This window comes from Oryx dammah, unplaced genomic scaffold, assembly GCF_014754425.2.
Source record: "Oryx dammah isolate SB20612 unplaced genomic scaffold, SCBI_Odam_1.1 HiC_scaffold_10, whole genome shotgun sequence".
Lineage (NCBI taxonomy): Eukaryota > Metazoa > Chordata > Mammalia > Artiodactyla > Bovidae > Oryx > Oryx dammah.
Genome location: NW_024070194.1, coordinates 66,853,619 through 66,925,398, shown reverse-complemented (window position 1 = coordinate 66,925,398; position 71,780 = coordinate 66,853,619). Strand labels below are relative to the sequence as shown.

At 46.5% G+C, this 71,780-nt stretch overlaps 1 protein-coding gene, 1 long non-coding RNA gene and 1 other non-coding gene across 3 annotated transcripts; all 3 read left to right on the top strand.

Moving 5' to 3' along the window:
• The first annotated feature begins 4,114 nt into the window (after positions 1 to 4,114).
• On the top strand, positions 4,115 to 4,221 carry LOC120869624. The gene has a single exon (XR_005722592.1). It is a non-coding gene; the product is annotated as a U6 spliceosomal RNA (small nuclear RNA).
• A 32,382-nt stretch (positions 4,222 to 36,603) lies between these two features.
• Positions 36,604 to 51,735, top strand: ECHDC3 (enoyl-CoA hydratase domain containing 3). The gene is made up of 5 exons (XM_040248484.1): positions 36,604 to 36,967; positions 41,962 to 42,083; positions 43,496 to 43,593; positions 47,098 to 47,298; positions 50,624 to 51,735. Exons 1-5 carry the CDS (start codon positions 36,798 to 36,800, stop codon positions 50,933 to 50,935), a joined length of 903 nt encoding a protein of 300 aa, XP_040104418.1. The 5' UTR covers positions 36,604 to 36,797; the 3' UTR covers positions 50,936 to 51,735.
• Positions 51,736 to 64,465: 12,730 nt separating this feature from the next.
• On the top strand, positions 64,466 to 68,408 carry LOC120869276. The gene is made up of 2 exons (XR_005722507.1): positions 64,466 to 64,841; positions 67,655 to 68,408. It is a non-coding gene; the product is annotated as an uncharacterized LOC120869276 (long non-coding RNA).
• Positions 68,409 to 71,780: the final 3,372 nt, after the last annotated feature.

The following is a 71,780-nucleotide window of genomic DNA, read 5'->3' as shown; positions in this document are numbered from 1 at the left end:
CAAACGAGCCAAGCAGATGGAAACCGAAATATTGCCTTTACAACAGATAAAATAGATCTCACAGAATGTGGCTTATGTTATCTGCAAACAAGTGGCTTCTGGACACTATCACCAGGTTCAAATAGACCTGCCCCCACCAGTAACAGGCTTTGCTATGTCAGAGCACACCTCCCCATGTGGGGGTCTTGCCCCTGGAATATTGACATCAGGGAAGGGCAGAGAAGACCTTCATTCTCTGCAGTCTGATTCTCTAAAAAAAGGAGAGGACATATCTGAACCCTGCAAACCCAGTATCTCTTTCCAAACGTAAGGAATTCCTCTTCCTCTAAGCTACATGGCAGAAGTAGACTAGGAGTGTTACACTACCAAAGCTTCCTCTACATGGTAGGAAGCATCAGGAGTTGAGAAGTGCTCTCTATTGTGCCTCTCCGCCCTGTCACCTCCTTTAAATGCCTGCCTTGCTCCCCTCCCCTGGGCTGGGCTCTCTTGCATTTCTGCATTCATCTCCACCATTACCATAATGATCTCCTGTGTGTCTGCAAACTTCCTAAGGGCAGAGACCAGGGAGAATAAAGAAAGGAGGGAAGATATAATGTGGGCTGGTGGGGAATTCTCTTGCAATATCGCACAGGTTGAGGAACGACCCTAACTTGGGAATGGAATGTCAACTAGGATGGGACTATCAACAAAATGAGAGCAGCCCAAGGACCACAGCAGAGCTGGCCTGTGCATAGAAGCCTCTTCTGGAGAGCTCCACCTTATCTCTTCCCAGCCTCAGAGAGACGGATAAACCGAAAGGAACGTTTGTCCTCCTCACACAGGGCTTTGTGTGACTTTTTTTTCCTTTCTTTCTTTTTTTTTTTTTTAATATACTGAAAACAGAAAAATACCCATCGGACAAAGACTGCCGTGACCTCAAGTTTCAATGGTTCAATCCCTGTTGCAATGACTCAAAGGTTAAGTGGTTCAAGCTGTGTCACAATGACTTTGGCTTCCCGGTGACACAATGCGCTCTCACACACTAAACTGATCTGATTTTAAAACCAGTGCAGCTGCAGTTGAAGTCTGTCTCTACCGAGGAGATTTAAGCAGCCCCCATATGTGGAGTATTACACATACACAGGGCTAACTGTTGGCAGGTATGACTGAGAAAGTGGTCTAATCACTAGTTAGTTATAACCAACAACTCTGTGCTTTCTCATCCTAGCATTCACATTTTCTGCAAAGGGTGGTATTTAAGTCTGAACTATTGCAGAGAGCGAGGAAGAATGTGCTTACATGTAGGGCAAGCAGCCCATGGGGAGGACCAACCTACCAGATTGAGGACAGCAAGAAACAGAGTTATTAGTATGTAAGTCACAACCTAGATGGAACAAGCAATATTCCCAGGACAGAGTAAAGCTTAACCTTGCCCTCCGCCCCCTCCCCCATTCCCCACCATGGGACCATGGGGACCAGGGGACAAGTCAGAAAGGCAGCGCTGTTCACGGCTACTGAGAAAACACCAAGACACCTGCAGAGCCTAGTCTGCACATACAGACTCACACATAGATCCGTGCATGTAAATTTGTATAAACAACCCTTAGAGAGCCACATCACCCCGCTATGCTCCAACTTCCAATTATACCACGTCCTTCAGTGGCTTCTTCCTTTCAAAGAGCCCTTGGTGTTTCTGTTAACCTTCAGCTTTACTGAACTGTCCAACTAGGGAGGGTGTAGATGCTTAGTGGGACTCACCTGAGCCCACACGCTATGCTAAGTGAAATAAACCAGTCATAAAAGGACATATTGTGTGATTCTACTTATATGAAGTTCCTGGAAGAATCAGAATCATAGGGACAGAAAGTAGAATGGAGGTTGCCAGGGGCTGGGGAGGCAGTGTTTAATGCGGACAGAATTTTTATTGGGGAAGATCAAAAAGTTCTGGAGACAGACAGTGGTCATGGTTGTACAACAATGTGAATGTTCTTAAGGCCACTTGACTGTAGACTTAAAATGTTTAAAATGGTAAATTTCTCATTGTGTATATTTTTGCTGGATTTTTTTTTTAAAGAAAGGTAAAGTGAATTAATATTCATGGAACACCTAGCATATATCAGTACCACCATAACTGATGTTCATTTAATCCCAAACAAATCCCCCGGGGTTCTGTGCAAGGCAGTCAGCAACCGCATCTGGTCAGGTGTCCAGAGACCACCCTCCATTCTAGACTTCTGGCCTTTCTGGGAGGAGTGCACACGCCATGGTATAAGCCCCTGCCCCCAGGGCAATGGTCAAAAAACTGCCCCAACCTGCCAGCGTTTCCAGAGATGGGGCCCCACTTTTAGCTACCAGCTCTTTGTCCATTGATGAGGAAGAGACCTGGATTCAATCTTCCAGGCCCTGGCTTGCCTCTGTTTCCCAGCCCAAGTATGGCTGCCCTATAGCAAAAGGGGTCCCCCATCCCAGGAATCAGAGTTCTGTGTGACCAGGGTCACATGCATGTCAGAGATGAGGAAAGACGCACAGCTCCATGAGCTGGGTGGTCTGCCTCTTGAGGACCTCCTGGGCCCCAGACAGCCTTGGTGGAACAGGAAAGACTGCTACAATAGAGACTCAGAATCCTTTTCAACACAGCGTCCTGGGGTCAGAGTTGATTTAACAAGCTGAAACAACCCTTGTTATTTGACTGGCCTGGCCTTGGCTTTTGTTCTGACTTTCTCCAAAAGGCGCCCCATCCCGTGCTCAATCCAGCCATTTGAGCTGCTCTCCCCAGACTGCTTCTTGGAGAAGGCGCTGAGCAGATAGAGCTTGACTTCCTAAAAAGGCACAAAGCTGCAAAGCCCCACCTGCCGTCGTCCTGTCTGTACTCTCCAGAGCCAGCTCCCGAGTGTTCATCTTCCCAGGTCCCTGGGCCACGTGAAACAGGGCAACTTTACTACCTCACTCCTTTTATTAACAACACCTCTGCCTCCCATCACCGAGGCCTGAGCCAATTTGTTTCAAAAGCTTCTTTCTCTGTTAGTGGAGTAGCATTGACTTCAAACTCGTGCACGGCCCAGCTCCAATGCGAGTGAAACAGACAGGACAGAAACATTCCCATTGCAGGTGGGAGATGCTGTTCTTTCCCTTGCAGGACTTCCCTCATCACGTCCCACCCCCACCCCCACTCTCAATGCCTTTTACACACACACACACACACGTTTGGAACAAGAAGGAAAAGATTCTGCCCTTTAGATTCCAGGCCTGCTCTTGATCCTTGAGATAAGTGCACCTCATTGGCCAATGGCCTCATCCCAGCACACACAGCCACCTCAGGACAGCTGAACTGCAGGAGGGCTGGGCAGAGAAATAAAGAGGTGGCCCTGCCCTGGCCACTTGCACAAGCAGCTTTCAAACCAGATCAGCAGGCACAGGGTTTTTTGTTCTTTCTGGTACCTGTCTAACCCGTGTTGAACCAGGGCTCTGGCTGCTCCCTCTTGGAAGGAAGAAGAGAAGGCTGCATTTCATTTATGGGAGCCCAGGAGCTGGCTCCCCACACCTTCAAACCACAACTAGCCTGACCAATTACCAGGACTCTGGGAGTCTGGTTCGGGGCAGGGAAGCAGGGGAAGCCTGGTATCAGGTCTGGAGAAGGCCGGGCTTTGTGAGCCCCTACCTCCTGGCGGGACTCACCTATGAGCATTCAGAGGCAGCAGGGACCCATGTTCAAGGTCGACTTCTAAAGATCCAGAGAAGGCCTTTGCACCAGCGCCTAGGATGTGGCAGTGAACAAGAGGTGTTTCATTTGTTTGGAGCCAAGGAAAAGGCAGCTCAACCTGCTCTCCCTCCACCAGCTGCTTTAACAAGCACTGCAAACTATAATTATTAATACATTTTGCCTGTTGGACCAGTTGAGGAAACGGATGGCTTCCCCTGCAGCCAAGGTGTTTGCCAGCCCTGGGGGTTCTGGGGACTATCCCTGAATGTCTTAGTCTGGCTTTCAACATGCTTGACTTGTTCTGTGAGTCATAGTCCAATTTAAATAAAAGTGGCGGAGGAAAAAAAAAATTGCAGAAAAGACAGAACTCCATAGAGGATACAAACCAGTAAGCATGTATGTTACAGGACGCCTTCCTCTAAAAACACCAACCCAGTGCTTGCTTCGGCAGCACATATACTAAAATTGGAACAATACAGAGAAGATTAGCATGGCCCCTGCGCAAGGATGACACGCAAATTCGTGAAGCTTTCCATATTTTTAAGCAAGATGAAAAGACAGCCTTCGGAATGGGAGAAAATAATAGCAAATGAAGCAACTGACAAACAACTAATCTCAAAAATATACAAGCAACTTACGCAGCTCAATTCCAGAAAAATATATGACCCAATCGAAAAATGGGCCAAAGAACTAAATAGACATTTCTCCAAAGAAGACATACGGATGGCTAACAAACACATGAAAAGATGCTCAACATCACTCATTATCAGAGAAATGCAAATCAAAACCACAATGAGGTACCATTTCACACCAGTCAGAATGGCTGCGATCCAAAAGTCTACAAGCAATATATGCTGGAGAGGGTGTGGAGAAAAGGGAACCCTCTTACACTGTTGGTGGGAATGCAAACTAGTACAGCCACGATGGAGAACAGTGTGGAGATTCCTTTAAAAATTGCAAATAGAACTGCCTTATGACCCAGCAATCCCACCTCTGGGCGTACACACAGAGGAAACCAGAATTGAAAGAGACACGTGTACCCCAATGTTCATGGCAGCACTGTTTATAATAGCCAGGACTTGGAAACAACCTAGATGTCCATCAGTAGATGAATGGATAAGAAAGCTGTGGTACATATACACAATGGAGTATTACTCAGCCATTAAAAAGAATACATTTGAATCAGTTCTAATGAGGTGGATGAAACTGGAGCCGATTATACAGAGTGAAGTAAGCCAGAAAGAAAAACACCAATACAGTATACTAACACATATAAATGGAATTTAGAAAGATGGTAATGATAACCCTGTATGCAAGACAGCAAAAGGGACACAAACTTAAAGAACAGAATTTTGGACTCTGTGGGAGAGGGAGAGGGTGGGATGATTTGGGAGAATGACATTGAAACATGTATATATCATGTAAGAAACGAATCGCCAGTCTATGTTTGATACAGGATACAGGATGCTTGGGGCTGGTGCATGGGGATGATCCAGAGAGATGATATGGGGTGGGAGGTGGGAGAGGGGTTCAGGATTGGGAACTCATATACACCCGTGGCGGATTCATGTCAATGTATGGCAAACCCAATACAGTATTGTAAAGTAAAATAAAGTAAAAATAAAAAAATTTTTTAAAAAAGAAAAAGAAAAAATAAAAATATGCTTATAAAAATTAAAAAAAAATAAAAAATAAAAACACCAACCCAGGACTTCCCTGGTGGTCTAGTGGTTAAGAATCCACCCGCCAATGCAGGAGACATGGATTCAATCCCTGGTCTGGGAAGATTCCACACACCACAAGGCAACTAAGCCCGCGTGCCTCGACTGCTGAGCCAACGCAACCCTAGAGCACGTGCTCTGCAGCAAGGAAAGCCACCACAGTGAGAAGCCCACACACCACAACTAGAGAGCAGCTTCTCCTCCTCGGAACTAGAGAAAGCCCACTCACAGCAACAAAGACCCCCCACACAAATCAATACATTAACCAACTAATGGAAAAAATCGCCAACCCGAAATCTCAACTTATGACACTTTGTCTAGAACAGAGGCAGCTATTATCATTACAGAATGTTAATTTTATTTCTCACCCAAAAAATCCACCAGAAGTTTCCTTTTGGTCACCAGTGAATTTTAAGCACTACTAAATTGTCAGAAATCTAATTTACATACAACTGCTTCAGAACCCCTCTATTGTATAAAAAGCAAAATATTCTTGGAATCTGAAGCTAGCGAAGCTCGGAAAACACCAAATGCTTTTGTAATTGTAGATAATAATAAGTGCTCATTTGGCATGAGAAAACATGAAATATAAAACATCAGCTCATCAAAGGACTTCACATGTCTTAAAAAGGAAACAAAACAATGCACTCCAGGAGCCAAGCTCAACAAACCTGACTCAGAGAAGGTGTCCTTAGTCATTAGGCAGATCCACAGAATATGAAGCCCATGGCAGCTGCACTCCGGGTTCCCCCTTGTTTTCAGTGGACAAGGTGGGGTGGCCAGGCCGGGTTCCTCCACAGCCCTCAGGGCTCACCGCAGCTCACCGGTGCATCGACCTTATTTTTCAGGCATCATTAGCTTTGGCAGAGGCCTGGGAAGAAGGACTTAGGGTCCCAGCAGACCTCTGTACCCTGTGTCCCTCTCTCCCACACTTGGTCCAAAGCTAGCCCAGCCCAGAGACAAACTGTAAAGTAGATAAAGGAATCTTCAGCTTCCGCTATCTGCCCACCCAAATGTCCATCTCACTCCTTTCCTTCTTCCTGTAGGCCCCAGTCCAGCCCTATGTACTCCTAAAGCTTAGGCTTTAAGCGAAAATGTGATGGTCTTTCATCAAGATGTCCATAGCTGCTCTTTGGCAGCTGAGCTATTGCCTCTCTGAACAGCATCTGCATTCTTGACAAAACATTAAGTGATGGGTAATTTAACTGTCCACTTGACTGGGCCAAGGGATGCCCAAATAGCTGGTAAAATACTGTTTTGGGGGTGTGCCTAGGAGGATGTTATCAGAAGACATTAGCATTTGTCTAGAGAACGTAAAGATTTCTCTCTCTGATGTGTGTGGCCATCATCCAATCCATGAAGTGCCTGAATAGAACAAAAAGGCATAGGAAAGATGAATTTGCTCTCTCTTCTTGAACTGGGGCGTCCATCTTCTCCTGCCCTCAGACAATAGCACTTCTGGTTCCCAGACCCGGACTGGGACTCACCCCAGTAGAACCCTGGTTCTCAGGCCTTCAGGTTTGGACCAGAACTGCACTACTGGCTTTCCTGGGCCTCCAGCTTACAAATGGCAGACTGTGGGACTTCTCAGCCTCCAACATCACACAAACCAATCCCTCACAATAAATCTCCTTTGTATATCTGTCTGTCTATATATATCCTATTTGGTCTGTTTCTCTGGAGAAGCTGACTGATACAAAGAGGAATATGGTTTAACTTGAATTTCAGATGTCAGAAGGAGGAGCTATGGGACAAGGCAAGGGGTAGGGAGCAATGCCACAGAGGATCTCTGGAGTCACACAGAGGAAGTCTCACCAACATGAGCCACACACAGGACCAGGCCAGGTGTAATGGGGTAGACCAGTTGTTCAGCAGAAACCACCTTTGATCAGCTAATTAACTAGAGGACCCACAATCTAGCAGTGCTCCATGCCGGGGGGTGGAAACTCTGGCTCCCAGGAAAGGAGATCTTCCCTATAAAAGGGCTTCACACACAGGGTTGAGGGAAATAGAAATGGTATTGGCAGAGTCAGACTGGTCCCAGGTATGTCCCCAGGAGGAATACAGGTATTCTGGGCTTGTGCCATTGAAGCACACAGGAGGGATGGCTCATCAGTGACCTCATTACTGCCGTCGCCCAGAGAACCAGTCACACCGGCTCGCTGCTCACAGCCTGCTGATGCTGGGCTCAGATGCCAGGTCTAGGAAGAGCCTCAGTGAAACCCAGTTCCTAGGTAGAGAAGCTCCCTTTACAGCCACATCAAGGGCCTAGAACTATTTCTTCTTGGGAAAGAGCAAGACTTCCTGTGCTTGTTGAGAAATACGTGACCCGTGAGTCTCACTGGGTGTGAAGTGTCTCCCCCATATACTCCTCCAGCTCTGCCCACAAAGTGATGGGTAGAGCTGTGAGCCCCACAAGCCAGCACTGAATATGGAGCTGGTCCACCTAAGGCGAGGGGCCAGACTTTCATCCTGAGGCAGCCTTGGCTTCCAGCTGCCTGGGACTCAAAGGCCCGGGTGGGGTGAGGGGGGTTTGTTGCAGCAAGGCAGAAGGGCAGCCAAGGGCAGTCAGTGGCCAACACGGCCTGCTAGGTTAGAGGCAATCTGGGGAACCACCTGGATCTATTCTGGCCGGAAACATGGCTTCCAGTCTACTTCTATTCCTTTGATGAGGTTTTTTCACAGACTGGTTTCTTAGTCCATCATCTGTATGGATGTTTATTTCTTCCAGCCTTTGCTTCTTTGATTATTTTTGCACATTTGATGTTCCAGGCTTCCGTTTCTCTCTCCTAGAGTGTGGCTGAATGTCCATTCAGAGACATAACTTCAGTTCTTATCAAATCATTTTTATGTTCCCCCTTCTGAGCTACAGTTCTGACAAGGGTTTTGCGTTCATAGCCACTTTTCTGTACCCAGTCATTTGGCAAGGATGGGAACAGGGGTGTTTCTGAGAGTTTTGAGCAGACTTTGCTGGCAATGCTGCATCTGGCCTTTTCTCCTGAGATCCTGTGTAATGCCCTAGATTTCGCACCACCTCATTGAGGGTATTTCTAACTACTGCATGGATCCCTTGGGTCTTTGGGTCATTCCCCCCAATTTTGTGGGGTTCTGGAAAGGGGCTGAGACCCTGAGCCTGAGGAGAGGGCCCTAGGTAAGAGCTTCTATCCCCAAGCAGTTTCCTTATGGACATTCATTGGCCGCTTCATTCACTAGAGAATGTTCCTGATTTTACTGATTAAACTTCCTTTTTACATTTTGCTTTTGTAAGACAGAGTGTTAAAAAGCAGAGACATCACTTTGCCCACAAAGGTCCATATAATCAAAACTATGGTTTTTCCAGTACTCATGTATGGATGTGAGAGTTGCACCATAAAGAAGGTTAAGCACCAAATAATCGATGCTTTAGAACTGTGGTGCTGGAGAAGACTCTTAAGAATCCCGTAGATAGCAAGGAAATCAAACCAGTCAATCCTAAAGGAAACCAACCCTGAGTATTCATTGGAAGGACTGATGGTGAAGCTGAAGCTGCAATACTTTGGCCACTTGATGCAAAGAGCTGACTCATTGGAAAAAACCCTGATGCTGGGGAAAATTGAAGGCAGGAGGAGAAGGGGGCAACAGAGGATGAGATGGTTGGATGGCATCACCAACCCAATGGACATGAGTTTGATAAAACTCTGGGAGATGGTGATGAACAGGAAACCCTGGCATGCTGGAGTCCATAGGGTTGCATGTCCAAAGAGCTGGACACAGCTGAGCAACTGAATAACAACAGTTTCCTTATCAACACTTGTCAAGCTGCTTCAGTCACTAGAGAATGTTCCTAATTTTACTGATTAACCATCCTTTTTACATTTTGCTTTTGTAGGGCTTTGGTGGGGATGCAGGTGGAATGAGGTGCATGTTTCTTCTTTCAGCGACCACTTTTCAAAGGTTACAGTGTGGGATCGTACCCTTTTCCCCATTTGACAGTGGGATTTGAGGCTGGACACAACCATCCTCTTCTGATCCCATTAAGCTTTGGGGAGTGAGAGAGTTGTGGTCTGACTTCATTTATTCTTGGGAAATGCAGATCCATGAAATTAGCAATCAGCATTCCACCCAGCAGGGTGTGGGCAGCCGAGAACAGAACAGGCACCCAGGCTGTGGGGTCGCCACCTCCTAGCTCTGGGACAGTGACATCCTCACAATACCTCTGTCAGCCCTTAGTCCCCCACCCAGCGACCGATGTCCTCATGGCCTCAGCCAGAGCCAGAAACACAGGGACCTGTTTTCAACTGAGCTGACGTCAGAGAAAAAGGAAACCTTTCATTTCTGTTAGGAGCCTCCACCCTCACAGTTAATCTTCTACTCCACCCGTACAGACGGCTCCTGTGGCCGGCACCTTGGTGGGACCTTGTCAAGGACCCACTTCTCTGATCCCTCCATCTAGTCCTTCTCCAGGCGCACAGGAGTTCATCTATCCCCCCAAGGGAGCATCTTTCCCCAAGGCGGTAACTAGCAATTCTGGCTCTTGAGGCTTGGAATGTGAAAAGTGCTCTGAGGTCAATGGATGGCAAAGGAAGAGTGACTCCTACATAGACAAAGTTCCCTCCCTGAACCCCGATGCCCACCAAGGCTGACACAGGGACGGAGTCACCTGGCCACCCCAGCATGAAGCTGCCCTCAGGTGCGGATGGGAGAGGCAAGGAACGTGGTAGGGCATTTCCTTAAGAGTTACCAGCTTAGGACTTTACAGTCTTCTAAAACCATTATTTCAGGACTTGCCTGGTGGTCCAGTGGTGAAGACTCCTCCTTCCACTGGTCAGGGAACTAAGATCCCACTTGTGGGGCTTCCCAGGTGGCACTAGTGATAAACAACCCACCTGCCACTTTCAGAGACGCAAGAGACGCGGGTTCGATCCCTGGGTTGGGAAGATCCCCTGGAGGAGAAAATGGCAACCCACACCAGTATCTTTGTCTGGGAAATCCCATGGACAGAGGAACTGGTGGGCTACAGTCCTCGGGGTTGCAGAGAGTTGGACATGACTGGGTGACGAAGCACACACTGTCATGTGGCAAAAACAAACGAAAAGCCATTCTTTTAAAAACCTGCACCCTATGCAATTTGCCATCCAGTGTTAGCCCAGCCTCTCCGCCCTCACTCGGGCTTCACATTGTCCCAGGCAGGCTCCTGGTTGACTCCAAGCCCTCGGGTGGGGCTCCAGCCTCTCCTGACACCTCCTACCCCCATGGGGCGTGATCACCTATGTCCTTAATTTACATGATTTCCTTCACATAGTGTATGAAGTGGGCCTGGACACAGAGCAAACCAAGGAAGAATTTGCTGAATGGAGACAGAAGAGCCACATACCTAGAGCTGGGTGCAGCTCCTGGCCAGCAGGAGGAATCTGGCTGCAAGCAGAGCCACTATTTGGCAAACCCACCCCTACGCCTGCCAGAGTTGCTGGGAATTCCTCACCTGACTCCCGGCCACAGATGCTCCTGTAACAAGCAGTGGTTCCCCCACCTGGCAGTGCCAGGGAGCCATCTGGTCTGGTATTTGGCTCAGAGGGAGCACAGGGTGGGGGAGGGGCAGGGCACTCACAGTAGTCCAGCGCTCTGTGTCTACTTTAACTAATAGTAACTGTCTTCTTTCAAACATCTGAATGCCGGCACTGTGATAGCATTTGTTTGAGACGTAATCGCAGAAACAGAGACGTGAGGAATCTCCATGTTCAAAGGCAGTGCCCGGAGCAGACCTACCCAGGCAGGCCCAGTCCTGTGTGACCAGTAAAAACTGCGCCAATCGGTGTGCACACATGGTCACATCCCTTTTATTTTTTACCATTAATACTCAGACCCTGTATAACTCTCAGGAGTTTCATTTACCTCCTTCAGGGATCTCCCCCTCTTCACCCCAAGAGACCCACACCACTGAGCAGAGAAAAGCATTAAGTCTAAAATGTCTTTGCTGCTGGAGGCCATCCAGTGCTGCTGCTGGAAACTGTTTCTCCTTGATCCCACCAGCCATAGCTGTCCACCCCTGGCCAGAGCTGAGCACAGGAGGGTTGGGCCCTTAGAGGTGGGGTCAGCCACTTCCCTGGGACTAAATCCAGCCTGGAGGACCCCAAATGTGAGTTCTCCTCGTGCTGCCATAGCAAATGACCACCATCTGGGTGGCTTCAAACAACAGAAATCATTCTCTCCCAGTTTCAGAGGCAGTGGTCAGACAGGGAGCTCTGGACCCCATGGGCCAACCCACCTCCTCCTGCTGTGCGAGTCACCTCAAACTGCAAAGAAATGAGCTAAATCTGGTTTTGCCATCTGAGGCCGGTAGAGGATTATAATAGTAACCAATATCCACTCTATCCTCTTTACACACCAGGTAAGCTACCTTTTGAAAACACTGCACCCTTCAATACAGGCAGGGGCCCTCTGAGATGGGCAAGGAAGCTCCTCAATGCAGAGGTAAATGAACTCACCCTCAGAGAGGCCCAGGGATATGGTCAAGGTCAACCAGCCAGTAAGCAGCAGAGCTGGGCCCCAAAGTCCCAAGCTCAAGTCACACCATATACCTGTCAGTCAGAGAGGACAGTGACTATCAAAGTGGGCCTGGCAGCCTCCAGATGTGACAAGAGTCTGACTGGAAAACTCAAGAGGGCGTGCAGTGACATGTAAGTGGGGCCTGGCCCTGCAGTGCGGACTCAGGAAAAGCTAGATACAAGAGAAAGTCATTTCTTTGCAGTTTGAGGTGATCGGCACAACGCCTTTATAAGCCCTCAGTAAGCAAGGTGCTGGCTTTGTTGTCTGAAATCTAGGAGCGTTTTATGGGGAGAGGGGACACATCATACTTACCCCAGGTGGGGGCTGTGAAAACACAAAGTCCTGATCTCCACCCGGGACCCATCAAGTCAGAATCTTTGAGAGTGTCACTGGCACTGTATGCTGACATTTAAGACTTACTCTGCTGCTGTTCATCAGCAGAAGGATGGATAAAGAAGACGTGGTTCACATATACAATGGAATATCACTCAACCATAGAAAGAAACGAAATTGTGCCATTTGAACAGACATAGATGGACCTAGAGATCGTCACGCATAGTGAAGCACATCAGAAAGAGAAAAACAAATATTGTATATTAATGCACATATGTGGAATCTAGAAAATGGTACAGATAAACCTATTTGCAAAGCAGAAATAGAGACCCAGATGTAGAGAACAAACGTATGGACACCAAGAGGGGAAAGGCAGGGTGGTGTGACTTGGGAGATTGGGGTTGACATACATACTGTGCATGAAACGGATAACTAATGAGAACCTACCGTGTAGCACAGGGAACTCTACTCAGTGCTCTTTGCTGACCTAAATGGGAAGGAAGTCCAAGAAAGAGGGGATATATGTATACTTATCGCTGATTCACTTTGCTATATAGCAGAAAGTAATATAGCATTGTAAAGCAACTCTATCCCAATGAATTTTGTTTTAAGACTTATTGGCTCTTATGGGTTAAACTGCACCTCCCCAAGATTCATATGTCAGAGTTGCAGTTCCCAGAACCTCAGAATGGGACCTTACTTAGAGATAAGGTTTTCAAAGAGGTAATCAGGTCAACACAAGGGCCTTGGGGTGGGCCCTAATCCCGCATGACCGGTGTCCTTATAAGAGGAAATGGGGACACAGAAACCTGCACAGGTGGGAGATGATGTGAAAAGACACAGGAAGAAGGAGAGAGCCTGAAAGAGACCCGCCCTCACTGCCCCTCACTGCCAGCCCCTTGACCTCAGGTTGGCAGCCTCCAGAACTGCGAGATCATAAACGCCTACTGTTTAAGCCACAAAGTGAACAAAGACACCAGCCCCACCTTTGCAGGACATTTATCTTCCATGGGCCTGGGGGCAGGACCCGGAATGTTCCCAGTCACAGGTCAAAGATAGGACTAGGCTTCCATTTCCCTCCGAGCAGGGAGAAAACCTTTCACACCAAGTTCTTCCAGCAAAGTAATCTGAAAGCAGCAGAAAAGCCAGGGTCTGTTTTCTGGGACAGGGAGGAATAGATGGAACAAAGCGTCTGACCCTGAGGAACTGAAAAAAGTGAGAGGGAGAGAGATTAAAAGTGGAAAAACAGAGAAACAGGGATCCTGGGAAATCATGGGTTTCCGTCCTTATTTGTAGGCTGGTGCTGCCGGATGTCTTCTTTTCTGACCTGCAGGAGTTTGAAAAACAGAACTGGTTGGCATTCTGAGTGCACCTGTTACTTTGCCAAATAAATGCTCCTCTGAAAGTCTCCTGCTGGGTTCTCTGGGATTCCCGCTCCAGGGTCTCCTGGAATGGAGGTGAGATGGCAGGAAGAGATGCCAGTCCCTCCTGGGCAGCCCTCTGGCCTGTCCAGTGTACAGCAGAGCCCTTTGTTCCCAGTAGAGCCCCTTAGGCGTCATGTCCCTGAAAATCCTGCCTTTGAAAGGAGAATGCATGCAGGGTGAAGACCTCCCCCTCCAGGTTGCCCTCCTGACTCACAGCAAGGCCCCGCATCCCCCAAGGGCACTTGGGAAAGAGCAGCTCTTTGATAAATGATAACTGTGTGGTGACAGGGGGCCCCAGTGAGTACAGAACGTCCTGCCTCAGGCCTAAGGATGGTCAACATGCTGCATTTTTCTATCTCAGCCTCGGCAGTAAGGAACTATTTCACTCAGCCTTAAGTGTTAATTGCTCAGTCACTTCCGACTCTTTGCGACCCCATAGACTGTAGCCCACCAGTCTCCTCTGTCTGTGGAATTCTCTGGACAAGAATACTAGAGTGGGTGGCTATTCCGTTCTCCAGGGGATCTTCCCTATCCAGGGATCGAACCCGAGTCTTGTGCATTGCAGGCAGATTCTTTACTGTCTGAGCCAACAGGGAGGCACTCCTAGCCTCCGAGCTTTTTAACATGAGCTCTGTTTAATGTGAGCTTGACTGCCCCTCTCTCTCCGCCCTGAGAGACTGAGACCCAGTCCCATGAACTTGTAGCATGCTGCAGCTGGAAAGGATCTTCAGAATCATACTGTCTGCCCCTGGCTTTCTGGGTAAGAAAGACAAGGCTCAAAGAAGTTATGGCACTGTCTCCCCAACAACTTCTGAGAGGTGGCAACCGCAGACAGAGTCTCAGAACCCCTGCCAGGGATCTTTCTGTAAAATCAAAGCCAGGTAAATGCTGATCACACACCACACGGCAGGGTGGGAGGGCTGTAGAGAAGGAGTTCTCTGATCAGAAACCAGATCTGTTTCCAAAACACGGCATGGATGCCCAGCCCTTTCCTACTCAAGACATTTGCATAAACTGGCCTCGCGCCTGAGAGTGTTTGCACCCAGACCTCTTCCTCCAGGTCCACAGCCTCTTCTTCTTCAGAGCTTATCTTGAGCCTCATCTCCCCAGAAAAGGCATTCCAGGATTCCCCAGGCTGATCAGGACATAGTGATAGGTTCTCACAGCAGCGGGCTTTTCTCCTGTGTGGTGCTTACTGATGGTCACAACTGCATTCTCAGTGGAGAAGTTATTTCCTATCTGTCTGCTGCTGGCAAGTAAAGTTCATACCAAACTTCTCATCCCCATGTTTCCAGCACCTCCTACAACATCACCCAGACTGGGTGGTCGAGAGGTAGGTGCTGACTTGACAGCTGATTTAGCAAATGAAGGACTCAGAAGTTCTGCAATAAACCTGCCCGTGTAACTTTGCTTTTGCTTTGCATTTCCCAGACCAACTTGAGTCAAGAACCCTCCTCTTGAGAAATGGCCCCTGAGGAAGCAGGCCATCCAGAAAACAAGAGGAAAGAACAGTGCCTGCTGCTCTACACAGACTGCCCTGAGCGTACAAGGTTCTGACGCCTCCTGTACCCCATCCCAGGGAGAACAGAACGTGACTTCTTTATTAGAGATGAAAACAAGTTTGACTCACAGTGGTGTCAACTACAAATTGGCATTTACCATCTATCTCTGTAAGGATTAAATCATGTGCTGACCTTCAACACCCCCTGAATGGAGTTCAGGGTGGTGAGCAGAAATGAGTCACTATGTGCTTAGGGAAAAACTGCCAGGACAGGTCTTCAAAGAGTTAGATATTTTCAGGAGCCACTTTTTTGAGCCCAGTTCCTCTGTCTCTCCGTATCTAGAAAAGCACTAAAATCCTTCATGGTGATGACTGTTTCTCATAACTTGCAAAAGCGCCACAAAACTAGTAGAAACCTTCCGGACAAATATGTGCCTGATTGCATGTATTGCCTTTTCACCAAAATCACTTCTATACTGTCCTTTCCCCCCTGCCTCTCTGGAGCACTCTCAGAGCTATCTGAGGTGATGTCTTCTGGGCCACTGTCCTCATTTTGCCACAGATAAAACTTTCACGTTGTGCAGTTTCTTTTGCCATCAGAAAAAAATAAATAACTTGCCATCATCCCCAACTCTTCATTCTTAAGTCAGACCTTCAGAATCCAGGGCTTTTGAAAACCAGAAGCACCACCATTTGCCACCATTGCTGCAGTAGTGAGAGTGTCTCTCGATCTACAGATTTTCCAAAGAAGCTGAAGTTGCTTCAGAAGCAAGTGAAATCAGCATCCACTGTGAATTCTAGTCCAGGGAAGGGCCTGACTTTCCATTAGGGTTGAGGGACTTCACAGGAGGGGAGCCAGGCAGAGGAATAGGCCCGCTGACCTCAGCCGTCTCGCTCTCCCCTACCTGGAAGACAGGGGGCAGTAGAGCTCAGAGATCAGTTTATCAGTTTGCACAGAAACATCTGTCCCAAAGAAAGGCAACGCCAGAGAATGCTCAAACTACTGCACAATTGCACTCATCACACATGCTAGTAAAGTAATGCTCAAAACTCTTCAAGCCAGGCTTCAACAGTACGTGATCCGTGAACTTCTCGATGTTCAAGCTGGTTTTAGAAAAGACAGAGGAACCAGAAATCAAATTGCCAACATCTGATGGATCATTGAAAAAGCAAAAGAGTTCAGAAAAACATCTATTTCTGCTTTATTGACTATGCCAAAGCCTTTGACTGTGTGGATCACAATACACTGTGGAAAATTCTGAAAGAGACGGGAATAGCAGACCACCTGACCTGCCTCTTGAGAAATCTGTATGCAGGTCAGGAAGCAACAGTTAGAACTGGACATGGAACAACAGACTGGTTCCAAAGAGGAAAAGGAGTACATCAAGGCTGTATATTGTCACCGCTTATTTAACTTCTATGCAGAGTACATCATGAGAAATGCTGGGCTGGATGAAGCCCAAGCTGGAATCAAGATTGCCAGATATTGGAGAAATATCAGTAACCTCAGATATGCAGATGACACCACCCTTATGGCAGAAAGTGAAGAAGAACTAAAAAGCCTCTTGATAAAAGTGAAAGAGGAGAGTGAAAAAGTCAGTTTAAAGCTCAACATTCAGAAAACTAAGATCATGGCATCCGGTCCTATCACTTCATGGCAAATAGATGGGAAAACAGTGGGAACAGTGTCAGACTTTATTTTGGGGGGCTCCAAAATCACTGCTGATGGTGACTGCAGCCATGAAATTAAAAGACGCTTACTCCTTCGAAGAAAAGTTATAACCAACCTAGACAGCATATTAAAAAGCAGAAATATTACTTTGCCAACAAAGGTCTGTCTAGTCAAGGCTATGGCTCTTCCAGTGGTCATGTATGGATGTGAGAGTTGGACTATAAAGAAAGTTGAGTGCCAAAGAATGGATGCTTTTGAACTGTGGTGTTGGAGAAGACTCTTGAGAATCCCTTGGACAGCAAGGAGATCCAACCACTCCATCCTAAAGGAGAACAGTCTGGAATATTCATTGGAAGGACTGATGCTGAAGCTGAAACTCCAATATTTTGGCCACCTGATGGGAAGAACTGACTCATTGGAAAAGACTCTGATGCTGGGAAAGATTGAAGGCAGGAGGAGAAGAGGACAACAGAGGATGAGATGGTTGGATAGCACCACCGACTCAATGGACATGAGTTTGGGTAAATTCCGGGAGTTGGTGATGGACAGGGAGGCCTGGCGTGCTGCAGTCCATGGGGTCACAAAGAGTAGGACACGACTGGGCGACTGAACTGAACTGAACTGACAGAAGCATCCTCATCATCCAAGCAGTAGAAATATCAACTTAGGTTTTCTTTCCTGATGAAAAGGCCTCTGAGAAAAACCACAGAATACTTGCTATATTTGTGTGAGAAACAGCTGCTATTTTGGGGCATCCACAGACACCCAGCGGCTCCAGCTTTCCCCTTGGCAGCCCTTGCTGGGAAGCCTGCTGTGGTGTCGCTGTCTATGTTTCCAGAACTCGAAGTACAGAGAGCCAGACGAAGCACTGCTCTTGTGTGACATCTCAGGGAGCCCACGAGACGTCTGCATGAAGCCTTGGCCAGGAGTGGGTTTGTTTGGCCTCCTACCCCTCTGAGTGTACAAACACTAGTGGGAGGAAGGCCTGGGTGGCCTGGCAATACAGACGAGAGGCTGCCCGTGCATGCACAGACACATCCACACACGCACCGAGAAGGATCTGTAAAACTGCAATCACGCAGGAAGCCTCGGAAAGTTTCACTAAGAGGATCCTCTCTGGGAGCTTGCAGTGGACCCAAGGTTCAGACACTCTGCACTGGCTTGGCCAGATGTGAGCAGCTGGGGATGGAGGCCCAGCTGGCACTGGGAACAAGAGGAGAAGTCTGCACTCCAGGCACACCTAAGAGCCATCTGAGGGGCCACCCCTGTATCTGACCTCCCCACCCGCTCCCCTCAGAGCAAGGCTGACCCAGTACGAGCCGAAGGAGAAGACTCTCGGGACCTTGACCCAACCACCCCCACAGCAGAAATCAGAGATGCCCATTCTCTTTTCTTACTATTTTTGTTCTGTTTAGGTCATACGGTGGGGCATGCAGGATCTTGGTTCCCTGTCCAGGGATCGAACCTATGCCCCCTGTAGTGAAAGTGCGGAGCCTTAGCCAGGGAAGCCCCCTTCCCCCTTTCAACACAAAAGAGGCATCAAGGCCTCCGCCTGATACAGCAATGTCCAACCTCTGAGAGAGAGAGCAAGCAGGCAGGAAAGGATGGCCAGAAAAGGGAAAGTATACTAAGAATAACTTTTTTTTTCCCAACTGTTTTGGAAGGGGGTGGTTGGAATCAACAAATGATGACTGGAAAGAAATGCTCATAGGTTGAGAGGATGTTTTGCAGGAAACATTGCTTATTCTTTGGTTGGAATATGGGGTGTTCTGGTTGTTGTTGTGTTTGTGAGTTGTTTACTCTTAGTGGGGCAAGGACATGGGGAAAGGAGAGGCTGTGAAGAACACCAGGTCATCCAAGATTGAAGAGGTGGAAGAGGCTGGGTTTGGGCTGTTGCTGGGCAAGACCCCACCCCCACGCGTAAGGGGTGGGTGCGCCCACTGCCTGTCATGCTAGAAGCCAACCATAAGGAGGGAAAGAGTGCCAGAGAAACAGCTTTCTCCCTTAGATTCCTTGGAGGAGAAAGCTGGGCCCAGTCTTTATCATCGAGACTGGTTCAAGGGCAAGTCAGTTTCTGCCTCCTAGAACCCTCATAGCCTGTGAGCATAATTCATTGATTCAACCAGTACCTATTCAGGGCCCTGTGCCTGTCACCATCCTGATGTTAACCTCTGTGTTATACTTTCTTAAAAATAGCCTTCTAGCAACATTGTAAAGCAACTATACTCCAGTAAAAATTAACTTATAAAATAAAAGTCTTGCCAAAGTGACAACCTGACTTGAGCTTTCACTTTGCAGGAGAGGGGCATGGGAAGAGCTCACGCCCACCTTGGGTGGGAGCTGGAGGGAATTCCTTGTTCCAGAAACTTGCACAGAAAGAGGAGGGAGCCGTGGTGGTGGTGGTCCCACCTCAGAGTTCTGCACGGGCCCCGGGGCAGGGAGCACCAGTATGGATTCACAGAACATGTCAGTGTCCTTGGAAAGCCCCAGAAATGCTTCAGGAGGAAACCCTAGGAAAGAAGTTCTTCTAGGTAAGCAAGATAAAAACACAGCCATGTGGTGGTACAGACGTGAATGTATATGAGGTCTGATCGACTGGGGATGTTTAGCGCACGCCGGTTACAATAAAACATTCGAACATAATCTTTAAAAAATTTGCTACTATGGTCTGACAGGAGTTCACAAAAACTAAAGTTTTCTATCAGGACCAATCACAGACACAGCTAAAACTCTTGGACTCTGTAAGATGGGCAAGGGTTCTTTTTGTACCCGTGGGGGACCCAAATGATAATTTTCCTTGGGCCTCCGGTCACATCTACTAAGGAAGCTCATGTGGGTAGGACCCCATAAAGGAAAGGATATGATGATTACCATTAAGGTCAAGGTCAGATGACTGAGGGCTCTGGGGCAAATTCAGCCGCTGTCTTATTTTCTCATGGCGTGTGTTGTTCTTTGTTCGGATTGTGAGTTTAGGGTCATGACCTCAAATGTGGAAGGATGTGCTCTCTATATTTCTATAACCTGATTTGTGTCTTGCTGGCAGAAATTGATCCAGTCAATTCAGAGCAGCCTGAGACAATTCAATGACACCCCCATCACTCTGAGTCAGTCAGATCAAGTTTCCTTCCCTGGCTTCTCCTTTGGTCAGAAGATGTAGGGGGATAGTGAGGGGACCACCTTCTGTCCTATGAGCCTCTGCAGAGATGTCACTTGCTTTAGCAAAGTGACTCCTCTCTAAGACTTGTAGCCTTCTGGTGCTTTTCTATAAAATTAAGACACAAGCCCTTTCTCTTTGAGATCCTCCCAAAATCTATCTTGATTTTCTTTTTTTTAAATCCCATTTGTTGATTTTTTTTCTTAAGTTGTTCTGAAATACATGTAACATAAAATTGACTATCTTAGGGACTTCCCTGGAGGTCTAGTGGTTAAGACTTTGTGTTTCCAATGCAGGGGGCATGAGTTTGATCCCTGATTGGGGAACTAGGATCCCACATACCACACAGCCAAAAAATTAAAATTAAAAAAGAATATTCTTGAAAAAGGTTATTAACCATTTCTAAGTGTACAGTTCAGTGGAATTAAGCACATATTGTTTTGAAACTATTCATCCCAGAACTCTTTTCCTGTTGCAAAATTGAAACTCAACACCCTTTAAAAACAACTTGTTCTCTCACCTCTTTTCCCAGCCCTGGCAACCCTCATGCTACTTTCTGTCTCTATGAATTTGACTACTCTTGGTACCTCTTATCGGAGAAGGCAATGGCACCCCACTCCAGTACTCTTGCCTGGAAACTCCCATGGACGGAGGAGCCTGGTAGGCTACAGTCCATGGGGTTGCTAGGAGCATGGACACGACTGAGTGACTTCACTTTCACTTTTCACTTTCATGCATTGGAGAAGGAAATGGCAACCCACTCCAGTGTTCCTGCCTGGAGAATCCCAGGGACGGGGGAGCCTGGTAGGCTGCCGTCTATGGGGTCGCACAGAGTCGGACACGACTGAAGCAACTTAGCAGCAGCAGCAGCAGTTGCCTCTTATAAGTGGAATTGTGCAGTGTTGTCTTTTAGGAACTGGCTTATTTCACTTTGCATAATGTCCTTTTGAGGACATTATGTCCATCCGTGTTATAGCATGCGCCATAATTTTTTTTTCCTTTTTAAGGCTGAAAAATATTGCACTGAATGTACATAAGACGTTTTGCTCATCCATTCATCTGCCAAAGGACACTTGGTTTGTTACCACATTTTGGCTATTATGAATAATGTTGCTATGAATGTGGTGTACAAATAACTCTTCAAGTCTCTGCTCACAATTCTTCTGGGTGTACTTCCAGGAATATAATTGCTGGATCATAGGGTAGCTTTATTTTAACTTTTTGAGGAACTTCCATACTGTTTTCCATACTGGTTGCACCATTTTACATTCCCACCAACAGTGTACAGTGGTTCTAATTTCTCCACATTTTCATCAACACTTGTTATTTTATTTTATATAGTAGCCATCTTAGTGGGTGTGGGGTAGTATCCCTCCATGGTCCTATCTTGAAGATTTAAAAATTTATTTCCAGTACCTTCAAGACCATCCTCCCTCCCCAGAGAAAGCCCCATTCAGGGTATCCACATCAGGTTCTCACTCCCTTCTTTCCTGTCTCAATGTAATTTTTATGTCTATTTTTATGGGAAATATTATTGTGATTTTCCCCAACTCTTGTTTATCTGGCAGAGCTTCCCTATGCTGAGTAGTAACCTGGATAGGGGCATCATCTGAGAGAAAAATGCACAGTGTAGAGGTTGTGAGTTAAGTTTTGTTTGGGGACCTTACTGAGGACTATAGCCCAGGAGACAAGCCTCTCAGATAGCTCTGAGGAACTGCTCTGTAGAGATAGGTAAGGAGCCAGGATGTATACAATTTTTGAGTTGGTCACCCTGGGTTGGTGGCCGGTGGCTTTGCCCAGTATACTGTACAAATACGGTATTACTGTTTTCCCTGTGTGCCACAAAATGGAAACCTTTGGGGGTGTTCTTCAATAAAACCTTTGTTGAGCTCTTTGGGCTTTCCCTCTTGATTGAAAGTTAAACTTTTGGAACTGTAAAATCTATTAACTTAAAAAAAAAAAAAAACTCTTGCAAATGACTGGACTTTTAGGTCATGACTGATGATGATGAGTTTAAATGTTACTTGAGATGCAATCAAGAGCTAGGTTGCCTCCAGATTATTCTGTAATATCCTCTTACCGCAGCCCATGACTGTCCCCATGGCAACAAAAAAAAGGGGTAAAGGTGGAGCAATGTGGCCAGACCCACTAACCATCTCCTCTGATCCAACTGCACAGGAAAGGTGTCACTCACCCAAGCGTGCCAAGGAGGTGTGTCTTTCAGCTCTGAGCCCTGCCCTCCAAGCCTAGCCTCCCTGTGTGATGCAACCAAACTGTGATGGGCTGGCTTCCCAGACGAATAAAATCAAAAGAGAGAAGCACTCTGGGTGCCATCAAGAGATCAGAAAAGAGAAATAAGCAGGGTGGATTTAGCAGGAAGGGAACTGATTTGGGGAAGTGCCAGCCCTGATTTTCTCCCCCTGAGAGACAATCCGTGCTATTTGAGGTCAGTTGTTCACTCCTTCTGTGCCCCAGTTTCCTCTTCTGCAGGACAGGCTCTAATCATACTACAGCATATGTTATGGAAATGGATGAATAATCAGGGCCTCCCACAGAGGACGGATGCCCTAAAATGCAAGTCAGGAGCAACGAAGAATACTCATCTCTGGGAAGCGAAGAATACTCATCTCTGGGAAGCGGGAGAGACACGCTCAGATGTTTTGGGGCTGGTTGTGTTAATGTGCTTAAGAAGGGTATGTCCTTGAAGGAGATGCTGCTGACAGAAGGAAGGGGCACTCTGAGCATTGTGAGTTTCTGTAACTCATAAAAAGCCTCCCTCCCTTTCATGCAAAGTTCCCTGAGATGTCTGTTAGGAAGAAAAGTGCTTAAATGGCTGGAGGCTGACTTCAAATCCTATAAATGTGTGTCTGGAAGGGTCTTCACACACCTTCTGGTTTAATGTTTTTCTAAGTTTGGAGAAAGGATTCTTCTGACAACACAGAGGAATTTTGGCTAGAGCCCAACAGATCAGCAAGGTAAGAGCGAAACTGCTGGGCTGGCGGTGAGGCTGGTCTGTCTGCTCTGGCCTTCAGCCCCACCCTCTTGCAAGCCACAATCCTAAGGCCCCTCCTCAGAACCCCTGGGGCTTCTCAGGACTGTTTGAAAACATCCTGACAAAGATCTCTCCTTGATAAAACCCTACACAGGCTCCCTGAACTTTTCCAGGCCTCACTTTTAGGACTTCTGTCTTCATCTCTGGGTTGTCTGATTTTAGCAAGAAAACTGCTAATTTGGTTTAGCTAGACTCCCAACCCTCCATATGTGATGGCCCTCAACCTCTGATCGGGTTCCTCATCCTCTACCACCCCCTGGCAATATTTGATCATCCTAGCCTGCCCTCAGCAAGAATCCTGTTGGGGTAGGTTGGTCAGAATCCCCCCTTCCCCTAATGTCTTTTCTTAGGAATTTTCCATCCACCTACCCAACCCACTCCCACTGCAAATGCTGGATTTGTCTGATTCTATATTCAGGTCTTTCTTCTCTGTTGCAATAATCCTCAATAAAATATGGTTTTGCTGCTTTAACCAGAGTCAGTCTAGCTCTGGGTTTTCTTAAACAATCCTAATTAGCTTCAGGCTTTCATTTGAGAGATGAGTAGACAAGGATCAGTAGAACCTGGATGTCTTGATTCCTGACTCAGTTCTTTCCTTTTACACCAGGCTGAGAACAATGGGAGCCGTCAATAATAGGGTGACAGAAGTCAGCAAGGGGAGGGGGCATAAGGACAGAAGGCAATAGATGGGTGTGAGCAACATTCTTACAAAACAGAAGAAAATCAAAGGGGCCCATCTGACTGCAGGGCTTCCCAGGTGACTCAGTGATAAAGAATCTGCCTGCCAAGCAGGAGACACAGGTTCGATCCCTGGGCTGGGAAGATTCCCTGCAGGAGGAAATGGCAACCCATTTCAGGATTCTTGCTAGAGAATCCCATGGACAGAGGAGCCTGGCAGGCTATTCAGTTCATGGGGTTGCAAAGAGTCAGACACAGCTGAGTGACTAAACAAAAAACAATATCTGACTGCAGGATGTCAGAGGCGTTTCCTTCGTGTCTAGGGCAGTGCAGACAAGGAGAAGGAGACTCCTTTCTCATGAGTTGAGGACAGGGGAGAGGATGCTCGGTGGGCCAGGAGGACCATCCCACTTTTGCTCCAAAGGGGCATGACTTACTGAGATACCCTACTTATGGAAATGGGCATTTTGTAAACTTCTGTTTCTTAAATCAATGGTAATCTAAACTCAAAGTCTTAACATTTGGGTCCTTCTCTGGAGTTTTTGCTAATCAATCTGTGAACTGCCTGGAACTGTTAAGAAACATAGCAAAGTTGCAGTGATTCTACGATTTCCTTGTGCACCCTTTGCCCAGCCGCATCACGTCCACATTTCCCTCCATTGTCATGAATGCGAAGGAAGTCTTTATCCGAACAACTGTTCAACAGATATGGCTGCATGTACACGTACCTGTGAGGCATCCAATGGGGATTTTAATCTCCCTGAAGAAAATTAACCATATTGATGAAAGTGAAAGTCACTCAGTCATGTCCGACTCTTTGCGAGTCCATGGAATTCTCTAGGCCAGAATACTGGAGTGGGTAGTCCTTTCTTTCTCCAAGGCATCTTCCCAACCCAGGGATCTCTCCTGCATTGCGGGCAGATTCTTCACCAGCTGAACCACCAGGGAAGCCCAAGGTAGCCTATCCCTTCTCCAGGGGATCTTCCCAACCCAGGAATCAAACTGGGATCTCCTCCATTGCAGGCAGATTCTTTATCAGCTGAGCTACAAGGAAAACCGTATTGATAGATAATTACTAAGTCTGATCCTAGGTCCTATACCTTTTCTCTTTAAAATACTTGAGACCAGAGGAACCAAACTTTTGGAGGACAATTTTGCAACAAGTACCAAAGGCCATCAGATATGTTCTTATCCTTCAGTCCAGCAACTCTGCTTCTAGGAATTCATCCTAGAGAAATACCAGAGCTGTGCAGAAAAACTTATGCAAAAGGTTGCTTATTGTGATATTACTTATCATATTAAAAATTAGGAACAATTTAAATGTCGGTTAAGAGCTGAATGGTTAAATAAATTATGGTAAGGCAGTATTATAAAATAGCATGCTGTTGTATAAAACAGATAGCCAGTGGGAAGCTGCTATATAGTACAGGGAGCTCAACTCAGTGCTCTGTGATGACTTAGAGGGGTGGGATGGTGGAGTATGGGAGAGAGGTCCAAGAGGAGGGGGATATATGTCTACAAATACCTGATTGACTTTGTTGGACAGCAAAAATTAACACAACATTGTAAAAACAACTATACCCCTAATAAAATAAACAAACAAACAAATAGATGGGTTTATAGCAGCAAATTTTTTAAAAAATAGAATAAAATAGCATGCTGCCATTCAAGTCATTTGTAGAATATTCAGTGTCACGTAAGTATTTATAATTTATTAGGGGGAAAAGCAGGTTGTAAAACATTACACTGTAGTATTCAAAGTTTATATCATATGTTATAAAATATATATATATTTAGAAAAGATCTGTGATGTAGCTATAATCTGGACCTCTCTACTTCTGAAGATCTAGTGATCATGGGTTCAGTACCCCCTCAGCATGTCCATGCATATGGAAGTTCAGAGCCTTCCCTAAGATTCCTATGATTCCCAAGGAGAAGGATGAGGGAGAAGACACTTACGTTATCATGGCTACACCCGGTTGACTAAGATGTAAAACTCAGCCCTGTCTTTGTGCAGAGTGTAATTATACACAGACACCCACACACAGAGACAGGCACTCAATAGCCCAGCCCATTGAGGAGGGTGGAAGGAGTGGGGAGAAGGGCTGGAGGACAGAAAGGAGGGGTTTCTACTTCAGCTGATGTCTGCTTAATTGCTCAGTCATGTTTGACTCTTTGAAACCCTTTAGACTGTAGCCTGTCAGGTTCCTCTGTCCATGGGATTTTCCAGGGGAGAATACTGGACTGGCTTGCCATTTCCTTCTTCAGGGGATCTTCCTGACCCAGGGATCGAATCTGAATCTACTGTGTCTCCTGCATTACAGGCAGATTCTTTACCTGCTGAGCCATTGGGGAAGCCCCATTTCAGCTTGAAAACCACCTTAAATTGTACCTTTGAACTCTACCAATATATTCATCTTATTCAAATTCAGTATATCCAAATAAATAAACATGTAAATTAAAAAAATATGAAGTCTTTACAGTAGCACAACCCTGCTTATTTAACTTATATGCAGAGTACATCAAGAGAAACGCTGGGCTGGAAGAAGCACAAGCTGGAATCAAGATTGCTGGGAGAAATGTCAATAACCTCAGATATGCAGATGACACCACCATTAGGGCAGAAAGTGAAGAAGAACTAAAGAGCCTCTTGATGAAAGTGAAAGAGGAGAGTGAAAAAGTTGGCTTAAAGCTCAACATTCAGAAAACTAAGATCATGACATCTGGTCCCATCACTTCATGGCAAATAGACGGGGAAACAGTGGCTGACTTTATTTTTCTGGGCCCCAAAATCACTGCAGATGGTGACTGCAGCCATGAAATTAAAAGATGCTTACTCCTTGGAAGAAAAGTTATGACCAACCTAGACAGCATAGTAAAAAGCAGAGACATTACTTTGTCAACAAAGGTCTGTCTAGTCAAGGCTATGGTTTTTCCAGTAGTCATGTATGGATGTGAGAGTTGGACTATAAAGAAAGCTGAGCACTGAGGAAGTGATGCTTTTGAACTGTGGTGTTGGAGAAGACACTTGAGAGTCCCTTGGACTGCGAGGAGATCCAACCAGTCCATTCTGAAGGAGATCAGTCCTTGGTGTTCATTGGAAGGACTGATGTTAAAGCTGAAACTCCAATATTTTGGCCACCTGATGCGAAGAGCTGATTCATTTGAAAAGACCCTGATTCTGGGAAAGATTGAAGGCAGGCGGAGAAGGGGATGACAGAGGATGAGGTGGTTGGATGGCATCACTGACTCAATGGACATGAGTTTGGGTAGACTCTGGGAGTTGGTGATGGACAGGGAGGTCTGGTGTGCTGTGGTCCATGGGGTCGCAGAGTTGGACACAACTGAGTGACTGAACTGAACAGTAGCACAGGGTAGTGAGGAGGAATCAGGAAAGCGATGGTCTGATGCATGTAAATCCAGGCCTGTCAAGTGCCCTGGGTGGCAGTTTCTATGGCTATTGTTGTATAGACAAGGCTTGATCAATCATAATTAATGCTTTGCACATTTAGGACAATAGCAAAAAAAAGAAAGAAAACAGGTAACAAAGCTCTCAGAGCCCATTTCCCACATAATGTCTCAATAGAAAGGATGGAAAGCTTTGGGAGTTCCCTGGTGGTCCAGTTTTTAGAACTCCATGCTTCCACTGCAGGTGGCCTGGGTCTGATCCCTGGTAGGAGAGCTAATATCCCACAAGATGCACAGCACCACCAAAAAAAAAAAAAGAATGGGAAGGGTTACATTCAAAAATATTAATCAAAATAAAATTCTGGTCTAAACAAACTAATGAAAGAGATTTGACACCAATATGCCTGTTAGGAAAGAAAAGGCTAATAGTGCTTCTTTATGACACGTACTTTAAGTATCAAAACACCACATATACTTTAAGAAAATAAAATCAGAGGATCTGATGGGGCTTGAAATCCCATTGTTCAATCCTGACTTGTGTTTCAGCATTTTCTTATCTATCAATTTTTCCTTGACAAGAAAAAGAGCTTGAAAGGCAGCCCCTCCCTTTCACATAGTCTGCCTGCATCAGCCTGTGATGCCCTACAAAACACTGCAGACTAGGGGGTTAAACAGCAGACTTCTTTTCCTACAGTTCTGGAGGCTGGAAGTTGGAGATCAGAGGGCCAGCATGGCCAGCTATCTAGGAGACAGCCCCCTTCTCACTGTCTCCACACACAGCAGACAGACAGCTCTGGCCTCTATTCTTTCAAGGGCAGAGATCCCACCACGGGGCTCCTCCCTTGTGACCTCATGTGAACCTAAGCCCCTTTGCAGTTCCCCATTTCCCAATACCACCCCACTGGGAGTTGGGGCTTCAACATAGGAATTTCCAGAGGGCGCAATTCATTCCATAACACAACCCCCAGTCCTTCTTTACTTGGAGGTCCATGATATCAATATCATATCCATAGTCTGTGATCATAGGGCCCCTCATTCAGAGAAGCAGGTGCTATGTTTTGCCTTGTCTCCTGACCAGATGCAACCTTTGGATTTGATTTATTAACTCTCTGGCTTTACCCACTAAATCATTTCTTACATTTCTTTCTTGTCATCCACATTCAGTCAAAATGATGATCAGTGAGACAGAATTCAGAAGGGGCTCCATCATCTATCAAATAGTTTCAGTTCAATTCAGTCATTCAGTCATGTCTGACTTTTTGCAACCCCACGGACTGCAGCACGCCAGGCCTCCGTGTTTATCACCAACACCCGGAGCTTGCTCACACTCATGTCCATCAAGTCAGTGATACCATCCAACCATCTCATCCTCTGTTGTCCCCTTCTCCTCCCACCTTTAATCTTTCCCAGCATCAGGGTCTTTTCCAAGGAGTCAGTTCTTCGCACCAGGTGGCCAAAGGATTGGAGTTTCAGCATCAGTCCTTCCAATGAATATTTGGGACTGATTTCCTTTAGGATTGACTGATTTGATCTCCTTGCAGTCCAAGGGACTCCCAAGAATCTTCTCCAACAACAGTTCAAAAGCATCAATTCTTTGGCACTCAGCTTTCTTTATCAAATAGTTTAGAAACACCGAATTATGGGTACAGAGAATAGACTTGTGGTTGCCAAGGGGTAGTGGTGGTGGGATGGACTGGGAGTTTGGGATTAGCAGATGCAAACTATTATTTAGAGAATGGATAATAATAATAATAATAACAGGGTCCTACTGTATAACACAGAAAACTATATTCAATATCCAATGAGAAGCCATAATGAAAAATAATATTTTTAAAAATGAACATGTGCATATCAATTCAGTTGCTCAGTCGTGTCCAGGTCTTTGCAACCCCACAGACTGCAGCACGCCAGTTCTCCTTGTCCATCACCAACTCCTGGAGGTTGCTCAAACTCATGTCCATCGAGTCCGTGTTGCCATCCAACCATCTCATCCTCTGTCGTCCCCTTCTCTTCCTGCCTTCAATCTTTCCCAGCATCACGGTCTTTTTCCAGCGATTATGGAATACATGTGCACATATATCTGAATCACTTTGCTCTATAGCAGAAATTAACACAACATTGTAAATCAACTATACTTGAATAAAAATAAATATAAAATAGTTTAGAAAGGAATCCAAGAGTTCACGTCGTTTTGCTTGGTTAAGGCGCCCCCACGTGTCTCTAGAGGGAACTAACATTTAAGGTCTGAAAAATCAGTCACTTTGAATCATAATCCATAATATTTTTTTACTTTACTTAGACTGAAACATCATGGAGGCATATACACAGATGATCAGAACACAGATCGTGCTCTCAAGAGACTCGTGGTTCATAAAGAAAATCAGACACACAGAAACCTGAAAAAAAGAGGTAAAAAGTGACAAATGTTTCCAATGCAGAGAGCACAGGTTCAATCCTTGGTCAGAAAATAAGGATCCCACACACTGGCCAAAAAGAAGCAAGGAGGCACTCAAAGTCTTCAAAGAGACACGAAAGCTTTGAGTCTGTGCAGGAATAACGGGAAGAAGTGTGATTGAGTGAGGGCAGAGGATGAGTTTGAATTGGGGCCTCTCAACTTTGGGGAGATGTCCAGAAAGGAGTGAGAAATGAGGCCGGAAGCTGTGGGTTCACGATAGATTGTGATTCTCTAACCTCTGACGAAACTGTCTCACTTGGAGCATGGGATGATGCCCCTATATGGGAGGGTGAGGCAGACGGGGTGTAGGGTGCAAGAGGACCAGTCAGAGTATCACTGTGGGCAGGGTGAGGGGTTTGAGAAGAGAAAGCTGCCCAAGGCAGCTCTGCCTAAAAGTGAAATACAGATGTACATTAAGTTACCAAAAATCACTCTCACCTACTTTGAAACAGAATTACATTGTGGCCTATAAAAATAACCACAGCTCAAAATGGATTAAAGACTTGAACATAAGACCTGAAACCATAAAACTCCTAAAAGAAAATGCAGTCAATAAGCTTCCTGACATCAGTCTTGGCAAACAATTTGGGGGATTTAACACCAAAAGCCTCAGAGAAGGCAGTGGCACCCCACTCCAGTACTCTTGCCTGAAAAATCCCACGGACGGAGGAGCCTGGTAGGCTGCAGTCCATAAGGTCGCTAAGAGTCGGACACGACTGAGCGACTTCACTTTCACTTTTCACTTCCATGCATTGGAGAAAGAAATGGCAACCCACTCCAGTGTTCTTGCCTGGAGGATCCCAGGGATGGAGGAACCTGGTGGGCTGCTGTCTATGGGGTCGCACAGAGTTGGACACGACTGAAGCAACTTAGCAGCAGCAGCAACACCAAAAGCAAAAGCAATGAAAGCAAAAATAAACAAGTGGGACTACATCAAACTGGAAAACTTTTGCATAGCAAATGAAACCATCAACAAAGTGAAAAGGCAACCTACTGAATGAGATAGAAGATGTGCAAACCATATATCTGATAAAGGGATCCAAAATATAAAAGTCATACAACTCAATAGCAAAACAAAGACCCAATCAAAAAATGAGCAGAGGATATAAACAGACATTTTTCCAAAGAAAACATACAGATGGCCAACATATACACAAGAAGATGCTCAACATCACTAACCATCAGGGAAATGCAAATCAAAACCACAGCTTCACACTTGTTAGAAAGGCTATTATCAAAAAGACAAGAAATAACAAGTTTTGGCAAGAATGTGGAGAAAAAAGAATGCTTGTGCACTGCCAGTGAAAGTATAAATTGGTGCAACCACTATGGAAAACAGAATGGTATCCCCTCAAAAAATTAAAAATAGAATTACCGTATGATCCAGCAGTTGTATTTGGGGTATCTATCCAAAAGAAATGAAAGTACTAAATCTGAAAGATACCTGCACCCCTTACATGCATTTCAGGCATTACTCACAATAGCCCAAACATGGAGACAACCTACGTGTCCATCATGGATAAGTGGATGAAGAAAATATGGTGCCTACATGCAATGGAGTATTACTTGGCCATGAAAGTAGGAAATCTTGCCATTCGCAACAACATGGAAGGAGCTTGAGGGCGTTCTGCTAAGTGAAATAAGTCAAACAGAAAAAGACAAGTGCTGTATGATCTCACTTACATTTGAAATCTTAAAAAAAAAACGAACTCACAAAGAGCAGATTGATGGTTACAGAGGCAGAGACTGAAGGGTGGGTGAAATGGGTGCAGGTGATCACATTGCACAAATGTCCAGTTATACGCTAAATAAGTCATGGGGATGTAATCCGCAGCGTGGTGAGTATAGTTAGCAATAATATATTATATATTTGAAAGTTGCTAAGAGAGTAAATCTTAAAGTTCTCATCACAAGAAAAGACTGTAACTATTTGTGGTGATAGATGTTAACTAGACTTATTGTGGTGATCCTTTTGCAATATATACAAACACTGAACCATTATGTTGTATATTTAAAATGAATATAATGTTACATGTCAATTAAAAAAAAGAGACCAAGAGCCTTAGAGCCGCTCAGCTCTGCACAGGGCTTACCATATGGACGGACGCAGACTCAGAAGGCTGCCAAATGGGGGGCTGGCTCACATCCATCCTTTTGAGATTTTTACTTTGTAAGGACCCAATCTCCCTGCAAAAACACCAGAGGAATCAGCTATTCCTGCTGGCCCTCCCACACCTTTTGTAAGCTCTGCAATTGTAGTGTTTTCTTTCTGCATCTTTTGCTATTCAATCATGTGGCTTCATAGCCACGTTTCTTCTTTGGGGCTTTGATTCTTCATCTTTAAGGCTTAGTTCATATGCTCCCTTCTCCAGGAAACCTTCCTTAACAACTTCTCAAATGTATGTAGATCTTTCTATAGGCTCCTTCATATTTGCATAAGTATCCACTTAAGTCTGTACTATTATCATATGCAAATTATTGTCTCTAGGTTCGTGTCCCCCTAATTTATGAGCATGTGGACAACTGAACTAGAATCTTTTTGGTTTATGTCCTTATAACCTTGGCCTTTTACCTCAGTAAATTTTTGTTGAAAATAAATAAATAGCAGCCAAGTATTGAGCTGTGCCAGCTCATACTACACATATACGTACACGCATACATTACATGTGTATCATGGAAGATGACAACCCCAAAGAGGTATAGGGCACTAGCCAGATGCCAGACAGGGGTCTAGGTTTTTCACATGTATTCACCCGCTTGTGATGTAGGTGGCGCTATTATCACCACTCAGTAGGTGGACAAATAGAGGGGCTCAGGGAGATACTCCACTTCCAGTCAAGCAAACCTGCCTCCATCCTCCCGCCCCTTAAACACTCGATTAAATCACTGCTGCTGAAGCGATCCGGGATCGTTCGCCAGCAGACCACGCTGCACGGTGGAATGTTCCATCTTACCGGAGGTTAACCTGTTCCGTGCCAGGATATCCACTGCTCTTCCTTTCTTTTTAAAGTACTGACTCCTCTTAACCTCCTCTGCTGTTGCAGGACTAATTATTGGGAGGTGTGACGCAGTTGCAGAAGGTGGGAAGGACAGGAACCAGTGGTTCCCGCCCCTGCAATGCTCTGTTCAGGGACCGGAACAGTGTTGAGCGGCGTGGCTCTTTCTGTTGCGCCATTTAATGGAGCAAACATTCAACGTGCCCCTCCTAAGTGAATCTTAGCCATCCAAAAGGTCTCTATCAAGTCGACTAATAGAACCTTTTAACTTGGCAAGCTCACTCAAAACATCATCCATACATCCTCTTCGTATGTTTGTACCACTTTTCCATAACTTTTACCTGAAGTTACTGAGTTCATTGGGTTAAGGCCTCAGAGCAAACTCAAGAATTTGTACTAAATTAAATGGGGATAAAGGAAGCTCATTTCATCCATGCTCCCCATCCCACTTCGTTTCTAAATTAATTTTCACCCAGCTTGGGGCATGGATCTCTATGAAGAAGTTTTAGGTTTGCAAAAGGCATTTGGATAATGACTGGTGGGTTATAAATAAAATATAAAATAAAGCTGGGGCACTGAAAACCATCTGCAGCTGTGTGAAATGATGAACGTCTGAAATGTGTCTGGTTTGCGGGTGCTTGATTCTCCCATGACTTTTTTTTTCGGGGTGGGGGAGGACGAACAAATTGGGGGAGAATATGGGAGAAAAGCTAGAGCAGGGGATTAGTCAGGTGCCAGAGGAATCTCCGCTGAAACTAAGCCCCAGATCTTTCACATTGTACTCTGAACCATGTCAGTTCATGCCTATCTTCGAAGGGCCTGAAATCAATAAAATAAAAGAAGTTCAAAAACTGCTCCTTAGGCAGCTGAAAATCTACCCTTCACTTTTCTTTCCCTGTACCCTGAGGAGTTCTAAATCTTCCCTCATTCCAACATCAAGCCGCAGACACCAGGCTCCCCAGAACTGTCTTTTATTCTGTATTATTTCTGCGACGTTCTGCCAAGCATCAGTGGGTCTTTAAAGGGACTGTAAAAAGGTAGCGAAGACACATCCGTTCGGCAAAGACATGTAGCACAGGCACGGCGCACATAAATCAAAGCCAGAAAGAAGCCCGCTAGCAGCCTGGAAATCAAATTGTGTCAGGGAGAAGGCCCGGGTGGAAAAATAGATTAGAAGGGCACTGAACAAGAGAGAAGAAAGACAGGCAGCCCCTACTAAAATTAATGAGAGGCAGAGGAGGCCCGGAGAAACAGCCTGACAGAAAAGATTCTTGCACTGCTTAAGGATGGACGAGCATTTCAGCAAGTGATACTGACCCCTGCATGAATAACACAATGGCTGTCCAGCGCCACTTCCCAAAAACCAGGGCCAGAGGCTCCAAAAGACATGAGGGGAGGAAGGAGACATGAAAGGGATGGGAGAGCAGGCATAGGAATTTCGATGAGCACGGAGGCCTCCCTCACAGCCCATCCTTCAGGTGACCTCCAGCTCCCAGTCCCAACTTTGTGACTGCTCTGCTGAGTGCGAGCAGGGCTGCAAAACCTCTGAACTAGGTTAATGGTACCTCTCTCATAAGCGATCTTGAGATGTCATAGGTAAAGGACCAAGTGCACGCACTGGCTAGGAATCGGGGCTTTGTATAGAGTGACTGTTATTAAATTAAAAAAATTTTTTCTTAATTCTTAATATATATATTTTATTGAAGTATAGTTGAGTTATTATGTTTAAACAATTTTTCTTTCTTTTTTTTTTTTTACAGTTCTCAAAGTCTTTTTCCCACTTCTCCTCCAGGAGGCTTCCTTTTTCAGGAACCCACAGAAAGCCAGTTACCATCTTCCGGTTTTTCCTACAAGTCCCACTTGCCCTATCCTTGTCCTCAAACCTAGGGGATCTTAATCTGGTCTCAAATTGGAGACTTGTTTTGATTCATCAGTGGCCTCCCAAATCAACCAATATCATGCCTGTTCTTTCCGACTTCCAAGGGCTGGGCTTTTACAAATCAAAAGCCAAGAATTGCCCTTGTGTGTCTCTGAGTTCTACCTGAATGGAACAAGGACCAAAGAAATGGAGTAAGGGTGCTGTTGGTAGAGATCTCAATTGATATTTCAAAATATTCTGTACAGAAGCGTTCTGAGCAATCATGAAGCTGAGAATTAAAGGGAGCCTCACTGACTGACTTCACTTTCACTTTTCACTTTCATGCATTGGAGAAGAAAATGACAACCCACTCCAGTGTTCTTGCCTGGAGAATCCCAGGGACGGGGGAGCCTGGTGGGCTGCCGTCTATGGGGTCGCACAGAGTCGGACACGACTGAAGCAACTTAGCAGCAGCAGCAGCACTCAAAGAAATCCAGCCTGTCTCTGTGCAAGTTCAGTGGCCCTACTTGAGGATGTCTTTGTATAATTGTGATCCTTGCAAAATTTCAGTGTGAAAGCTCCTTATGTGTGTGTTGCTGGGAGTGGGGGTGGGGGCGCGGTAATGGGAGGGGTCGTCCTACAGACTAGGGAGGAGTCTTGAGGGCCAGACCTTCCCTTCCAAGGGTCATGCAAATCTCCAGACTCTGTGAATTCAATGAATACAGTTCAGTTCAGTTTAGTTCAGTCGCTCAGTCGTGTCCAACTCTTTGCAACCCCATGAATTGCAGCATGCCAGGCCTCCCTGTCCATCACCAACTCCCGGAGTTCACCCAGACTCACGTCCATCGAGTCAGTGATGCTATCCAGCCATCTCATCCTCTGTTGATCCCTTCTCCTCCTGCCCCCAATCCCTCCCAGCATCAGAGTCTTTTCCAATGAGTCAACTCTTCGCATGAGGTGGCCAAAGTACTGGAGTTTCAGCTTTAGCATCAGTCCTTCCAAAGAACACCCAGGACTGATCTCCTTTAGAATGGACTGGTTGGATCTCCTTGCAGTCCAAGGGACTCTCAAGAGTCCTCTCCAACACCACAGTTCAAAAGCATCAATTCTTCAGCGCTCAGCTTTCTTCACAGTCCAACTCTCACATCCATACATGACCACAGGAAAAACCACAGTGACACCGGGACTCATCACACCTGAGCTTTCAGCCACAGGACTGCTGTCTGGTGCCAGACACCTGGAGCCTGGAAAGGGCCTCCCTCTCCTTCCTTGTGTGTGTGCTCCCTTGCTCAGTTATGTCCGACTCTTTGCGACCCTATGGACTGTAGCCTGCCAGGCTCCTCTGTCCATGGGATTCTCCAGGCAAAAATACTGGAGTGGGTTGCCGGCCCTCCTCCAGGGGATCCTCCCAACCCAGGGATCCAACCTGTGTCTAAACTGCATCTCATGCATTGGCAGGCAGATTCTTTACCCCTGTGTCACCTGGGAAGCCCCCATAGTACTCGTGATGTTAGCCAAAGGCCTAGAAGCATTGAAATGCACCCTCCTTGGTGCACTGAAAAAACACAGGATACAAATTAGATCCCACAGGTTCTCGATAAGAGAAGACACAGAGCATTCAAAAGCCAGTGCCTGAGTGGGACACAGGTCCTGTAGTGACCTGGGACCACCTGCAAGGCCTGGGATAGGATGAGTAGGATGAAACAGTTTGTAAAAAAAAAAAAAAAAAGCAGCGTCCTGTAGCTCACATCATTCGCTCCCTGATGGCTCTCATTTTTCTTCTGATCTAGGCAAACCACCATGTTCTTGATGTAGCAAAAGGGAACAAGCCAGCCCACGCCTCGCCTCCTTTAAACCCCTTCATCTGACCTTGCTAAGGCAAACAAACCTCAGAGCGCGCCTGCAGGTTTTGAGTTGTTCACCCAGGCCCGACCCCTCAAGTCCTCCGGGGGCAGGGCGCCAGGGCCTCGGGGGCGGGGCGACACGAGGGGCGGGGTCATAGGCAAGGTAGGGATTTCGGGGGCGGGGCGCCAAGGGCAAGGGGCGGGGCAAGGGCGGACGCGGCGGCAGGGGCGGTGTTACGGGGGCGGAGCCTCGGGGCGCACCCGGAGGACTCGCGGCCCCCGCGCTCGGCGAGGAGGGGCGGAGCGGAGGGGAAAGGCCTGGGGAGAAGAGTCGGGTCCTAGCTTGGGCCCGGGGTCCCCGATCCAGTTTTGCCCAAGGCCTGGAGCGATCGGAGCGCAGCGGCCCGGCCGGCACCCACGCCCATCGGAGCGCCCAGAGCCCGCGGGCCCCGGCGTCGAGCTCAGCGGCGTCCGATTCCGGCGCGTCTCTAGCCGCCATGGCTGCGGCCGCGGGCCTGCGGGCCTTGGGAGCGAAGGGGTCGGGCTGGCTCCGGCGCGGTCCGTGGGCTCCACTCACCACCGGCTTCTGCAGCGGGGGGCCGGCCGGGATCGGGCGGCCGGAGCCGGGGCCGCGACCCACCATCGCGCGGCAGCGGGACGGCATCAGGTCAGCGGCCCGCCTGGGTGCGGGGCTGTTCCCCGGGGGGTGGCCGGCGGGACCCAGGAAGAAAGAGGGGCGCAGGAGGCCGGCTGCCAACCGTGCCACCCCACGCAGAGTCCAGAGCGGCTCCGTCGGTGGTCAGCTCCGCCCGCCGCAGAGCCCAGTTTATCCATCACAGTCCATCTGTGCGGCGGGAGTGTCCGACGTGAAAAGAATCCGCGGATGCGGCGTTTACAGAGGTCCTTTGCCTGCGCTCAAGTGGCCTCTGGGACCCTGCAGGATTCACACCGAGGATTTAAGTGGGGCTGCCTGCGACGGTGCCAGCACTGCCCCTAAACCCCAGACCGAGTCGACCTCGCATTTGGACTCAGCGTGGGCAGCCATGTGGGAGGCCCCTCCGCTGCTGTGCCTTTGAGAAAGCCCTTCATAGAGGGCTCTGAGCCTCACAAACGTGACGTGGCTCCAAGGCGAGCCGTCAGGCTTAGCCGAGCTGGCCCGCAGCCAGAAGTGCCCACGTGGGCAGTAAATAAATAGGAGGAAGGACACACTGTACGGAGCTCTGCCCTTTGGCTCAACAAGCCTAAACCCCTTTTACAAAACCATACCTGGGCACACACTTGAAACTGAACGGTGGAGTGGTAGAGGCAGAAGGCCTTCAGCTCCATCCAGGCCTCACCGTGACGTTTGCCTGGCCCAAGCAAGAGTGCAGAGGGAGGCCTACCTGACATGTCTTGAGTATTTAGACCTTACAAATCAAGCAAACTGCAAGATAGGTCAATATATTTCCTTCTGTCCTGACAAGTAGGCAGTCCTAAAATCTGGTGTGTGCGAGTGCACAGTGCTGAGTTGTCTGATTTTTTGCTGCCCTATGGACTGTAGCCCAGCAGGCTCCTTTGTCCATAGAATTTTGCAGGCAAGAATACTGGAGTAGGTTGCCACTTACTTCTCCAGGGGATCTTCCCTACCCAGGGATCGAACCCACATCTCTTGTGTCTACTGCATTAGAAGGCAAGGTTTCTTTACCAGCTGAGGCAGCAGGGAAGCCCAAGACTTGGAAGGCTGTTTGAGTCCTCAGGCTCCGAGGAGCTCCCCCAAAGCAGTGGAGAGCACTCTTGGCCTGTAGCTTTGTTCTGTTCTTCCCACCCTGCCCTGGCACTCCTCACCTCTCCCCACTCCATCCTGATACCCTGCTAGGGTCTTGGCACACAGGTCCCAGACATCCTGTGCAGCATGTCCACAGTCTGTCCACTCCTTCACCCCCTACACTCAGCTGCTCACAGCCACCCTGTAGGCCTTAGGGTGCCCACTGCAGAGCCATGGAATTCCAGGGTTTCAGGTGACTGCAGTGGGATGTGGAAGGGTGTGGTGGTAATTTCCAGGTGCACACATCTCAACATCCCACTGGACTCCTTGCTGGCCAGGAGGGGTACCGCTGGAAGGGGGCCCGTTGGAGCAGAGTTCTCTAAAGTGGGTTGCCATTTCCTCCTCCACAGGATCTTACCAACCCAGGGAGCAAACCCACATCTCCGATGTCTCCTGCAATGCAGGTGGTTTCTCTACCACTGAATCACTGGGGAGGCTCCCTGATTCTCCAGAGGTAAAATAAACATAAATAAGAAAGGAGGATGTCAGGAATGGTTTAGAAGGAAGGAAGGCAAGCCAGCACTAAAGCAGAACGATGTCAGCACTAAAGGTGAGCTGCAGCCACTCACTGAAGTGTCCCTTTCAACAGCCGCCCCTGTGCTGCCTCCTGTGAGGGCCAGTGCTGAGTGTGGTACTGTGCTCGGTGCTGCACACTCCTCACCCCCAACCCTCCCTACAGCCACCAGGTGTTATAGATCACGTCATCCCCACTTGACAGTGAGGAAATGAGTTCAGAGGACGGCCTGCTGGAGGCCACATAGCTAGGAGGCAGGAGGGCTGACAGAGAAAGGCCCATGTGCCTCCAAAGCTGCCCCCATTCCCCTCCAATGGCCCTGAGTGGCCATTCCAGGGTGCTCGCCACTTGGGTTTAAAAGAGATGCTAGGAAACTAGACGAGGTGAAAATCCACGGCAATTGGTGGAACTGGCCTTGCAAAATAGAAGCGCTCTATTTGGTCATGAATTCAATCAACAGATACATGTTGAGTATCTCCTCTGCATGAGAGCCTGGCAGCGTCTTGCCCCACAGACCTGTGGGTGGTATATGGCAACGGGATAGACTCCAGGCAGCTCACTGAAGCATCTACAGGGACCATCTCTTGCCTCGTAAATGGAAAGTTTACATTTTTATCACCTGCCCTGGTGGTGACCTCACTCTTAAGGAAATCCCCTTTCAAAAGGGGTGGTGTTAAAGCTCCAGGTGCAAGACAAGGTAGCTGCTGGGGAATTCAGACCAGCGAGATTCTCAGGAGGTGTTATCCACTGGGTTTGATGACCTTTGACATGGAATGGAGCAATCGGGCCTCAATAACCCATTGAACAGCACTCCAGGATGGCTTTCTGAGATAAGCAAAGACAGGGGGTCTGTTTGGTCACTGGGAAAAGGAGGCTTAAGGGGCACCTTGGTGGGAGAGTCCAGAAGCCATGCTAGTGAACTTGTGGGTCTGGAGCTCAGAGGTTTGAACTGAGGCAAAGATTGGGCATGGCCTAGCTGATGCTAAGGCCACCGGGAAGTTGCCTGGGAGGAGTGTATGGAACAAGAAGAGAACCCTGAGGATTGTGGCATCTAGAGGTGAGCAGAGGACGAGGAGCCCATCCCCAAAGTCAAGAAGGAGTGGCCGGAGAAGCACCAAAAAAACGAGAGAGGAGGAACGTGCTTCCAGAAGGCAGGTGGGGTCACAGCAGTGTTGGGTTTAGTTCTGGCAATCGGGATTCTTGGTGGCAACAGCCTTAGTGGAATGGCAGGAACAGAAGGCTGGTGATATGGGGCTGAAGAGCAAACTCGCAATTCAGAGCATACTGACATGGTGTGTGACGCTCAGGCCAAAGGATTAATGGGACACACAACAAATCACGGGCATCTGAGGACTGGCATCTTTTTACACAATTTTGCCCAAGGCCTTAGGATTTAATTTAAGCCTATGTCACCGATGGGAGGGCAGCTTTTTAGGTTTGTCACAGTGAGCACACTAATTATTTTACTGGAAGGTTTATCAGCAGTCTCCACCACCGCCAGAATATAGGTTTCTGGGGCTGTCAGCATATCAGCTATGAGTCATTTTTGTACTTAGGAGAGAGTATGAGAAACCAAATGATGACTATCACAACCACCTAAAGATGGCAGCAAAACCAAAGTGGCATTCTGGAGAAAATGGTTATTCTTAATGCTCTAAACTAAATTCAGTCATCGATGGGTTTCCCAGAAAACAGAGGCACAGAGGCTATTTAAGGAAGATGCCAGGTGACACACACCGCATGGAAATACCAGATGCAAAATGAGGAAGACAGGAAAAACACAGCCGGAGACAGCTGGGAAACAGAAAACACACAGCAGTCACCTGGCATCTAGCTTGTTGACTGTCCCTTAGAAGAGCAAAAACAAGACATTTCTGCGTGCAGGCAGCAAGGTGACAAGCCAGGTTATTCCCACCAGCTCATGGAGAACCGTAAAACAGCAAGCAAGCCTTTGAACGCTGGTTTTTGAGGGACAACATGGCCGGGAGACCCTCTTGCTGCAACAGTTCTGCACGTAGCACCCCGTTCTCAGACAGCAGGAATGATTTTGCTGGCTTACACTGTGTCACTACGGGAAAGGTAGGGAGATGCACGGGCTGGCTGGCGTCTGCACCTTGGCTGCCTCTTCTGTGGTGTTGTGGGGAGGAGATTCAGGGGCGTATTTTCATTCCTGGCTCCTTTTCTACCTATTCGTTCTGAAGAACAATGGAAAGAAGCAGGTTAAAGGTGGCACTGCACGTCGGCCTCCTCCAGCCCCCACCCTTCTTACGCTCCATGCAGCCACTCAGCCTGGGTGGTGATTGTGTTGAAACTCCTGCGCCTTGCCCTTTCTGTGGAGGTGGCAGTAATAGTTCCGAGACAGACTTGGGAAAAAAAGGGAAACAACTCGAGAGCAAGGGCAAAAAAGCACCCACATTTCAGGTAGTCCCCTTGTTTTGACTGAGCTGTCACTCCAGAGAGTTGACAAACCCTCTCCTCTGAGTGCCCACAGCGCTCTTTTCCAGGGTTTCCAAAATAGGTCCCCGACCCCTCCTACATTGTTGGCGGGAATGTAAATTGGTGCAGTCACTATGGAGAACAGTACAGAGGTTCCTTAAAAACCTAAAAACAGAACTTCCATATGACCTGCAATCCCACTCCTGGGCATATATCGGAGAAAACACGATTCGAAAGGTTACATGCACTCCAGTGTTCATTGCAGCACTGTTTACAATAGCCAAGACATGGAAGCAACCTAAGTGTCCATAGACAAGAATGGTAAAGAAGATGTGGGGCATATACATACATATATAATGGAATACTCCTCAGCCATTAAAAAGAATGAGATAATGCCATTTGCAGCAACATGGATGGACCTAGGAAGTGTCATACTGAGTGAAGTAAATCAGAGAAGGAGAAATATCATATGCCATCCCTTATATGAGGGATTTAAAAGGAAATGATACAAAAGAACTTAATTACAAAACAAAGAGCCACGGGACTTAGAAAATGAACTTACGGTTGTTAGGAGGAAGGGATAGTTAGGGAATTTGGGATGAGCATGTACACACTGCTATATTTAAAATGGATAACCAGCAAGGACGTACTATATAGCACATGAAACTCTGCTCAATGTTATGTGGCAGCTTGGATGGGAGGGGTTGGGGGAGAATGGATACATGTATATGTATGGCTGAGTCCTTTCCCTGTTCACCTGAAACTGTCACAACTTTGTTAACTGACCATACCTCAATACATAGTACAAAGTTAAAAGAAAAAAAAAAAACAGCTCCCAAATTGCTGCAGGGGTCCTCATTTGTTTTGACTGGCACACAACCCAGTAATTATAAAATGTTCTTTGCAGGAGCATTGTCTTGAGTGATCCAAAGAGAAGAAATGCGCTGTCATTGGCCATGCTGAAATCTCTCCAGAGTGACATACTTCATGAAGCTGAAAGCCAGGATCTGAAGGTCATTATCATTTCAGGTATTGATGAAATGTCCATCCTCAGCATTCTGCAGAACCCAGAAGAGGTGTCTCAAATTTCTGTAGTTACCTAGGGCATTATTTTGAAGCTTCTAAAATTGTACATGGCAGGAACCTTGGTCCTGACGCTATCTGCTGTGGAAATTATAGCAAACATTACTGTGCAGTAAAAGTATGTGTTTCCATTTTTGGTGGATACTGAACATTGCCACACGAGGCTATGCTGAGAACTGATGTCCTCGTGGGCCCTGTGCGATGGGTTTAATCGCCAGTCCTTTTGGTAGAGTGCCTGGTCGGCTAGGACCAGGCTGTTGGGACGGACGATGGGTTTGTCTTCCGACTCCTACCAGGCTCTCGGCTGAGATGTGCAGCCTTCGTCCGTGGTGCCAGAACACGTGCCAGATTTTGCCCAGTTCTTTCCTTGCTCTTTTTTCCAGTTAGAATTTTTAGCAGATGAGCTGGTGATGATGGTGGTGGTATGAATAATAACAACATCAGTATTTTAAAGCAGCCACAGACGAGTAATATGGAAACTGCTCTGTGATGCTTTTGTATTTCTTTAATTAAGGATCAGTGTTTCTGGAGAATGTGACCTTCTATCAGTAGTTGAATATCCATTTTCAACTGTTTTATGTGGTGAAGAAACAAGAAATACAGCTGGTAGAGATCAGCAGTCCTCTGTTGTAACCCAGATATGTCGAAGGCAGCTCACTTCCAAATGACACTGTTCCTTGGCTTGCTTAAAGGGAACAGCACTTCCTGTCACAACTGCCATGATCAGAGGAAATGTAAAATGTTACCAGCTCATCATGGGATCACATTTTGCTGTTGTTGTTCATGACAATGACGATTAAACCACCTCCTCAGGTCCCTAGTTCATAAAGTAAAGGGATTCTCTTCACACCCTGACCTTCCTGATTGCAGCCCTTGGGGTAGACTAATAGATAGGGATGCTGCCAAAGGCTCTGGTGGATTTCTGTGGCCCTGGGTGAGTTGATACACTCAGGCCAGGCCAAGTCTCAAAAAACAAAGCTGAGACCAAAGGAACAACTCTGAAGATGGCTGGTTGCTGAGCTCAGTTGGTTACCAAGGCTTCTCCTTTTCATAATGCGTATTTTCACTGGTCTCCACCAGGGACCTTTTTAGAGCCTACCCCCGTGCTGTCATCATAAAATACTGGCTATAGCTCTTCCAGCTAACTTGAATTATTCTTATCAAAATCAGGCCATTAACTTTCTCTAAAGCTGTCTCCATAGTGAAAGAAATATAAAACAGAAAAGAAACAACTTTCTCTAAGTGTCCAGAGCATCAATTCGATCACTCCCTGCATTTATTCACTAGACAGGTAAGTGACTGTCCCAGCTGGCTGTTTACATCTTTGTCTTTTCTTTTCTCAACTGGAAATGTTGCAGCTGAAGGGCCTGTATTTTCTTCTGGACATGATTTAAAGGAACTGACGGACGAACAAGGCCCAGATTATCATGCAGAAGTATTTCAAACTTGTTCTGAGGTAAGCCAGGGTGATGGGCAACACTGCAAGCCTGAGAGTGATAACTGTATTAAATACTGAATTAGGCTTCTAGTTCACAGATAAGTGTCTAAGCTATGATATGTCACCACTGCAGAACTACTGAAAACTCTGTGGTCGCTGGTGAACCCTTCCTCCAAGCAAATATTTGGTTTCAACTTTTCAGAAGTGACTGTGGTTAGCATTTGATCATGCAATGGGCCAAAGAAAGGAAAACACACACTGCTACTAAGAGTTGCCATCCCTGCCTTACGGGGTACATCTTGGTATCCACGTCTTAAGTAAGAAATAGAGAGCAGAACTGTACCTTTTTAGAAAAGAAGGACCTAAGATTATTAAAATTTTTAAAGTTTTAAACTAAAACAACTCTGTCAACAGGAGAGCATTCATAACAATAATGATTTTAAAAATTATTTCCAAACCCTTCTTTCAACTAACCTTTATAATCACTGCCTCCAAGTAGGAAAATTAACCTTTTCATTTTTCCTCTTCTCCCTTTTTCTGTCTCTTTAACCACATTAAGAAGGGAAATTGACAACAGAAATAGAGGAGGAAGGGGGTTCCCTGGTGGCTCAGTGGTAAAGAATCTGCCTGCCAATGCAAGAGATGCTGGTTCAAACCCTGGGTGGGGAAGATGCCCTGGAGAAGGAAATGGCAACCCATTCCAGTATTCTTGCCTGGAAAATCCCACAGATAGAGGAGCCTGGCGGGCTACAGTCCACGGGGTCACAAAGAGGTGGACACAACTTAGTGACTAAACAACATCAACAACCTATAGGAGGAAGAACAAAATTGAGGATGACTTATACATGTATCAGATCAACCGGGTAATCAAAAATATAGAATCCACCTTAAGTAACACGCTGTCCATTTAATGAGCATCTCCTGAGCGCCTGCTGTATGCATACCTGCAAGATACTGAAGGAAACAGGAAAAGAGAATTTCCAGCCGACCTGAAAACTGGAAATCAACTTGACAAAGAAGATGTATAAAGCAGTTTCATAACCTGAACCCTAGGATTACTTCACCTAATTTCTCCTTCGTACATTTACTTATTCATTCATTTCTTTGGTCATTAATGATGCAACAAATACTTGAGAAGACCTTCAATGTAGACCAGACAGAAGTGAACATCAGAGAGGGGAAGGGGAAGGTGACTGGGATACGTTCTTGTTTTCCTTGCCCTTCCAGAAACCCCTAAGGAGATCATAGTTTTCATTTTGTGGAGGGACAAACCTGAAAAGTGATTGACTTGACTTCATAGAGATGGAAGCAAGTCAGAGCCAAGACCTGGTCTTTCGTTTCACATTAATAATGTTAATGGGACATTCTGCTGTTTGTTTGCTACGACTTGCTGCTTTTAAAAGTTATTTTCCTACTGATATGTTTGGCCAAATAGAAAATCAGCAAAGAGAACCAGCAGAGCCCTTCCATCTTCCCCTAAATGGCCTGCTTTTGTCACTTTGCTGTGATACCTTCATGAACTGAGATCTTAAACAGTCAGCAAAGGGCCACAGGGGAGCCGAGCTTCTTCGGAGGACAAAGGCGAGGTTTCTTGGAAGCTTCTACCATATGGATGCCCCCAGATCACTGAAAAAGACACAGACAGGACCTTGTCCTGACATAGTAAAAGAGAAGTTGAAGTGTACTGACTTCTTTAAGACTTTGTCTAAGAAAATAAAATCGTCCTGATAAGTCTGAGCACCATGAACTTGTGCAAGATTTCAGTTTGCAAGTGTACCCAGCAGGCAGATTGGAGCAGAATGAGGCCAACACTTCCTCATTTTGTTCCTGCATGAGGAGAGGTGAGGGCTTCCCTGGTGGCTCAGACGGTAAAGAATCTGCCCGCAATATGGGAGTCCTGGGTTTGACCCCTGGGTTGGGAAGATCCCCTGGAGGAGGGCATGGCAACCCACTCCAGTATTCTTGCCTGGAGAATCCCCATGGACAGAGAAGCCTGGTGGGCTACAGTCCATAGGGTCGTAAAGAGTTAGACACAACTGAGCAACTAAGCATGCACAAGAAGAGGGGATGGTAGAAAGGAAGGAAGATCCATGGACTGGCTCTGCATCTGAATTTTATAGTAGATTCGTCACCGGACACAAGTGCTGCACGAGGGTTAATTACTTACACATCAAGAATGGGGCAAATTGAGAAGAAGAAACACTTGGTCAAGGTAGGATACTTTTAATGTCAGCGATCTACTGGATTGCCTAAGTTATCACTCACCAGCTCGTGTGAAATCTCAGGCCTTCTTAGACGAAAGGCGGGAGACAGACTGTGCTGCCCAAGTCACAGCCAACGGACTTTTCACACCCTCAGTTGGTCAGGCAACAGATGACACTCAGAGCTGAAACAGCCTTTTCTGTCTTTGCAGTCAGACCTCAGAAGCTCTTATGCAGCCTCCTGGCTACCATAGTCCCCACCATCCCCACCCTACAGACACAAACCCCCTAAACCCACGAGCAGTTTAGGGTGGGGGTATATATGTGCATTCCTCTGGAGGAGGGCCATTAGCATTTACCAGAATCTCAAAAGGTGACCCCCCTGAAGTCAAGAATATGATATCATATCCCCAAATATACAGTTGGTCATTTTAGAATAAAGCTGACAAGTGCCAAATGTTCATGAACACAAAAGGTGAGTTCCGTAGGCAAACCCTGGGAACCCATGAAGGTCATTTTCCCTGGAGTGGCTGCTGGGAAGTCAGCCCAGAGTCCCTGCTCCTCTCCCTCCAGCCAGGATTGAAGGGCAAACATTTTGACACTGAAGTTACCATAGCAACACAATTGGTTAAGCATGTCAGGGAAAAAATGGAGAAATTAGCCAAGTTATTTCATAAGCTGCAAAAATGAGTTAAAGTTCAGGAGATTTGAGGGCAGGGGTCTCATGTGAGCCAGTTTCCGGTTCCCCTCTCTGTGCACTTTGGAATTTTACTTTGATGACAGCAGGATGTTCCCCCCATCTTAGTAGAAGTAAGAAAGAATCACAGTGGCAACTGGAGAAGTAATCAGTAAGGAAGTTGCCTCCCAGCTTTTAACATGAGAGCTCCACGCTGCCATCGTTGGAACAGAGCTACTTGTTTCCCACAGTCACTCAACCCTCTTCTCTAGGGAGGTTGTGAGCAGAGTGGTCCAGGGGATAGCACCCTCACTGAAGTCATGCTCAGGGTCAGACTAGGGGCCTGGAGTCGGACAGAAACTGCTCAGACCCCACAGCCCCACTCTCTTGGGTCTGATGGCCTTAGGGAGTCACTTGCCTGGTGAGCCTTGGAGTCCTGGTTCCTTCCTCCTGGATCTCAAGGAGACCAAATCATACAGTCTGATTCACAGTTGAGATTTCATGCAACTTATTCTCCTTGGTCATAGAATCTGATACACTTATGGATTTGAAATGGGCTCTGAACAGTAAAATCACATAAAATAACAAGCTTTGACACCCACCTCACTCTTGGATGGAAGTGAAGCAGGTGTGTTTGCTCCTCAGGTCATGATGCTGATCCAGAACCACCCAGTTCCCATCATCGCCATGGTGAATGGCCTGGCCACTGCAGCTGGGTGTCAGCTGGTTGCCAGCTGTGACATTGCTGTGGCAAGTGACAAGTCTTCCTTTGCCACACCGGGTGTGAACATAGGGCTCTTCTGCTCCACCCCTGCAGTGGCCTTGGGGAGAGCAGTGCCGAGAAAGGTAACAACTCCCTGTACCTTCCCCCAACCCCTCCTCCAGCTGCGATGTGAGTGCCTGTGAGGGTTAGTTCCAGAACTTTGTTGTTGAAAGTACAGTGTGAGTCAGGACATTCTGCCCAAAGCAGAGCTGGCTAATGTACTAATGTCTTGTTACAGGTTATCCCTGTAGCTGTCAGTTTGTAAATCACTGTTTTTCACTCTTGCCTGCCCCTCAGTACAGCTGGTTAAGTTTCCAGATTTGCTTTGTTTTCATAAAGGCAAACATCTTTTGCACTCATGTGAAATGCAATTGAGACACAGTTTCATTGCACAGAAAGGCTGCCTATGAGCCGTAATAGCATGGTGACATATGCCAGTGTAAGAGGCTAGGACACTGTGTCACTGGCTTCCTGTTTGCTGACAGTCTGTCTTGCTCCAGAATGCTTTGAAAGGAGCTGATACATGGAGTGTGTCACTTTTGTAGTGGCTGCAGGAACGTCCTGCACATGGTGTGTTGAACGTGCCCAGAGCTGTTCTGCCATCGTTGACCTGAGTGAAGTCCACTTTCTTCACAAAGGTTTCCTCCTTCCTATAACATTGTAAGAGAGTGTTTACTGAATATCTCAAGTAAAAACTGGTGGTTTCCTCATTCTAGAAAAATACATCCTCATTCTCAATTGAAAATCTGTTTTTAAAGGAGGGTCAGATTCATAGGCCTTCCCAGGTGGCACTAGTTTTAAAGAATGTGCGTGCCAGTGCAAAAGAGGTGAGAGATCTTGGTTTGATCCTTGGGTCAGGAAAAATCCCCCAGAGGAGTGCACGGCAACCCACTCCAGTATTCTTCCCTGGAGAATCCCATGGACAGAGGAGCCTGGCGGGCTACAGCCCATAGGATCGCAGAGTCAGACACGACTGAAGTGACTTAGCATGCATGCATGCATGCAGATTCATGGCAGGTGGGGAACCTGAACTGCTTTCTAGAATATATTATCCATTTTAGCATCAACTAAGAAAATCAACAGTTGCTCATAGCCTGAGGCACAAAAGAAATGAGACCCAAGGAAAATCAGGCCGAGGGACCAAATTCAGGGGCACACGCTTGCCTTCCATGTGCCTCCTCATTAGCTTTTACAGAAATATGTTTGTTAGAAAATTCTGACCACAGGTACCTACAAACACCCACACCATGAAAACCAGCTGGATATGGGCTCCACGTGAGAGAAGGTGACCCTCAGAACATAACAGCTTGCTCCAGTATCCTCAGATTCAGGGGGTGTCTAGATCCCACCAGGATACACATTTACCTTAAGTGTTATATATTCAATATATACTTAAGTCCCTATTCAGCTCCAGGACCTTAAATTAAAACACATCACAAAGATATTGTCAGAGCTTATGAACAATTTTATAATTGTTATAATTGCCAATCAAATCTCATCTCCAGGCCTTTTGCACATTAAAGATGGTGGCTGTCTGCTTGGCCAACCTGCCACTGCTCAGTTTCAACCCCTGACATTCTGGAAGGTTCTATGTTGAGGCCTTTGAAACCTTTAAATCGGCCCTTACTGACCAGATAAGAATCTGCTGCTGTTTAGTTATTCAGTCATAACGAACTCTTTTGCCGACCCCATGGGCTGTAGCCTGCCAGGCTCCTCTGTCCATGGGACTTCTCAAGGCAAGAATACTAGAGTGGGTTGCCCTTTCCTTCTCCAAGCTAAGACTCTATTCTTTCTCAAAACAAGGCTTAAAATCTCTTAAAATCAAGGCTTGCAATTGAGTCCTGGAAACTTACAGGTTGATCATATGTGTCAACCTTTAAATTCATTTTTCAGAAGAAAAAAGGAGGGAAAATGCGACAAAAACAGGCCTTAAATTCCCAGGGAACCGAACCAAGTGGCTTAAACCTCACCTGGGGCATGGCCCCTCTAAGAGGAAAACCAGGGAGTCATAGAAATCTAAACCTGACCCAGACACACCTGCCTGGTCGATACTCGCCTGCACCCCTCGGGGACATACTGTTATAGCGGCCACCGACTATACCGGTGACGGGGCTCATCCCTGTGCACATCCGCCGGGAAGCAAAACCTCAAACCTAGGGGGTGCCTTTGCACACCGGCCCAGCCCGGAAGCTCCGCCCCTTTCACGCTGGCTGCGGCAGCAGGCGTGTTTCACGATTGCCCTCTGCTGGTCATCGTTGGGAACTGCCCGGCTGTGAGGCAGCTGCCGCCTTTTGTCCACCGGACCAGCAACCGTGGCGAGGAGCTCTCGTGTGCCAACCAGACTGAACCAAACAGACTGAACCTGGGCGTGAATGATTTCCCCCACGTGCAAAGTGCCCCCGCCCCCGGCGTGACTTCAACATGCATCTTCATTGCACCTTATAAACAACCTTCTTGGTGCGGGTGCTCCCTCCCCCAGATCTGGCCTCTCCCAGCGCCTCAAATAGTGGATACCATGGGCCCCGAGAGCACGGTGAAAGACCAGAGGCCCCGCTTCCCAGACCAGCCATGTCTCCATGCGGAAACACGCGCTTCCCCGTGTTTATCCACAGGAGTTCTGTGTATCTGGGGAATCTGAGTTCTAATTGTCTGGTTAATCAGAACCTGCACGCTGGAGAGTGTTAAGTGACAGCCCAGCTACCCAGCCCGTGCGCAGATCACCAGAGAGTTAGGGAATAGGGGTCCCCGTGGAAGCTGTGTCCCCTTCTGACCTGGCCTCTGAAGGACTGTGGCATCCGCCTGTTTGTACTCTCTGTTTGCCTCGATCCATCTATTCCTTAATTCACTCACCAAGAGATTTCCCTGGTGGTCCGGTGGTTAAGACTTCAAGCTCCCAATACAGGGGGCCTGGATTGGATTCCTGGTCAGGGAACTAAACCCGGTATGCCGCAACTAAGACCTGGCACAGTCGTGAGGGGGGGGAAACACTCACCAATAAATATCCTATAAGCTGTCTACTGTGTACAAGGTACTCTTCTGGTGCAGTGAAAAAAGAAGTCTCTGACCTAGAGAGGTTCACATGCCAACAAAGGAGATAATACAATCAACAAATGTAAAATATATAGTAAGTGTGAAAGCGCAAAGGAGGAAAGTGCAGCCTGAGAGAGGAATGGTGCTGGGGTCAGATCTGCAATGACATGTGACCGGAAGGAGATGAGGAGGGTCCCCCTCTCCTGGGCATTTGCAGATGCCATCCCCGCCAGAGTCTGGGGACGGAGGACCTTAGGGATGATGGGCAGCATAGTGTCTGAGGAGGAGGTAACTGGGCTGAGGCTGTCAGGAGAGTGAACAGGAGCAGGTGGGGCCCAGGTTGCAGGACGACTTGGTAACAGCCCCATCTCCCCGCAGGTGGCCTTAGAGATGCTCTTCACTGGGGAGCCCATCTCAGCCCAAGAGGCCCTGCTTCACGGGCTGCTGAGCAAGGTGGTGCCAGAGGAGCGGCTGGAGGAGGAGACCATGAGGATCGCGAGGAAGGTGGCCTCACTGAGCCGGCCGGTGCTGTCACTGGGCAAAGCCGCCTTCTACCGGCAGCTGGCCCAGGACCTCAGGACTGCCTACCACCTTACCTCTCAGACCATGGTGACCAACCTGGGCCTGCCGGATGGCCAGGAGGGGGTCAAGGCCTTCCTCCAGAAGAGGAAGCCCATCTGGTCCCACTGAGCAGCCTCGTCAGAGGAACTGGGGGCCGTGAGCCCAGTGGGCAGTGCTCAGGACCCCACCACCCCACGCCCAGCCTTCCAACCCCCAACCACCGCCGCTGCCTTGCGACTATAGCTGTCAGTCTGCTTTTCCAGCCTTAGTGATGGTCTCAGTGAACACGGTCTGTGTTAGGAACCACAACTCCTCAGGGAAGGGGTGACCTGGAGAGTCGGGCACTAGTGTCAGCAGAAGGGCTGTGCGCACCTCAGCTGAGCTGGCTGTGTGAGAAAGCCCACCCGTGATGCCCCTTCTGGGACCTTAGGTGAGAGGACGCCCCACAGGGGAGAAGGTGCCGTAAACGGAGGCAGGAAGGAAGGATTTCAGCCTCTTACCAGAAAGTACCCCCAAGGTGGACGTGTTGCTATTTGCCTTCATCAGGAGAAGAATTTCAAATCTCCACAAGATACCCCTCACTCTGAAAATCTTGGTTCTTTTGAAAAATAATCACACCTGTGGCTTTGGGATAATCTTTGGGGTCTTTGAAAGATTACCTATTTAGTGAGACTGATCATTGTATGTTCCCAACCAAACTGTAAGCTGCTTGAGAGAAGAAAATCGGTTAGCTCTTTCTGTGATGCCTGTGCTAATGGACATCTAGCCGGTGCCTGGAGCTTCTGTAATGAAGGTCCCGGTACTGGGAACCTGGATCCTGGACTGAGAATGCAAGTATTGCAGAAGAGAAGGAGGGACACAGAACACACATTGTACCCACGAAGAGTCATCTACTCGGGAAGCATTCCCAAGCTCTGCTCAGCTTCCGGAAAAGAATCCAGACTAGCTTCAAGTGTTTGAGTTCCCCAAAGATGGTTTAGGACCTGAAGATCTTACTTTCTGGCTTCTGGTCCGTTTAGGCTCCAGAAATGTCCTAGACCTCTGGTCATGCCTGGGGCTGATTTTTTTTTTTTTTTTTTTAACCTACCAGTTGAGTGGTCGTAAGTGTAATTAGTACGAAAAACAGAACCTTGAGGCTCCACCAACTGGTTCTCATTCTAATCCAGTGGGGCAAGCAGCCCCTGGAAGGGCAGTCTCCTAATGGGTTTCTGTTGAGATTGGATTTTTTTTTTCTTGCCAGAGTCTAGAAAGGTGACAAAGAGTGTTTTCTTGGAAAGGAGAAGCTTGTTACTGAGAATGTTCCTCAGAAGAACAGAGATCATCAGAGCCACCGCTACATGCCAGATCCCCATACGTCCTCATTCAGTCCCACCAGAACCCCGCTGAGCAGGGCCACCATCACCTCCAGCTTGCAGACGAGTGGTGGAGACGGGGTAGAGTGAGTGCCCCAGGCTCTGTCTGCTGATAAAGCCGTGGGTGCCCTCCCCAGCCTGCCCACCTTGTGGGGGAGCCTGGGCTGCAGTGAGGCGGGCCTGCAGACCTAACTGCCTCCGGGCAGCCTTTCAGAACCCAGAGCTGGACCAAGCGCGCCCCCTGCTGGAGGACTTTGCAAGCTCACCGGCGACGTGAGATTTTACTATTGGCAAACCACCAGTGCCGTTTTGTTGTTTTACTAGGAATCTGACAAACAACGGGCTGATATTCCAGATCAGGCTGTGAAGGACTGGCCGTGATGATCTGCTCACTAATAACGCCGCCGGCGGGGGCCCTTCGGGTTGCCCGCCGTGGGGGTCATTGTGCGGCCATCTCAGACCCCACTGAAGAGAGCAAAACCTTCTCCCACGTCCCAGTGAAAACCAAAAGCTGCCTTTCCAGTTTCTGTACGCTCTGCACCATAGCTTCCAACCAGGAAATTCTCAGGCCTCCAGGCTGGCTTCCCAGCCTGTGAGCTGAAGGGCCCTCGGGGGACGCGCTATAAATCCTAATAATCGTCGGAGCAGAAAATAATCCTGAAATAAAACCTGCTACCCAACCACCAGTGTCACATAAGTCATCCCCAAGGCAGATATAAATTGGGGGTTAATCTGCATCTCTACTTCCTTCCACTGGGACAGCGAATGAAAGCTCTCTGTTTGGCACACGAGGACCGCTTTTGGAAAGCGTGTGTTCACCTTTCCTTCTGCACCATCCGCTGCTCAGGGAGCTTCTCTGAGCTCAGTGGTCCCCGCGCCGGGAGGGGACGGGGCTGGAAAGTCAGTGAAAGGGGCAAATGCTCCCGCCCGGCTTGAGCCCCCGAGAAAACAGCGCGGGTAGGTAGTTAATTTCCCCGCAGCGACTGTGCGGAGACCCGCCAGATATGCTGAGCCAGGCTAACCTAGGAAGGAGCTCTCTGTGCTGCCCTGGTAGGTGAAGGCTCAGAGAAGTGAAGGCGGTGGCCACAGTCGAACCAGCATCTAGCTGACTGTGGATCCCCTGCCCCTGACACCGTATGTGTTCTTTTCTCCCCCAAAAGATCGCCGTTCAGTCAATAGACGACCAACTCACTCAAAGGAAACCAATCAGAAACTGCCAAGCCGCAGCAACACAGCTTTGCTTACCAAGGGAATTCCGAGGAAAGCACAGGTTTGACCTCGAAGAACACCAGGTTCAAGTCCCAGGTTTGCCACGAACCAGTCGTGTGACGGTGCGGGTGACGGGACCTCTTTCAGCGCCAAGGTCCCCTTCTGTAAAAATGCTGCGTGGACCCTTTTGTCCTCCTGGTTGTGACATTGTGGATTCTGCAGCACTGGACTGGAAACTTGGAACAAGACCGGGAAACAGGTAGCTTTGCCCAAAGAAAATAATCTACAAAAGGAGAAGCTGGAATTTTCCCCTGGAAGTGGTGAAGAGTGAAAACACCTGATTACCCTGGAGAACAAGAACTCCATCACAGAGCCTCCGTTCTTGGGAGCCACACCTGAACCTTTTAAAGGTGTCGGGCTAGCACGGTGGGCAGAGCTCTATCGAAACTGGCAATCACCCTAGTTTTGTCTGGTGGTGGTTTAGTCACTAAGTCGTGTCTGACTCTTGCAACCTCATGGACTATGGCATGCCAGCCTCCTCTGTCCCGTGTCCATGAGATTTCCCCAGGGAAGAATACTGGCGTGGATTGCCATTTCCCTCTCCAGGGGATCTTCCCAACCCAGGGATTGAACCTGGGTCTCCTACATTGCAGGCAGATTCTTTACCGACTAATCCACCAGGGAAGCTTAGTTTTGTCTAGGGCGCCCCCTTTCCTCTCTGCTTTCTGCAAACCCACTGCACTAAGCTTTTAAATTGTTTTTAAATATTTGATTAATGAATGAGTATTCTTTTCTTGCAGTCATCAAGAGGCCAGGGTTGGTTGAAGTTGACCTGTACCATTAATAAATTTGTGAAATTTCAGTCATGCAAGGGTTTTCTTTCATAGTCTGGAGCTCCACATGTATCTTTCAGGTTCCAAACAGAGGCCCCCTGGAAACTGGCAGGCTATCCTGGACCTGTAGGGTGTCTTGGTGGGATGGCCTGGCCCTCTCTGGCTCCCTGGGGGAGAGGAGATGGCTGTTGCCACAGGCAAGGCAGGGGGGAAGACTAGGGGCTGGGTGAGTCCAGCGTTGTGGGGTTTATGTTCCCACCATGATGCACCCTGAAGTCCCCATTGATTTTATAATGATGTCTCAGCTTTGACCCAAAAACCAATTTGCAGGTATTTGTCTACACATTTAAGAAGTCTCTCGCTTCTGTTCTATGTTTTCAATATATACCTCACCAAATTTTGTATTGAGGTGGTACTTACCACTTTAAGAAATTTCTAGGAATTTAGAAAAAGGCGGGGGAATGTATGGGTCAAAGTGTCCTGAGATTTAAAGCTTACCAGTGCTTTGATTGATGTAGTGATTGCTCTGTGCCAGGCACCATTTGAAGCATTTTATGGATGTTAATACATAAATCCTCACAAAATCTCTGTGCACTAGGCTTTATGAACCTTATTCTACAGAAAAGAAACTAAAACACAAAGGTACTAGGTGACGTGCCTGTCATCACACAGCCAGTAGGGGGCAGGGTTGAGTCTGGCAACATCCCATCACTTTGTAGATACTTTTGTTGTGCAGGAAGCACGCTGAATTATTATTTTAACTCACAGTCTAGTGTATCATGCCCCTGTGCTCCAACACTGCAGGCCACATCAGTCGTGTTTGTCATTTATTTCTCAGAGCCTGGATGTTGCCCAGCACGGAGCAGGTCTCCCATGGGATTGGCTGGGTCCAGTTCAATGTAGCCAGGGCACAGTTCCCCCCAACCCCATCCAAGCTCAAGATAGAGACATGAGAAATTTCTTAAAAATTCTCAGACCATATTTTCTAAATCAGTTTTGCAAAGTTAAGCAGTTGAACAGAATGTGAATTAAATCCATGTTTTCTCTGTATGTCCAGGAAAGCTTTATAGAGTTTCTGTGTAGGTTAGTATACAGGAGTCACATTGGATAAAATCAGATCCAGGGGATTCCGAAAAGTCCATTTTCTTTCTTTAAAGCACAGCTGACACGTGTTTTGGCCTCCAAATGCTTACATTTCTGGTGATAAAACAGAGAGAGAAAAAACTTATGGTTAGTTGGCAAGAGGTAAAGAATACCCCCTCCCCTCACAAAAAAGGTAGAAACAGGATTTAGCCACAGAACACATCTTACAATGAGGCCACCAGGCCGGTTGCCAAATGAACACCACAGGCAGTAAGTACTACAGGAATCAAGAGGAAAAATAAATTCTGACTTATTCATGAGCAGATGGATCCTTCTATGTAAAGCTTTAGCATTTCAAGTCAGAAGGGATCTCAGCACTCAGCTACCTTACAAACTGTGACATCACACAGATAAGGTCTAAATGACTAAAGAGATACAGACCTAGCCAACTTGGTACCCAACACAGGATGCTCTGACTGAAAGTTGGGGTGCCCCTCCAAGTGACATCCCCTCCAGATCATCAGGGTGAACTGCCCAATAAATGTTCCAAGCTTTCTGGAAGTTTCCTTAGCACCATTCAGGAGAAAGGCAATGCAAGAGTTTCGTCTCCAAACTCTGTTCTAGAGGCCCCTGGAGAAAGAATTTATGATCTGCGGTGTCTCTCGTCCCTCCCTTGACATTTATTGGCGTCTTGATGAGTGTCAGAGTGATTTTTCTGTCAACAGCTTCTCATTAGGGGCCTGGTGATGTTCTTTGTGACCGCGATTTTACTTGGAGATTTGCCTGATCACTGTGAGGAGAAGAGGTTCCACTTAGAAAACATCCATCCCTGCAGCAGCAAGGAGCTCAGATAATACCACTTAAACACTCCTCTGGGCTGACAGCCGCCCTGGGGCTCTGGCACTGACTTCAGACAACCAGCCAGCTTCCAGCGTGGGGCTCCCCATCCTTTTAAAGACATATTTCAGGTCTGATTCTCTGTTTCTTTTTAAAATGAACTACAGAGAACTTGCTGGTGAAATGATCACTAGGATTCACTTCTCAGAGACAACAAGAGCTCACCATGAATGACGAGTCCCGCCTTGGAAAAGTCTGGAACCAGCAGGTATTGGTGCAAGGTGTCTAGTTTCCTTAACGGACTGTTTACCTTGCCCCTGACATGCACTGTCTGCACACAGCAATGCTTCAGGAAAGCATCTGGGGACATCTGAGGCTCTTGTCATTCATCAGTATGGATGTCAGCCTTCATACACCCTCCTCCATCTTCCCTACCACCAGATACATAAATCTAGCCTGGATAAATATTTTTTACCCCCAAAAGGATTTTTAAATTATTATGAACAATTTCAAACATAGGGAAAAATCAAGAGGATGAGTAATAAACTCCCTGGTACTCATGGCCCAGCTTTCATAGCCGTTATGGCCAGTCTTGTGCTGCCCGCCCTGTCCCTGCTCCTCCCAGCCAACCCCTGACTATGCTGAAGTGGATCCCAGAGTCCCCTTCTCAGAACAGAAAATGCTGCTGTCTCCCAGGATATCCCAAGAGTCTCAGGAGCCCTGCACCCAGGACCAGGGCAGGCAATGACAAGCAAGCACAAATTCTCTCATCTCACAACAACCCCCTTGGATGTCTTTCCCTGAGGTTCCGAAGGATCACTTTCCAAAATAACTACCTCCATGCAGACCTGGGCTCAGGCTCTGCTTTCTGAGAAAACCCAGGCTGAGATGCCAGCCCAAGGGAGGGGCGAAGAGAGTTCCAAGAATCCAGTAAAGGGAGGGAGTCCTGGTGTGATCACCTGGCACAAGACCACTGTTGAATTACTCCTTAGTCTCAGCACTTATAGCTGCAGTTCCAAACGTCTCCAGCAGAGGGCAGTGGTAGCTTAGCTCTAGATAGAAATCTCAGTGGCCTAAATGCAGCCATGAAGTTCTGAGACCTACAAGACCTTCTAGAACTAACACCAAAAAAAGTTGTTTTTTTTTCATGATAGGGGACTGGAATGCAAAAGCAGGAAGTCAAGAGATACCTGGAGTAACAGACAATTTTGGCTTTGGAGTACAAAATGAAGCAGGGCAAAGGCTAACAGAGTTTTGCCAAGAGAACGCACTGGTCATAGCAAACACCCTCTTCCAACAACACAAGAGATGACTCTACACCTGGACATCACCAGATGGTCAATACCAAAATAAGACTGATTATATTCTTCACAGCCAAAGATGGAGAAGCTCTATACAGTCAGCAAAAACAAGACCGGGAGTGGACTGTGGTTCAGATCATGAACACCTTATTGCAAAATTCAGACTTAAATTGAAGAAAGTAGGGTAAACCACTAGACCATTCAGGTATGACCTAAATCAAACCCTTACGATTATACAGTGGAAGTGACAAATAGATTCAAGGAATTAGATCTGATAGACAGTGCCTGAAGAACTATGGACGGAAGTTCCTGACATTGTACAGGAGGCAGGGATCAATACCATCCCCAAGAAAAAGAAATGCAAAAAGGCAAAATGGTTGTCTGAGGAGGCCTTACAAATAGCAGAGAAAAGAAGAAAATGAGAGACAAAGGAGAAAAGGAAAGATATACCCATCTGAATGCAGAGTTCCAAAGAATAGCAATGAGAAATAAGAAAGCCTTCCTAAGTAATCAATACAAAGAAATAGAGGAAAACAATAGAACGGGAAAGACTAGAGATCTCTTCAAGAAAATTAGAGGGAATATTTCATGCAAAGATGGGCACAATCAGTTCAGTTCAGTTCAGTTCAGTGGCTCAGTCGTGTCCGACTCTTTGTGACCCCATGAATCGCAGCACGCCAGGCCTCCCTGTCCATCACCATCTCCCGGAGTTCACCCAGACTCACGTCCATCGAGTCCGTGATGCCATCCAGCCATCTCATCCTCTGTTGTCCCCTTCTCCTCCTGCCCCCAATCCTTCCCAGCATCAGAGTTTTTTTCAATGAGTCAACTCTTCTCATGAGGTGGCCAAAGTACTGGAGTTTCACCTTTAGCATCAGTCCTTCCAAAGAACACCCAGGACTGATCTCCTTCAGAATGGACTGGTTGGATCTCCTTGCAGTCCAAGGGACTCTCAAGAGCCTTCTGCAACACCACAGTTCAAAGGCATCAATTCTTCGGCGCTCAGCCTTCTTCACAGTCCAACTCTCACATCCATACATGACCACAGGAAAAACCATAGCCTTGACTAGACAGACCTTAGTTGGCAAAGTAATGTCTCTGCTTTTGAATATGCTATCTAGGTTGATCATAACTTTTCTTCCAAGAGAGTAAGCGTCTTTTAATTTCATGGCTACAGTCACCATCTGCAGTGATTTTGGAGCCCAAAAAAATAAAGTCTGACACTGTTCCCCTGTTTCCCCATCTATTTCCCATGAAGTGACAGGACCAGATGCCATGATCTTAGTTTTCTGAATGTTGAGCTTTAGGCCAACTTTTTCGCTCTCCTCTTTCACTTTCATCAAGAGGCTTTTTAGTTCCTCTTCACTTTCTGCCATAAGGGTGGTGTCATCTGCATATCTGAGGTTATTGATATTTCTCCTGGCAATCTTGATTCCAGCTTGTGGTTCTTCCAGTCCAGCGTTTCTCATGATGTACTCTGCATGTAAGTTCAACAAGCAGGGTGACAATATACAGCCTGGACACACTCCTTTTCCTCTTTGGAACCAGTCTGTTGTTCCATGTCCAGTTCTAACTATTGCTTCCTGACCTGCATACAGATTTCTCAAGAGGCAGGTCAGGTGGTCTTGTATTCCCATCTCTTTCAGTATTTTCCACAGTTTATTGTGATCCACACAGTCAAAGGCTTTGGCATAGTCAATAAAGCAGAAATAGATGTTTTTCTGGAACTCTTGCTTTTTCGATGATCCAGCGGCTGTTGGCAATTTGATTTCTGGTTCCTCTGCCTTTTCTAAAACCAGCTTGAACGTCAGGGAGTTCACGGTTCACGTATTGCTGAAGCCTGGCTTGGAGAATTTTGAGCATTACTTTACTAGCATGTGAGATGAGTGCAATTGTGCGGTAGTTTGAGCATTCTTTGGCATTGCCTTTCTTTGGAATTGGAATGAAAACTGACCTTTTCCAGTCCTGTGGCCACTGCTGAGATGGACCACAGCCTTGTCTAACTCAATGAAACTAAGCCATGCCGTGTGGGGCCACGCAAGATGGCCAGGTCGTGGTGGAGAGGTCTGACAGAATGTGATCCACTGGAGAAGGGAATGGCAAACCACTTCAGTATTCTTGCCTTGAGAACCCCATGAACAGTATGAAAAAGCTGACCTCAGAGTATGCTATAAAGACTGCTCCCTGATTTTTCATTCTGGGTGGCCATCAGAGGAAAGACCCCATATCAGGGTTCTCAAGCTCAGTACTGTGGACATTCAGGGCCAGATGAGGCTTTGTCATGTAGCTGTCTGTGCAATGCAGCTTCTGTCTGCTCGATGCCCATAGCACCCTCCCCAGGCAGCTGTGACAACCGATTTTGTCTCCAGACTTTGCCAAATGTCTTCTGGGACAAAGGGAGAGAAAAGATCACTGCCAATTGAATTGAGAAGCTCTGCTCTGGACAATCATCTGGCCAGTTAGTTTATTAGCTAAACATAGTACTGATGCTGCAAATGAGGCCAGAACCGTGTTTTCATGCCTGCCTTGGGCTGCTCACATCAGAGGGTAATGTGTACTGAGAGCTCTCAGGCACTGGGCCAAGAGCTTCCCACATAACTGGAGGCAGGGGAAGAGGGAAGCTGCTTCTGTGCTAGACCCAGGCCCTCAGAGAAGAGCTCAGCATCCTTCTCTCCCCCAACATAGATTCAGTGCTCAGAAAGCATTAAGGGAAATGGGAATATTGTTGAGGATGACCTGAGGAGATGAAGATAAGCCTCTTCTGAAGACTCTGGCTTTAACGTTTCTGTCCTTGAGAACAAAGTTCCTTGGCCAGGCCTGGTGGAGGAGGGGCAGAGTCTTCTGTCTTTGGCTCCAGCTCACTCCGCACTCCTCACGAGGCAGCATGACCCCTCCAGGGTACCCCATTCTGAGACCCTTATCCAAGAACCCCTCCATCAAAGAAGTTTCCTGCTAACAAAGAAGGTTTTTCTCCATATTGTTACACCTTCCTTTTTCTCATTTTTATTGATAAGGATGTCAAGGGCTTGTTCCCAAATCTCACAGCTAAGAAGTGACAGAAATAGGACTCAAGACTCCAGATGCAGAGAAGGAAGGAAACTCCGTCAGGGCGCATGATACTTTAACCAGCTCACAAAAAAATGTTTTCATGTTCATTTCTTCTAAAATCAAAAGAATGTCATCATAAAATATAATTTTAAATTTCTTTCATGGAGGAAGGAGCCCATCAAGTCAAAAGTGCTTGGGGTCCCCTAAAGTCATCCTGCACCCCAACATTGAGCTCTGCCCTTGATACACACCTGCTTAATACAGGTCCAGTCTTGGTCCAACATAAAGCTGACCTTAATACTGGCAGAAAATGTAAACATACAGGTCTTATCTATTGTGGGGTCGTATTATGGTATCATTTTCATAGATTCATTTATTCACTCAACAAACATTTCAAATAGCTTGCTGTAAATGAAAAAAAACTTTTTAATTATTAAACTTTCACTTTAAATATTACATTAGTTACAAGTAATGAAAATGATCTATATATTTTTAATCTGAGGCACTGTGATCTCATTAGATACTTCTCCAGCCCTGGACCGGGGGTGGGGAATCATGTTCCTCTGCTCCTTTTACCGCACCATCTCTGTACCAGTGGGAGATGAGTGATGTCTTATTCTGCTCAGGCAGCATCACAAAATATTTCCATAAGAAAAAAACCTGAACAAACTTTTTTGCCAACCCAATACCATGGACTAGGACGCTTAAACAACAGAAATTTATTTTTTTTAGAGTTCTAGAGGCTGGAAGTCCAAGGTCAAGGAGCAAGCACAGTCCGGTCCTGGCGAGTGCTTTTCTTCTTGACTTACAGATGGCTGCCTTCTCCTTGAGTCCTCATGTGGCAGAGAGAGATCTCTGGTGTTTCTTCCTCTGCTTATAAGGGCACCAGGCCCATGGAATCAGGGCTCCACTCTTATGACCCCCTTTAACCTCAATCACCACCTTGAAGGCCCCCATCTCCAATTCAGTCACATGAGGGGTTTGGGACTTCACGTGAATTTGGGAGGGACAATCCAGTCCACAGCTGGTGTATTGGTCAAACAGTTTATAACGTATATCTTTAGTATTCTATTGCAAGTTTGCTCTAAACAACAAAGGAGGAAGGGTGTAGTTCCTGGAGCATTCTTGCCAAAAACTTCACCTCTTCTCTGTTCCTTTGCTCCAATCACTACAGAATTTAATGACCTTGTACCCTGATAGCAATCTCTTCTTTCATGGCTGGAGCTATTTGGAGTGAGATGGGATGTTTTGGGTTGGGCTTGGGTTTGTTCTTCTTTTCTACTTTGAGAATAAGAAAAGGCAGGATTCTCACGTAGGAAGGGTGGCAAATTAATTACTGTAGAAAGAAAATCTATCAGAATTGATTATTCTGTTCAGTGGCTAACATTTCTCAGTAGGCTCTCGTACTCGCTAAGCTCCATTTCTCCACAGTTGGCTATGATTCTGAATAGTCCATTTTAATGGAGATATGAAAAAGAGAAATAAGATTTTTTGAAAATGTACTTAGTGGGGGCACAAAGTTATACCATTAATTGTATTTCATTTGGTCTCATCTTAAACTCCCTGAGCACAGTCCCTGTTGGCTGAACGCACATCTTTCTGATATTAGCATAATGATTGCTTGACATTGACATGCTTCTCAGACGTTTAATCTGAGATAACTCTTCCCTAACCACCCAGTCTGGAGTCCTCTGGTCACACCATCCACCATCTCACTTTAATTCTCTTCTCAGCAGTTACAACTCTGATTTTCTTTCTTTCCTCAGCTCTTACTCCCTCTCTTGTCTATTTTCTTGCACTACAATTATCAGCTTCATGAGAGCAGTCACCTTGCCTGTCTTCTTCACCTCTGTACCTCTCATTTTAAGGACAAGTCTGGCATAAAGTAGGCACTCAACCATTGTTTGTGGAATTAACAAATGAGTGAATGAATGAGTGAGCTCTTGGCAAGGAGGAGAAGGCTTCTTATCTTGGTTCAGTTTCTGGCTTTGCTTGGAGAGCTCTTTACAATTAGTGAAAGGATTACAAAAGGAAGAAAGGTCAAGGAGAAAGAATTCTTAACAGAGAAAGAGAATGAAGAGGTGGAGAAACAAGGATGAAGCGTGGGAACTCGAGAATTCCCCTTGATGGTGAAAGACCTGTACCCCGAAAACTAGAAGATACTGATGAAAGAAGCTGAAGATGCTACAAATAAATGGAAGGATATTCCATGTTCATGGATTAGAAGAACTAATATTGTTAATATGCCCATATTAACTAATATTGTTAATACTACCCAAAGCCACCTTGAGCTTTAATACAATCCCTATCAAAATTCCAATGGCATTGTTCACAGAAATAGAACAAATACTCCTAACATTTGTATAGAACCAAGAAAGATTCCAAATAACCAAAGCAAGCTTGACAAAGAAGAACAAAGCTGGAGGCATCATGCTTCTTGATTTCAAACAATACTAAAAGCAACAGCCATCAAAACAGGATAGTATTGGCATGCTGCTGCTGCTAAGTTGCTTCAGTTGTGTCTGGTTTTTTGCAACTCTAAAGACTGTAACCCATCAGGCTCCTCTGTTCATAGAATTCTCCAGGCAAGAATACTGGAGCGGGTTGCCATTCCCTTCTCCATGGGATCTTCTCAACCTAGAGACTGAAATCAGGTCTCCTGCATTGCAGGCAGATTCTTTACCATTTGAGCCACCAGGGAAGCCTAATTGGGAAAACTAGATTGCCACATGCAAAAGGCATTGGATTCAACATGTTTAGAGTCAGCATTCTATAACATGATGCTGTATAACAAAAATAATTATTTTTCTTATTAGAGAACTACTATGCACCTAATAAAAGTTTGTAGAGAGAGGCACTGCAGGAAATCAAAAGAAGTATGAGGGTCCTACTCATTAGAGTGTCCAAGAGTGGATTAAAGCTGTCTTCACTTTGGTAGCTCAGAAACAATCATCAATGATTGTCAGAATTTCCTCCTAGGGCCATGCATATTAGAATCACCTGGAATGTTTCATACCAGACCCGCTGAAGCAGAACCTCAGGGTTTGGAGGAATGCAGGTATTTGCAATTTTAACAAGTTCCTCCGTTGATCCTTATACAGAATATCAAGAGAGGGAGAGACAGAGAGACAGACCGAGTGATCAAGTAGAAAATATGTCTGTACAGCACACACAAGTTTGCATTTAATAACCCTCCTCCACTGCTGTTTGTTTTGTCTAGTCCTAAAGTTGCCTTTAACAAGGGAGTAGAAATCCTTGCCCATGAAGCTTGTTTGCTTTTTAAATGATGCTTTGATTTCTTGGTCGGGCTGGGTTTATATTGCCCTTGGCATCCTCTCAGAGAATTTTACTGCCAGTGAGAAAATGTGTCTGTTGACCTCTCTACTTATTCCTTCCACTTTTTTGTTAGATGCTTACTTGAGTTTATTTTTATTTATTTATTTTTTTTGGCCTCACCATGTGGCATGTGAGATGTTAGTTCCATGACAAGGTCTGAACCCATACCTCCTGCAATGAAAGTGCGGAGTCCTAACTACTGGATCTCCAGCAAAGTTTGTAGAGAGAGGCACTGCAGGAAATCAAAAGAAGTATGAGGGTCCTACTCGTTAGAGTGTCCAAGAGTGGATTAAAGCTGTCTTCACACATGGAGCCAGTCTTCTGCCCAAGAACCAGGCTGAATCAGCCCCAAATTCTGAGCAAACCTCTGGTCTACTGGGCTTTATTGTGTTCCCTAGGGACTGCAAGGAGATCCAACCAGTCCATTCTAAAGGAGATCAGCCCTGAGTGTTCCTTGGAAGGAATGATGCTAAAGCTGAAACTCCAGTACTTTGGCCACCTTATGTGAAGAGTTGACTCATTGGAAAATACTTTGATGCTGGGAGGGATTGGGGGCAGAAGGAGAAGGGGACGACAGAGGATGAGATGGCTGGATGGCATCACCGACTCGATGGACGTGAGTCTGAGTGAACTCCAGATGGTGATGGACAGGGAGGCCTGGTGTGCTGTGATTCATGGGGTTGCAAAGAGTCGGACACGACTGAGCAACTGAACTGAACTGAACTGAGGGAAGTTACAGAGCAAGAGCTGGCAATGGAGGAGGTATCTTAATATTTGGGTCTTTATCATTCCTGGCAAAATGATATGGAGCCATGAAATCTGGATCAAGGCAGGAATGTCTTTAAGACCTTATTATACCATTCCTAACAACACTTTACTGAATTTTCTCATTGCAACACTGTGTTAAGCACATCACATTAATTTTTTTTTTCCTCCCAAGCAAGATTTCAACAACATGAAGGAGCCAGCCTGCACTGAGAAAAGCACCAAGAGTCAGGCCTGTGTACTTAGGGTGTCAGGAAAAGAGCTTTTCCAGGTGAGCAAATGCTTTGTTTGTTACCATGTCCATCGCTTGTCCCTGGATTTGCTCCCACGTCTTTAATGGGTCTTTTCTCCTGAGCCCTCTCCCAACAGATATTATTTAATAATACAGCTTTTAATTAATATATTTACTTATACCCTGTATTGTTCTGAAAAGTAATTATAGCAACTCATAGCTATACTGCATATGGCAATGAGCACTCATGGATTCGACATGCATGGAGCACTTCCTATGTTTCAGGCTCTGTGGGAGGCTCTGGAGCAACAGCATCCACGTTCTGCTGGGCTCTCTCAGGTCCCTCCTGCACACATGCACAGTTTCCCAGCCGGCAGGGATGTGTGGGGAGTCCGTTTCAACCCTTTGGCTCTCCCATTCCAAGAGTTTCTGTTAAATTTGTAGCTGGCTCACCACCTACCTCAATCAGGAGACATTCTCAAACCTGCAGAGATGGGAGTCTTCCCCATTTGTCTCCTGCCAGTTTCTCCTGCAATGCTGCAGGTTTCTACCCATTGCCCAACTTTGACTTGACCCTTGGCAGTGAACTTGGTCTTTTTTTCTGGTCAATCCCTTGCTGATAAAATTTCTACCAGAACTGTGAAGAGGGCTGGGATGGAGGCAGACACAGAGGCTGTAGACCCTGCTGTTCTTGCACAAAGCTCTATTTATTTTTCATGAGTAAATGCTTCTCAGTTTTTTGTCCAGTTTCATGCTGTTTGCGGAGGAGAGGATTTACCAACCTTTTCATGCCATAATAGCTGGAAGTCTGGCCTCAGAAGTATTTCCTCAAATGTTTGGGATGCGACAAGAATGTCCTCCTGGCTTTCTGTTGTTTCCAGGTCCGTGTGGTTCTACACTTGTGCTTCATTATCTGCCCCACCCTTGAAGGCACTGAACTTAAGAATAATGATCCAGAGTGAAAAGCTAGACAAGGCCTTAAATGTGCAATGGAATGTACAAATAGTGCTCAGGCCTGTGTGCCACACCCTCTTGGACAGAAAAGCGTTCATAATAAGGTCCTTATCTTCAGGGCCCCCCAAATCCCAGGGGAGATGGGGAACATGGATACAAAGAGATAACCAACAATGCAATGGCTGGAGCCCGTGATAAGCACAGGGCTATTTTCTGTAGGCTGCAAAGGACAAGAAATGATTTCTAGGACTTCCTTGGCAATCCAGCAGTTAAGACTCAGTGCTTCCTTTGTAGGGAGCACACACAGTTTCAATCCCTGGTCAGGGAACTAGATGCCCTATGCTGCAATTAAGAGTCCAGAGGCCACAACTAGAGACCCTGGCGCCGCAGTGAAGATTGAGGATGCCGAGTGCTGCAACCAAGACCCGGTGCGCCCAAATAAATAATTTTTTTTAAAGAAATAATTTCTCAGGTTTAGGACATTCAGACCCTTTGTGTAGTTTGTTAGGTTTCTTGTCCATTACTAAATGTTACTTACGTACTTGGAATGAAATTGCCGACATTGCAGGGAATAAACTAGTGTGTCCTAATGGAGAAGAGTTTGGGAGGTGGAGTGCTAGGGTGTCACCTTGCTTCTGGTATTTACTGAATCCCACATCCCAGCTCTGCTGCTTTAGAGCTGTGAGATCTGAGAAATCCATTTCTGCATCTGTGCAGTGCAGAAGTGGGGAAGTGGAAGTCATCTTTAATTCAAATGCCCTGTGGTTCTAAGGGAGAAGAGAGCCTTTCCCTACAGTCTCTAGAAGATATGATTATGTTTGCTTCCACGTATCTCAAGGATTAGTCACTAGATTTGCCCAAAGCAATACTCCCCAGAATGGTTAATTAAGCAGGGATTCTGAATGTTTTAAATTTATTTTAGTAGGAATATTTTGAAAACCCGACGAAAGATATGACATTTGTATCTGGGCAAAGTAAAGGACATGCTCCTATACAAACAGAACGCTGTCTAGAATCACAGGCAACTGACAACCCAGGTGAAGGACTCTCAAGAGAAAAAAATAAAAAACTATGAGAAGCTTCAAATCCTTGAATTCAGCTCTGGCTGCGATAGGCTTCTCAGTCTTTTTTAAAACAGTCAAAGAAAACCAAAGTGCAGGTCTAAATTTAAAACTAACCTAAGAGAATCTGTTACAGAAAATGAAAATTGCTCATTGCTGAAAAAGCCTCAAGAACAAGAAAATCTCACTTTTCACAGAATTCCAGGCCCAAGGGAGGAATGAAAAATTAAAGACATTAATATTTATCACAGCCAGAGAAGGAAAACCTGCAGGAAATGATGAGTGAGGCTGCAGCAGCAATTATAACCCAAGACAGGAAACTAAAACAGGAGGCTTATCTCATTAGTTAATTTGAATGCAGCACCATAGGGGGGTATTTTGGCTTGTTGCCTCAAAGAAACCTTTAATCCTTCCATAGAAGGAGTATTCAGAGATCATCTGGAGAGTTATTAATGCTCTTTCAAACCTCTTCTCTTTGCCCTCTCCCTTTTGGAAAACGTAGAAGAAATCTGGTTAGGTTAAGTGAGCATTTTAAAAACCATGTTACATAGAACCAGCCCACGGACTAAACTACAGATGTGTTGGACAGAAGAGAAGCAGAGCCCAGGGGTTCAGCAGAACCATGAATTTCGTGCTTACTGCTGCTTTGGCTGCCCAGGGCTGCCTCCAGGTCAGAGGTTACCCAACACCCAAGGCAGGCACTCCCATTCTGCAAAGTCACAGGCACCACTCCTGCTGTGTTTACAGGCTCCCTAGTCGTCAGGGGGAAGGGTATCCTGCAGAATGACTTTGGGGACAAAAAATAAATGCAATGACCTGCGTGTTCTTCTCTTTCAGGTCAGTGCTTTTTGCTGTTTAGAAGTCTGCTGAAGCAAGCAGTGTCAGAGCCCCCACGTCCTTAGTCTCTACAGACTGCCTCAAATCCCAACAGTGATTTTTTGAATACTGATTCGGGTCCTAATATTCCTTCATAATCCTCCCAACAGACCCCATCTCTCTCTGAGGTAATCAAAGTCCTTGTCAGTGCTGGGTTTCCTGGCTGCCTTTTGTTTTGGGGGAGGCGGAGGCATACCACGTGGCATGTGAGATCTTATTTCTCTGACCAGGGATCGAACCCCTTTCCCCTACAGTGGGATTGCAGAGTCCTAACCACTTGACCACCAGGGAAGTCCCTGGATTCCTTTCCGATGCCCACTTCTCTACTCCCTGCACTCTAGCCCACCTGCCTCTATGCTGTGTCCAGAGTGCTCTGAGCTCACTCCTACCCCCAGGACCTTTGCACCCCTGCTCCCATGCATGGAGAGCTCTTTCTGAATCCCCCAGTATCTACAAGGCTCACCCTCACTTCTTCAGGTCTCTGTTCATATGTTACCTCATCAGAGAGGACTTCCCAGCCCCACTGCCTAAAATAACAGCACTTCTTTGTGCCTCCCTTAACCTTCTTTACTTTCCTTCATAGCACATATCATTCCCTGACATTCCTATAGATCCTCTGGGTTTGAATGGGGATTTTTCTCTTGTTCCCTAACCATATCCCTAAGACTTAGAATATATCTGACAAATAATAGACATTCAATAAATATTTTTTGAATGAATCCTATTGGTTATTCTGCCTGCTTGGGTGGATAATAATATTAACTATTTTCTTTCTGATAGTGAAAGGTCATATATACAAAAATGCACATAATGCATATGTACAATTTAAAGAATATATCCAAGAATATCCATGTACTTCCATGCACATCCATGTACTTCCACGAAGTGTACCTGTGATATCTTCTAAGGTAACAACATAGATTTTCTGTCAAGTTTAAGTACTAAATTCTTTTCTATTATCAGTCGGTTAGAACTCTCTTTGATGTAAATACCAGAAAGGCTGCCTCAGAGTGGCTTAAACAATAAGGAAATTTATCATATAAAGTTCCAGTTTTAAAAATTCATAAGCAGATACATGTGCCCCGGTGTTCACAGCAGCACTATTCACAGTAGACAAGACATGAAAGCAACCTAAATGTCCATCCACAGAGAAATGGATGAAGAAAATGTGGTACATATATACAATGGAATATTACTCAGCCAAAAAAAGAATGAAATAATACCACCATTTGCAGCCATATGGCTGGCTCTAGAGATTATCATGCAAAGTGAAGTAAGTCAGAAAGAGAAAGACAAATACCATATGATATATTACTTATATGTGGGATCTAAAATATAACACAAATGAACCCATCTATGAAGCAGAAACGAACTCACAGACATAGAGAACAAACTCGTGGTTGGCAAGGAAGGGGAGGGATGGATTGGGTTTTGGGGGTTGGTAGAAGCAAACTATTATATGTAGAATGACTAAACAACAAGGTTCTACTTGTATAGCACAGGGAACTATAGTCAATATCCTATGATAAACCATAACAGAAAAGAATATGAAAAAGAATGTATATGCGTGCGTGTGTGTATATATATATATATATATATATATATATATATTTGCACAGCTGAATCACTATTGTAGAGCAGAAGTTGACACAACATTGTAAATCAACTATACGTCAATAAAAGGCAGTGATGCAAGCTGGGATGGTGTTCACAAATGTCCACTGTCCCCTTTCACCAAAGTGCTCCCGACCCATGTAGGTCAGAGTAAGTTTATCCAACTGTAGACATATTCTAGCAAAATTCATGTCTGCTCCCAGCACAGAGCACTCAAAGCAGACAGACTGACTGACAAAAATAGGCAATGGCACCAAGTTGACCCAAGAGTCCTAAAAACATGACCTTTCACCCACAAGAGCGAAATGACCAACACAGTGGCTCACCAGTGACACTCCGATTATACCTCAGTGTGACAGGAATGGTATGACAACCTGCAGGAATGACACTTCTAAACTGTATCTGTTACCGAAACACCAGTCTGTGTACCCAATGCACAGTGAGGCCAAACAACACCAAAGCGTTTGGAGCAGAGAAAGGTTTACTGCAGCGCCACACAAGGAGACGGATGGCTCAAGCCCTCCAAAACCCCAAACTCCCTGGGAACTCTCAGCAAAGCCCTTTTCTAGGGATGGGGAGGGAGGTCTCCAGACCCCATCCAGCCGTCATCACTGAGAAAACCAGGCGCGCAGGATGCAACCAGTGCTCAGGCTCCTCAGGCTGCCTGTATGGCAGGTGAAGGAAGGGCAGGTCCTGCAGACGGTGACCCCGGCAGACGGCCGCTGCCATGAGGTTGCAGAGGTGGGGGAGACGGTCACCTCCAGGCCTGGGCCTGGCCAGTGGGTGGCACCTGCTGAGGGCTCTGGAGCCTGCAGGACACGGCCCCCAACCTGTTTCCTGGGCCCCTCAGTTCATCTGCCAGCCGGAGGCCAGGATCCGCCTCTTACCTCACTCTCCCGCCTGACGACCACCACTCCCCGACCACCTCTCCAATGCCCCTGTGCTGAGCTGGACCGCTAACAGTAGCTCACAGACAGTTGCTTGCTTGGGGGAGGGGCCATTACGGTGCTGACCAATGGCTGAGCGAGACCACTAACGGTCACTCATTGACAGTTGGTTGCTTGGGGGAGGGGCCCACTCTGGTGCCAGACCAATGGCTGAACAGGACTACTAATGGTCCCCTCCCCGTCCCCCCCACCTCCCACCCAACTGCCCAACTGTTGCCTGGTAACAGGATGGGGGAGATGGTGCAGAGCGACCCAGATGACTCAGTAGCACTGAATTACATATCTAGCGGACAATGTTTAGGAAGATAAAAGGATATTTAATGGATTTTGAAGAGATTCTATCAAAACATGAACTATTATAGTGAGGACAATAAAGAGATAAGTCTCAGTTCTCCCAAATGATGCCAACTAAATGAGCAGCTGTTAGCTATAATTATCAAAATTATAGTGTGATGAGAAGCCATACTTTACACAATTTGGGGGAAATTTCTATCTATTACAGATCTATTATTAAAAAGAAAATTATAACAATTTAATGAGCCAAATGAATTTTTCTCCATAAAATACAGTAAGTAGTTTCTTCCAAGTTGAAAAATTAAAAAGGGGAACTTAAGTCTCAGGTCACTGTATTTCTCACTTCTAGTAAGTATGCTGGAGCAAGAGATTTAACAAATATTTACTGAGAACCTAAATCTTTTTTTCAGCTTGAATGTCCCTGATGGTGTTTTGAGCAAGGAGACAATGGCTAGCATGACCAACAGTTCTGCACATGGAAAATCCAGGCACTAAGTAGTGAAATAACTCACTTTTGGGGAAAGAATTGAGCCCACTCAACAAGAAAATCTCCATTACTGGCCCATGTTCAGTTATGTTTTGATGTTGGTTTTTTTTTTTTAATTAATTAGTTAATTTGGCTGTACCAGGTCTTAGTTGTGGCATGGGAAAGCTTTAGTTGTGGCATTCGAACTCTTTAGTGGTGGCATTCGAACTCTTTAGTGGTGGCATGAGGGACCTAGTTCTCTGACCAGGGATTGAACCTGGGTCACCTGCACTGGGAGTGTGAAGTCTTAGCCACTGGACCACAAGGAAGTCTCTGTTGATTGTTTTAAAGGACTAAAGTAGAAAAAGAGAGGAGTCAATATCTGAGAATGAGTAAGAGCTAGGACTCCACCTGGGGATGCCACATTGAAGATTTTGTTCAATTTTTAAACTCAGTTTTGTATCCCACAGTCCATATCTTTTTTTCTTTTCATTTTTTTCCCCTTCTTTATCCAGGGAAGCCTAAAGAGTAGAAATAGCTGGCGGTCCCCGAAGTGATATAATCTGAGGGCCACCTAGGAAAGACCTTTACTCCAAATGCTTTCTCTACCACTGCCATGAAATTCTACCACTGGAGATCACTGGGGGAGGAACAGATATTGTGCCATCTTCAGGGGTCCCCCACTACATTGCATATATTCCTGGGAGACATGATAAGACCCTGGGCAGTCAACGCCTGAGTCATGAGAAACAAGTTAGGCAGTTGT

Coding starts and splice junctions, on each gene's coding strand:
- ECHDC3 (XM_040248484.1), top strand. CDS start 36,798: ATGGCTGCGGCCGCGGGCCTGCGGGCCTTGGGAGCGAAGGGGTCGGGC. Junction 42,084..43,495: donor GAAGGTCATTATCATTTCAG/GTATTGATGAAA, acceptor GAAATGTTGCAG/CTGAAGGGCCTGTATTTTCT. Junction 47,299..50,623: donor GGAGAGCAGTGCCGAGAAAG/GTAACAACTCCC, acceptor ATCTCCCCGCAG/GTGGCCTTAGAGATGCTCTT.